Here is a 70043-nt window from a genome sequence, read left to right as displayed (position 1 = left end):
ATCAAGACACAAACTGTATCGTATCCTGATCGACTCCCAATGATTTCCTAAATAAACTAAACACAACTAAAGTGAGTGATCCTGAATAGCTGGAATTTAAAGGACCATCTCTGGCATTTCTAAAATACAGGCCGCCCAGATGTTTGACCAGATGTTTGTCTTTGAAGACTGAGTATTCGTCCCCAGGCCTATTTCAAAACTGCTGAGCCATGTAATAGTTAATATGAAATATAGTGTGCCTTGAAATGTAGACCTTACTAAACAGAACTGGACTGGAACAGCAGTCAAAAGCAAACATGGCTCGTGTTTAACCTGCAGACACCCCCTCTACAGCTGCCCTGATATCTGATAATCTCCCATCCACAAAAGCCACACTGGAAACCACAGAGGAAACCTACTATTTGTTCAGCTTTGTTGGGAAAGTGGTGTAAAAAGGAGCATTACATAATTGTCTTTCCCTCCTAAGCCTTAAGATTGTTGGCAAAGAGCTGAGCTTTAGAAAATCTGCATTAGGTTTTCTTTCTTAGTGACGTTCTGACCTTCATTTTAAACATTAATTTATGTGTGTGAGAGGCTCATGTTGTTGTGACTCCTATTTGAATATCTTGGCTAAAAATGTATAAATCTTCTTTGAAAATAGGGAGAGCATCCAGCAGTGACAAAGCCTGCCTATGTAATGCCAGCAGAGGGTGCTGAAGCTCAACATTTAAACTGACAATGAATAGGAGATGTTCTGTCAATGTCCGGCTCACAGGGAAGGATATTTATAGTTTGTAAACAACCAGTATGGGGATGACTGTAAATAGGTTTCAGCTATGACTCACAGCAGGAGGTAGCAATGAGCAGAGATATGTACTTAGTGACTTGGGGACTTGTGACAATTAGAGGCACTGTTGATCTTTCCTTTAGCAAAGCACTCAATGTTTTGTGCTAACCCTGACCTCTGACCTCCATATGAAATGCATGCATATTTAGAAGCATGCATGCTTGCTTTTAGAAGCAAGATGCAAAACCTCCAACCTCCTTGCTCAAAAAATGCCATACATCTCTCAGCTGGAACCAGCTTATCACTGGTGTGATACCACTTGGCCCATGACTGAACTACTCCAACTTCTCCTTCGTAGACAAAACTGCCCTTTTATACTCCTCAGATGGCTTGAGTGTGAATGTTGAAAAAAAAAAAGGAAAGCGAGAGAGTTCGAGGTGAAATCAAATCCCTTCAGCAAACAGCAAAAAGGTCAGTGCTGACGCAGACCCGGGAGCGGGCTGCCCTCCCTCAAGACTATATTCTTAAGTGGCTAGGTTCTATTTGTAGCGTTTTACCTGTTTACTGACTCCCCCCGTCCAAAACCAGGTAGCTGTGCAAACATACTGGAGGGTTTGGACGACCTCTTGTGTCATCACACGGGGAATAAATTTCAACTGCTTGCACTGTGCTGGCAGACCGCAAAACGCGATATCACGGCAAAAGGACTCATTGCTGTTATTACCTCTTATGAGAATACAACTCAGAATTTCTAATCCTGCAAGCAAATGAATCGGAGTTTCTCTTTGTTGAGCGTCACATAACTTGCAGGCTATTAAAACATGTCATTCTATACGAAACCTTTTTAGTTGGAGTTCTGAGGTTGTTCAAAATGAACCTGATTAATATAGGAATACCTGTAAGACTGCTACAAGGTAATAGTTTCCATAAAGTTCCCATTCGATTAAATTATTAATCATGTAATACTTCATTTTTTGTGCTTATTTTTTAAAGTAACAAAATTTACTTGGGTTGTCACTGTTAACACGTAATTGGGATGCGATTAAGGTAATTTACTTTTTTTTTCACAAGTTCACATTACGGTTTTCATGAATCATCTGCTTACATTCCTGTCTTTAAGAGGCTACTGTGTAGGACTGAGGGGCATCTAATGGCAGTAATGGTTAAATAACATTCTAATCTATGTTTTCAATGACTTATAATCGCATGTGTTTACCTTAGAATAAGCCGTTTATATCGAACAAACAAAAATAGACAAATGACACACTGGCTATAGAGTCGGCCACAGTAATTCTTCTGCACGCCTGGAACACATGAAAAGTTTTAGTTTTGCAACCCCACTGCTAGATGCTACTTAATCCTTAACGCTGGACCTTTATGACCACTTAACAGGCTACTTTATGAATTCGTGAGGGTCTGCTTTGGTCTATTTTAGTCCATGTGACGTAATTGTTGACATCCGCCCCTGTCTGCAAGGGTCCACATGCAGCCCAAAATTTGTAACTATGCAGACTGTGTGTAGAGCAAGTGTGGCAATGGTCTATGCTCTATTAAAAAAAACAAACTCATCTCTCATCTCTTAGGCTATACCAGTGTACTGTATTTCCTGTATCTGGTCCTTTTGCTTTTTTCTTTTTCAGCCAAAATCAACAAACACAGGAGCGCTTCTTGTTGTTGTGAGGTTGCCATTTTCTTCTTCTTCTTGATTTTTATGGCAGTTGGCAAAAGAAGGTTATGGTGTATTACCACCATCAACTGGAATAGAGTGTGGATTGGGGAATTGGCATGCGTGGCCAGCCCATTCTCACTCTGAACTCTTCAAATACATCTGCTCTGTCAGTGCTTTAGCCTATGAGCTTGGCACCAAAAGCCACTTTCCGCTTCCAACTGGAACACGGCACCGGGTGCATCCACATGCAATGTGCATGGGACATGTCACAGACATACCTTGGCATCTGCGCATGAAACGCTGAAGGACAGCGTCAGGTAAATACGCTGCCAGTAACAACATAATATAAGGAGTGCAATTGCACATATGAAGTTGGTGAGGAGTAGGGGTGTGGGTGAGAAGGTGGACAGGTAACAACCGACTTTCATGCGGGAGTCTGGAGTTTGCTTCCTGTGTGGATGTGAGTCTTTTTTTTTCTACACCTTGTCATGTGCCTCTTTTGCCTAAACCTAACCATCCTTTAGTTTGTTGCCTAATCCTAACCATTATTTGCTATGTGCTGTGGTGTAAAGATAAGGACCATGCTGTGTAATCCCACCATGTGCATTTGTTGACATCACAGTAATGACTTCACAATAATGACATCCTGGAGTGTAAACATCTGATGCATAATTATACCTAAGTAGATGCAGGAGGTCACTGACAAAGTGGCACCATGTGATGAGTTGGGATGAGAACGGGTTGGTGTGGTAAACAAGACGGACATGGACCCTCAGTAGTATGACTGGAACTGTGCACAACCGTGTGACTTGTACGAGACCGTTACTGTATGTGAAATGCGGAGAGTATGTCTGAGTCTTGTTAGCCTTAACTGGCAGTTTAAAGACATCTGACTCATTACAGTATACTTTGATTCATGCACAAGTCTTGTGTCAAAATGTTCATTCTAAGGAAACATAGATGATGGTAGAGAATCATCACTGGCATTAAAAAAGAAATTAGTGCTCTCTACACAGATTGGCTAAAATGGAGTTTTGCAACTGGTTTGTCCTATGGCTCCCCACCAATAGCTGGCAAGTCAGAATATTCCTTAAACATTAAAAGCCCTGTTTTCTCTATAAATCTAATATTGAACCTTTTTGTGGCTAAAGATGATTTAATTTGGGGACCAGTACCCTGGGGTTCCTCACTGAATCTTTTTATGAGAGCTTTTTTTTAGAGTGTAGTATTTGTGAAACGTGCTGTAAAGACACCACTGTGGGCGTATAATCCCTAAACCATATTATTCTAAAATTTCAGCTTTTCATTTAATTTAAATTGGCTATTTTGGCCAAGTTCACTGTATAGTGGCATTGAAGATCATATACAGTGCCTACCTTGTCCTCGCACTTCATCTTTTTTTTAGGGACATGCCCACTCTACATACAGTAATGCCCAGAACACCCACTAGTATTTTAATTTATTTCATCTTCCACTTTCTCAAACTCTCACACAATCACACAAACACAAACACACATATACAGTCTCGCAAAAAGTGGATGTCATAGTGAAAAAACTAAAACAACAAATTAATGAATTTGAGAACTATTAAGATGAAAATAGTCTGGTGGCTGGTGTGTGTACTCAGCCTGCCATAAGCGACAGGAGGGCACCAGGCGAGCGTGGCCAGCAGCTAGACAACTATTTTTGGTACAAGTGGAAAATTTCTACGGGAATTCTATGGTGGCAGAGACCAACAGCATAGGATCAGGGGGTAAGAAGAAAGTCTCTGAATCTTGTGGGACTGTGGGAAACAGTGACCCTCTGCCACACTCTGCTGGCACTGGAGGTCCTCATGTGGGTTACCAACAAAACAGGAGAAGAGGGAGAGCTGCCAAGCCTATAATTTGAGTTTGGGATGAGTATGTGAGTGTGTGTGTTAGTGTGTTTGGCGGGTAGTAGGTGTGGAACTCTGGCTAAGCCAAAATTCACTATCCTCAAAATGCTTTCAAGCTGCAAAAAGTCTTTAAATTTTTTTTTTTGATGAACTGAGAAGTACTGCAAAGGTTGAAATTATGTCAATGGTCTTCTTTATGACAGAAATAAAACAGACAAGATGGACCACTCATCACTGTCTGTTGGGAAGTGTAGAGGGGATAGATCGAGAAAAAGACAAGGAGCTGCTGGCAAAGGGAATGAGGGATGGAGGCAGAGGAAATCTGTAGGTGGAAAATGAAAAATGTGAGTACAGTATGAAGAGTATGAAAAAAAGGTGCGTGAGCCTACATCCAGTTCTTCCTATAAGAGAAACAAGCATCAGAATGACTTCAAATGACAAAATACCACCAATTTTTCACACCTCGGTCTGTCAAAGACTTACTCCATCTGCAGTTACTAAGTGTGAGCTTTTAGGATGATCACTATCAGTCATAGTAAAGAGGTACAAAATGGATGTAAATGATATTAGAATCATGGCACAAGTATCCAGGCAGTTGTAGTTTTAACCAAGACAAGCAGACCAGAGACTGAGCCAAGATGTACTGATTACCTACATTGAGCTATGACTGGTTCCTGCACGCAGTCCAAAAGAAGTGTTTTTAAAAGGAGTTCAGAAACGCTACAGCTGAATGAGATATCTGTCTCAGATATATTTCTGTCACCTGTCATCACCCACTCACCTCCATAGTGGGCAGAGCTTTGGCAGCAATGCTGTTTCCTACTGCTACAACCCTTAGGTGCAAAAATGAAAACACTCATGATGTTTTGGATACTGATTTAGCTAGAGTAAGTAGGCGTCTCAATACGCTTATTCAAATTAAATGAAAACAGCAAATGTATTATATATAAAAACAATTAGAAAACAAATTCATGCAATCGGTAAATCAAGAACATAAACCTTTACATCAAAACATAAAACAACATTTCTGATGCTGCAATTTGGAAGAAGACAGGAACTCAAATGGATGGATAGACATGACCAAAAGTCAATGGTAACTTATTTTAAAGTAACTAACGTTGCATAATGTAGATACGTCACGTACCCAGATCATGCATTTTCAAATAAATGAATAAAAGAAAAGAAAAGAAAAGAAAAGAATAGAAAAGAAAATAGATCATAGATACATTTTTTCAGGTAATTTTTAAATTTAAAGGTTTTAGAAAAAATGTTCATATCAGAAGTACTGATTGTACGACTCGATAAATGAGACTTGAATCAAAGCACAAGTTGTATGACAGTTTGTGAACAGATGTTTTGCTATTTTTGCTACTATTGAACACTGTTACCCAATTAAATCCGTAAATCAAGATGTCCATCGTCTTCCGTAGAGGAATGCTATAAAGACAAAATTTTCTTCTCAAATTCAGTGTAACACAGCATGACTTGAATTAATGGATTGAAGTACAAATGGTCATTTTATGGGGGAAGTATTCCTTTAATTACCTACATATGGACTTTTCTAAATCTGGTGAATCAAACAGAATAATTTGCATCTATCAGACTAAATTAAGTGACACAAAGATGAACCAAATATGATTTTGTGACTTTGAGAAACCTCCAAATCTGTGTCATGAGAAAGTGGAGTGAAACCGTCCAGAGTTATAAATACACCTCAACCGACAAAAAAAGCCAGCAAGGGGGAGATGATTACCATGTTTTGCCACCAAAACACAGCTGCTAACTATGTTAAAATAATAACGCCGTCTAAATCTATGAGTGGTGGAGTGCTGAGAAGAGGAAGCCCAACCACACACTCAAACGCCAGCACACACACACACACACGTTACTTCTCATCCTGTCCGCAGTGATTGTTCGCCCACATGCACGGTGTGTGTCCGCCCAGGAGTTAACCGCCTGAGGAGCCGGCTATATAACATGAGCGTGATTGCACGAGTCACATTTAGAAAGTGCCTCACTTCTACACATGCTGGACACATTCAGAACTACACATTCACACATGGAAGTGTGTTCATACATCACACATATACACACACGCACACCGGTGTGTTTTAGGCACGGCCAGCTGCGTCCAAATTTCAAACATATCTCAAAAAGCCTCATAATTGCTATGTCCGCCTGACATTTCTGTATTTGACTGACCAACACACACAATCAAAAAGGTTTTATTGCTAAAACTGGCAACACAGGAGTGTGTTGTTAGACTTGCACAAATACCAGCCATGACTATTTATTCACTTGCTATGAAAAGACTCTTTTCCTTTAAAGCTAAATGTTATAGATTAAGAGCTCAAGGCCTCTAAGTAGCATTATTTAAGGAATCATGAGATGACAGTTATGACTTTAAGTGCAAAATATAGAGCCAAAGTAGGGTGACTCAGTTTAGTTTGGTTTGAGAGTGAACGTTTTGGGGCTTTGGTCCTGAAGCATTCAATGTATTCGGTGGCTTGCTGAGAAGTGTGGCTCACAGAGGGGAGAGTACGTCCTCGAGCTCGGTGGGGGTCCTTTCAATGATGGCAGTTTATACTGTGCTAAGTTCAACACATCAAGGTCAAGGGGCCATGTTTCCTTTCTTGTCAGGGGGCTCCAAATTCCTTGCAGTGCACCTGGGCCCCTTCGAATTCTGCATACTCTGCCATGTTTCACAGAACACACACACATTTTGAAAGTGTTAGGCATTGTTTGATTTTGCTTTACAATGTATGTGTTGTGTTTGCTATTTACACACTACCAGGGATCAACCCCTTCATCATCATTCACTGTAAGTGAAAAGTTAGCGTTAGTAACGCCAGAAAAACACTGGCTGTGTCAGCAGTGCGTGACAACAACCTCACCAAACCAGCATGTTTCATGCTTGCGGTGTACACACTGGAAGCACCATGGCTGTGACGCCTCTGCCGGGCTGTTATGAGTACTGTATTTCCACATTTATACGCACCAATCCATTTATTTATGAAGTCATGTGAGCTCCTGCATTGTCAACAACACAACACATTTCACAATAAAATGCCTTATGTCAACAACTGATGCCATTCTGTTGACATAAATGTTGTAAGAGGACCTTTATTTTGAAACAGGAGCAGGAAAATTAGTATTTCCTCATGTCTGTGAAAGATAGAAACTTTTCAACTAAAGTAAAAGGTGGTATAGAATCAATATAATTATCAAAATGACATTTTCACTCTCTATTTCTGCTGACAACTGTGCGCGGCATGCAGAAAAAAATTGGCGAGCCCCCATTTAAGATGTGCCGCCTAATTAGTTGATGCAGCCAGTGTGTTTCTGGCATAAGGCATGATTTTCTTGAAGCCACAAATGCTCGCAGGCTAAACTCCACGGCTTGAGTACATGAAGAAGTTCAGCAGCTGCAGTTCGCTCAGACATGTCTGTGATAACATTAGGCCAGAGATGAGCTCATGCTTTAAGACAGAAAAAAAAGAAAAGAAAAAGAAAACCGATCAAAAATCGGCCAGATAACTTAACAGACATGAAAGTGGTTTCAGTCTTCTCATCTCTCATACTCTTGCCAAGAAAATGACGATTCCTTTAAGGAACCAGCATCCTGAAAACCACTGCCAAACCTTTGCCTGAATGACAGCCTGGTTAACTGACTGAAATGCCTGCTTTTCCACAGTGATGGGCTGCTTGGCTAAGTGGGTGGCGATTTGTCTGACCAAACTCGCTGCCTGTCCCTGCACAAATTACATTTCATGCTGATGAAGTACTGCCTACTTTCTCTATATGCTTGGCAAAGCCTCTAATTGACAGGCACGATGGCTGCCTGACTGTTCAGTGACTGACAGGCTGCCTAACTGACCGCAGCAGTTCACAGGGGTCCTGTGCCAATGGCCGCCTCTGCAACAGGCTCCTGTGAATTTTGACAGCACTATGCTGCTTGCCTTTTTTCTCCAGGAGACCTGGCCCAAACCCAGTTAGCAAATTTAATCTTAGTTTCTTTACGTGATATACATACAGGGGAAAGGGTCATGTCCATTTCACAGCCATATTACGTTTAGGTTGTATTGACTAAAGCCTTTTAATATTTTAATGTCTGGTTGTCCAAATACTGTTTCGGATGCTCTACCATGGTAAAAGTTTACTTCACCTACAAAATGACCATTTGTATATCAAAATATGTATCAATATACAGTATTATATTTACTCAACACCATAGATGGATTACAGAATGGGCCTACTGGGCACAGACCCAGGGACTCAAAGTTTCAGGACCCCCCTGGCCTTCACCTGCAAAATGTCACTCAAATTACCACAAACTGACCAGGAATTAATATATAAATGGTCATTTTGCAGTTGGAGTATTCCTTTAAAAGCCAGTTCTTGGTAAAATGTCTACAACTGTGTAACATATAGTCATGAAAATGTTAAAAAAAAAACCTGAATTATTTTCTTGGTTATGATCTCCTCTTAGGTTTGCTAATTGACAGGGGGCATGATTGTGTGTGTCTCTCTTGTGTAGATGTGTGCAATCCTTATGAGAGTGTGTGGCTCTTCATGTGTGTTAAGGAGTGACTGATGGTGACTTTTTAGCCGGGGCCTGACCACATCTGAGCCCATACACGAGGGAACGGAAATGCATCCTGGGAAGTTGAGATCAGCAAAACACAAAGCTGGCCTTTGTCTGTACGGCCGCTGGCACAGCCAGTGGTCCTGAGCACTTAAACATCGGTTAACTTTTTCACTGCGATTCAGATAAAAAATGAGAAGTGATATAAAATATTGCAGCACACAAATGCAGCAATGCACTGAAGTATAACGCTGGTTGAAAATAAGGTTGAAAAATGACACCACAAAGTGCAGGTCAGCCTGGTGGTTAGAATGGCTTATTTTCCTCTTCAGACTTTGGTACTATGACAATGTTTTTTTTTCTTCTTATTCCTAGAAGGCCTAAAGTTGTGAATCTTGACTCCAAAATCAGCTGCCCTGAACTCAGTGGTATTATTTTAGGCCTTTGGATATACAGCACTAACAAAATGAAATCTGAAATTGGATTGACAGGGCGCAAACTGTAATGACATATCTACTGTTTTGACTGAGCTGACAACTTCTTTGGCCTTTACCTAAAACACGTGAAACCAACTGGTAGATAAGATCTCCTCCCTGGACCTGAAACAAGCAGCTTTCTCTTCCTCCGTGTTCCCCACAGTTCCTGGAAACACCCACAGCTTTCTAGAAAGAAATCTCACTAGAAAGTTTGATCCGCAGCTGAATTTGAGACGTTGTTGAAATGTTAATGTGGATTCCTCAAGCTATTTGGACGCTACAGGGACTGATATTAAAAATATTGCGGCCACACAACCATATGTCTGTAACCATATGTGAAAACAAGTGTAATATAATGCAATGTAAACTGAGGAGCAGAGTCGAGCCTGTAAATCTGGGTTTATAGAATTTAGGTTTAGTATTTTCTGAGAAATCACCAAGGAAATATAGTTTGGTTTTTATAATGTTGACTCTTTAGAAAGAAGAAGAAATGACACAAAACACTTCAATACTCTCAGTATTTTAATTGTAATTCTGCCATGCACATTCCTGGCCAGCCAGGTTCCATTTATATAAATCTATAAACAAAAGCTTGGAAATGCAGCACAAAATAATATGTTACATACACAGTATTTACAAATGAATATGAATATACTAAATGTGTTGTTCGTCCTTTTATAAAAAATAAAAGCTCGAGTGACAAAAATGTTATGCATGCAGAATCTGTTTCAGCATCTACTGCTTTTTCCTTTTTTGTATGTATGTATGGCTGGCAATGTGTTAGAGATGTAAACCGCAAACCGCAGCAAGCATTTCATAGCAAAGTGTTCAATATTATTTACAACAACGTTATGTACAAAAATATACAATCTGTATTTTACAACCTGCATTTTTGCTGCACTGTATATCACCTCTGTGAATGAAAAAAGTAAATTTTGTGGCTCCAAACCAGACTTAAAGCTACGGTAGGTATGTTTATTTGTTTGTTTTTGCAATTATGGCAAAATGTTATTTTTTATAACTGTCACTATATCCTGACAGGAGAACATGAGGCAAATAATCTGTGAAAAAATGTCATGTTCCTCTGCCTCCTCATAGTGATCCGAATTGCATTTGAGAGATTTTAGAGAATCACAAAAACAACCAATCACTGCTCTTGAACTGCAGTCAGACTGTCAAACTAGTCAGTGCAAATCACATACCACATATGAATCAAGATTCTGTGTCTACATTGCCTATCTCTCACCTTAAATCTTTTCAGGAACATATTTTAGTGTACTGTTCAGCTGTAAAACGGGAAAGTCAGTCTGGCTGGTGAGCGCAGCTGTTTTCAACATGGCTGCTGGGTCAAAGTCAATGTATAGTTAACAGTGCAGTAAAGTATGTTTCTGAAAAAAATTGAGATAAGAATTAAACAATGCAGTAAAAGAATGTTGAGTCATGTTTTTACAGTTTTTTACAGCACTTCAAACTGACAAAATAATCGGCTTGCTGCTAATCTTCTGAGTGAAAGTAAAACATACATTAATTCTGGCCTGAGATTATTCATCAAATTATATAAATTAATTTGTAATTTGTAATTTAATTTTAAAAATGACACTTTAAAACATGAACAAACTGGCTTTACTTCTTTCAAAAACATGTAAAGTAAGCAATGATCAGTTTAATAGTTAGGGAAAATATCTTTAAAATTACATTTATAATTGTCATAATTACACATTTAAAATTATGTGACAATATTGTTATAGTTTTTGACACTTTTATTCAGTTAATTTCCTTGTTTGCTTATTTGTTTTACTCTCATTTCTTTTTGCTAATTTTTAGGTAATTTTCTTGGACATCTTACTAATTTCTTGCTTTAGGTAATTTCTTGCTTAAAATGAATTCTCTAAATTTGCTAATTCCTTGACATTTCTGGAACATTTTTACAAAGTTGTTCATTGTAAATTTCTTTTTTAAAGGAAATGGAACCAAATTATTTAGGGTTCAAAGGTTTAAAGGGTAGTGAAAGGCGCCTGAAAGCAGCACAAGAAAAGTGATGATGATCCAGGTCTCAAAGGATTAGTCATTTGTCTGGTTTGGGCTTCCACAGAAATACACAAGAGAGTATTTTGGGATGGACAGCTAATGCCCAGGGAGTTAAATTCAGCAGAGATGGTCTGACTAAATAGTAGTCTAATCTTATTCCCACAAAATGTCTGAACAGATTTTATGACTCTGCATCTGACTGACCCGTTATTTACCTGGTGGATGTCTACAGAGCTGAGGCGTACTACATCTAAATTTACTTTGGTAAAACCTCTCACTTTATATTTTAACCTTCACATTCTGAAACTGTGGGAGGCATATAGAGCGGTGCTAAATCCGTCAGTGTATATTCAACTTTTAGTGTCAAAAAACACGTCATGATATTGTGGCAGCCCTATGTGATTATTATGGTCAGCTTTAGAAAATTTAGGAAATACGTAAGTCAAAAGACATCCAGGATCATCATCCACCAAACATGCTTTGCTAAGCTTTCATTAGACACTGGTTTACTAATGACCAAATTTAGAGAGGAAGCCTTGAGTAGAGCCATGTTACACTTATAGTGTCAGGAGCTGAAAAGCTGAATTATTTACTGAGGAGTGAATGTAATTGCAGGTTGTAAGATGATAATGAGTGGGTTCAATGGATGTGAAGTGGCCATGTTTGATGGTACTCTGTCCTTTGAGAGTGGTTTTTCAGATGACTGCGAACACTCTGAAGGCTTTTCCACCTGTTGGGTTCACTAGGCTGGAAGAAGGGCAGGGAGAGAACAGAGATGTAGTAAATGTACATGTTGTTATTCATAGTAATGTGAGATTTTGATGTAAAGATGTATTCGAATATTAACTAGTCACTAAACTTTGCCCATCATACTGGCCAAGGTCATTGCAGAAAAGAAGTTGGACTCATAACAAAGTCTGACTTTATATCAAATATAGTATACATACATTGAAAATTGTCATATATCTAAAATTCATGAAATTAGCCTCTATTAGCACATTTCTTCCCAGCCAACATTGTGGGGACCATGTAAATGGGCTGAAAAATGGGCCCTATATGGGACTATCCAGAGGTTCCATATTGGCCCCATCCTAATTGCCCACATAGGTGAATTACCCAAGTGGGCCCCAGAGAAGATACAAGATCATCGAATGTTCTTTTATAAAACATTCCCACAATGTTGCATGAGAACACAGAAAGAACATTTTCAAAGCAATATCAGAACATGTTGTTGATGACTGTGATTATAGACCTTTTGTTTTTTTTCTAAATGAAAATGTAATTTAATGTGATATGTTAAAAAAAAAAACATTTAAGAAAAATATTGGTTGCACTGTACCAAAAATTACTAGCTGGGAAGGCAATATTACATATCTCATATCTCATGTACATTACGTGAAATCACTCAAGTGACATAGTACGTCTAATTTTTAACGTAACTCTATATTGACGTTTGGTTTCCCATGGGACACAAACGCTGGTCTCCTGGATGAAAGTCCGGTGCTTGTTTGACCCATTCACCTCCACTCCCACCCATCCTCAGTGGATTTTTTTTGCTCTTTATACTATGTCACCTGACGTCCTCCTTTGTTTCCTTCATAACTTCTATGTCCATTAGAGGTCCCTGACTAACAGCAAAACCGAAGTATGGGTTCTAATTTGTTTTTTTGTTTTTTTAAGATTATTTTATGGGGCTTTTGTTGCCTTTAATTGACAGGATAGTGTGAGTGAGAAAAGGGAGAGAGAGATCGACATGCAGCAAAGGGCAGAGGTCGGATTCGAACCTGCGGCCACTGCGGCGAGGACACAGCCTCTGTACATGGGGCGCTGGTTGTAATTTCTGCTTGTAAAAACCCCCTATGTGGTCATTTTATGGGTAAGGACAGTGAAATATAATTTGTAAATAGTGTACTTTTTTTTTTTTAACCATACCTCTCTGAGGTGATGCCATTCTGGTTACTACCACTGTACTGCCTCCTTCTGTCCACAGGCATTACATCGAGGTACCCCCCTGACTCAGTCTGGATTACTCCAGCATGAATGGCTGCTCGGCAGATACTGGATTTCTGGGGGTAAAAAAAAAAAAGGTCCTGATATCAAATCATTTATATAAGACAAATACATTCAAGAAGAATTTGTCCTGTTTTCCAAAAAAAAAAAGGAATGTAGAGTCTGTTGGTGACAGTTGTTAACATTTACCATCATCACAAAGCAAGAAGAATTCAAATGGTTTAACTAAATGTGGTGACATAACAAACAGAGAACATAACATGTTTTATGTGTTTAAATACAACTGTGCCATTACTGGTTGATTTGTTTTTGCACCAGAGTTAGCTAGCAGCTATTTTGTAACTGTTATCATTGGGCAGGCTGACATAAAAACAACAAAAAAATACTCATATTCTTTACTGGTTATAAGTCAAAATGTCTGCTGTAAAAAGGTCTATAATTGTTTCAAGCAAAATCAATACAAGACTATGATGGTTAATTTATGACAGAGATTCAAGAACTTACATCTGAGTAGTATTTTGTCCCAATGACTCGGGCTCGACTGTCACGCAGACAGTTTCTGGGACAGTACAACCTGAAAAAAAAAAGAAGCCAAAACTCACTTTCGGTCCTAGTGTATTTTCAGTTTATGGAATGAAACCAGAAAATGTTCTCACTGTATTAAAAACAGACTGTGTATCTGAAGGCCAGAGTAATCTCAGTGGTTGAGTTAACACTATTAAGGCAGAGTTAAAGAAGAAAATTATGAATAGCATAGCCGGTAACCAGGGCTTGACATTTTCATGCACACCAGCCACAATTTTTGTCATTGGGAAATTACATTTAATTCAATTAAAATTGCTATGGTGGCTAATGGATATTGTCATTAGCTACTAAGAGTAACTGTAGGCTATTACATGCTTCTGCCAAATTGTACCTGCATTATCCACTTTGGTTGACGAAGGCTACGGTAGCCAGGTCGCTAAAGGCATCTTACATTACTCTAGCTGTAGGCTATTGTTGTTTCTTTATGTTGAATTTGGAGCTCAAATGGGCCAAATAGCTAACCTCTATTAGGATGACCGTGACCCACTGGGTCACACGATCGTGGTTGAATTCAAACAGTGAGATGTTTTCAGGTTCCTAAGTAAATAAGTCTAAAATAGATTATTACCTTGGACAGTGTCGCACAGGTTTCTTGAAAGGGCAGAAAAGTGCAACAGTTGTATCACACGTTATTGCCTTGACTGGGAGAGAAAAAGGCACAGCAACGTGACCCTACAGTGTTTCTGAATGCAGACGATATGTTATTGTATCTGTTACCTCAAAGTGAAAAAATGGCTGAATGCTCCTTACCTGGCACCGTCTCCACTTTGAAGGAATTTGCACTTCTGTTTTTCCTGCAAATTTAAAGAAAACTGCATTAAATTATGATCTCTGCTGCATAGCAATGAATCATTGATTCCAATAAAGGGAATCAATTTATACCTACACTCTATGAAACTAAACACGAAACACACTAAACACAAGAATTAATACAGAGACTGATTCATACCCAATTGATTGAATACCATTCTTGTATGACTTGGTGAATTGTTGTTTTCTGCCCAGTCTGGTCACATCCAGCCATCCTCCATCATTATCAATAACACCGGAGTGCAACCCAGCTCCACACAAACTGGATTGCTGCAGTGAAAGATAAGACATGAATGCTAATGTGTGGCAAGGTATAGACCAAATCACATTCTTTGTTTACCCTAACTTTCGGATAGACAAGACACTGCATCAGATACATTAATTTAAGGCCCTAAGCAAATGCTTGCTCAATTGGTTTTTAGCCACCTAAAAAAGTCCCACCTAAAATAATCAATGTCAGTGTTTAAGTGTATGCTATATTAAGAATATTTTAACCACTTTAGCTTGCCTTCAGACCACACTTTCCGATGGGTAACTGAAGCTGTTATATGTAATTAAAACTACCACACTTCACTGTCATCTTACTTTGCACAACACAGAAGCTGCTGATCTACCGCTGCTTTTATCAGTTAGTGTGTAAAACAAAGCAGTACAATTATTCCAAATATAGCATGTAAATAAACAGATACAGATATTTTAAGGTTGGCCTTTTAAGGTAGCATTTATTGCTGGTTTTGCTGTGGCTGCTGTCCACAGCAGTACAATGTTTAGCCTCAGTCCAAAAACAAGTTTCATGAGGTCACAGTGATCTTTGACCACCAAATTCTAATCAGTTAATTTTTAGTTTAGGGAGATGTTTGTGCCAAATCTGAGGAAATTCCCTTATGGCATTTGTGAGATATCTCATTCACTAGAATGAAACAGAAGAGGTCATAGTGGCCTTAACTTTTGACCTTAGACCTCCAAAATCTAATCAGTTCATTATTGAGTCCATGTGGATGTTTCCCTTTAGGCATTTTTCAGATATGGTTATCACAAGATCACGGGCGGCATGGTTGTGTAGTGGTTAGCATTGTCGCCTCACAGCAAGGGGGTCCCAGCTTTAAACCCGGGTTGGGGTGGGGTTCAGACACTGGGGGGGGCCCTTCTGCGCCATGTTTGCATGTGCTCCCCAATTGAGCATGGGTTTTCCGGCTTCCTCTCACATTCCAAAGACATGCAGATTAATTACTAACTCTAAATAGCCCGTAGGTGTGAATGTGAGCGCAAAAGGGCATATATATATATACACAAAGACAAAGAGAGAGAGGGAGAATTAATCAAATTGTTTCCCCAGTGACACAATGGAAAGCATTTGCCAGAGGTGACTGTTGTTTAGTTTAGTTTGGTTTATTTGTACACAATTAAAAACTGCATAAAATCCAGTTAAATTAAAAAAAAAAAAATTTTTAAAAGTGTCAGGAGTGGTCAAGAAGCCAGAGGATTATACTAATGGATCCAATCTCAAATTGAAAACAGCAAACAAAAACACAAACATAGATTAAACAAACAAGTAAACAAAAAACCCACAATTAAAATTCCACAACAAAAAGATAAACGACAACAAAGAGCAGTCAGCAAACTATAATCCAATAAAAACCAACAAGTACATAGAACACAGCCTATCCCAGCTGTCATTGGGCGAGAGGTGGGGTACACCCTGAACAGCCCCCACCCTCAGTCTACAGCTTGAAAGAAAGTATTTCTCCATTGATACATAGGGAAATGTCAAACATTTCAAAATTAACTGAAAAATTAAGGTGTCTCTGGAGATCACTCACCATGTCATAATATCCAGTCCCAACTACTTTTCCAGGCCTAACAAGGCAGCCAGGTGGACACTCATATCTATGGACAAGGACAAAAGTACACACATCACTACTAATGCGTTGCCTTTAATGCAAGGACACAATATTGTACATGTTACTATATTTCCCTCCTATCTTGGCAGATCAAATATTTCTCAAAATTTGCATACACTATTATTTGACATCCGATTGCTGATGCTGTGTCATGATGTTCCTGAGCATTCACCTGTTACAAGTCGTCCCTTTGCACTGATCTCTCAGCTTCGTCTCACAGTCCACCTGTTGACCTAAAATAGCAAACAGGAGCTTTTCACTGCTTTGTTTTAAAAATAATAGTAATATATACTCAAACAGTTCAAGATGTAGCATTGTGTGAGCAGTCCTTACACATCTGCTCTGTGCTGACAACCTGGTTTCTCTCTAGGTTGTCATTTGCTGAGGGGTTTGGTGTCTGGGCCCTGGGTTGGAGCTCCCTGTCCCTCACTGGTTCCGGTTCAGGTTCAATGTAGTTGGTCTCCTCAATCTCAGGAGCTGGACGCCTGTCAACACCCCCATCTGAAAATATGAATACCAGACTGTCATTGTGGTTTCATTCTGGATTTGATCATAAGTTGTTCTTATGTCTCAAAATGTTTGATTTGGATGTGGAAATGCTACACTGGGCTCATCCTGCCAGTGAGAGGAAATATCCATGGTGTAGCTGAATGTTGCCTTCTATAAACTATTAGGGGCTGTTTGTCATATTTTACACACTTTTCATTCTTCATTTTTTGATTATTTTGGCTGTGTTCATGGCATAAATTTTGGCAAGATTGTGTATTTTTGTTTAATCTTGAAATGTCCAGCTCAGCTCCTACAATAAGTCTAAAATACACTGTGGAAACAAAATTGTTACATTCATACTGTTAAGTGCAAAAAATGCACCATTGAAACCAATTTAAACAGCAATTTTTGATCGAACAGCCATCAAAGCATAAAAACATGCATTGTATTATTTCTGGGTGTCATTCTTCAATTTGTTTTGTTTTTTTTTACTATTTTCCACCTGATGATGTCAATTTTACAATATTTTTCACGCTCAATATTGCTGCAAATTACTGACATATCACAGGCTGTGATTATTAGTATTTTTTTTTAATCTACTTTGCATGTAGTGTATTGAAAATAATTCCTTTTCCCTCTGAAACATAGTGGTATCATGACAAAAACCTGGCATTTAAGGGGTTAAAATTCTGAGAATTAATGAATAATAATGAAATTAATCAATAAAAGTACAAAATAAAATGAATGTATATATATTTTTTTAATATCTTGATTTTGAAAAGCGCATTTTGTGCGTAGAGCGATGTGAGTGTGTAATATTAAAGCGGGCCCTAAGGGTTAAAAACACATGGCAACAACCCATTTTCTTTATTAGTAACTTTAATAATTCCAGGTAGGTACAAGGGTATGTAAGGAGATAAAGCATGGCAGAATACCACAAAACCCACCTTTGTAGCAGAGATTGTCCCTGCAGCCTCCACCGTAGCTAGCTGGACAGGCAGAACAGGGAGTTCCATATTTGTACGGAGCATGACCCCACCAGTTGCCCCTGAAAAAAAATGATGAAAGGTTTTGTTGTGATTAAAAAAGGAACACGCACAAAAAATGTGTTGTTTTTGTTTTTTATAAAAAATGTTCAAGGAATTCAGCAGATTTATTTTTATGAGCAAGAGATAGAGGTGTATCATAAGTAATTAAACCCAATCTACTGGGAATTACTGCTGTTGCCAAAAAATGTTATTATGTTTTTGATACTGTATTCTTTGGTGGCAGGTCTCTGCACCAGTGTTAAGAACGTATTTAAATATATTTTTAGGGATTTTTTATCACACGGTATTGAAACAAACAAATACAGTACGTACGGTGGGGAGTAGTTGCAGACCAGATAGACAGCTTTAGCCCAGATCATTCCCCACACGTTCATGTTGTAACACACATTGATGGCACAGCCAATGCGATTGCTAGTTGCCCACACCAACTGAAAATTGAAATACACACAGACAAGCAAAGAAATATTTAGAAAGCAAAGTAAACTTTTCAGTGGTTCTTTGGCATTTGTCAAAAGGTGAATTTCATGCTGCTATCACAGTAACATGAACAACAATAATTTTTAACGTGAAAGAAGGGCCTTGTTTAATCAAAACTGATCTGATAAAAATGTATCCAAAGAAAAATGTTACTGCGACACTTAACACTCTCCATAGAGGTTTTTTATTGATTTACTAATCTTAGCTTAACTGAACACACCTGCGTCACAATGTAGTATGGATGTATAAAGGGAACTTGATAAAGCATAAGAGGCAGCGCCATGTTCTTTTCTAAAAGTTACTCCATGTCACACAAAACCAAAAAGGTCAATTATTTTGCAACTTGGTCTCAAACCTAATATGTCAAATATTGATGCTTGGTCCATGACCCTCAGCCTCAGATAATGTAATACACAGTCACCCTTAAGGGGTGGTATCGGATGCACCGGGCTGTTGCATTCTTTTGGTGTTCTGAACCTGAAAACCTAAAACATAAAAACAAAGATTGTTATCAACACTCTAGTTTTTATTTATTCATTTTTTTAAAAAAAGAGACTGCAAATAAATGCAAATGCGGTAACTCCATATTTTGATTTATTTTGTGTTGAATTACAATATCTCTTTCACTCTGTTTCTAAGATAACAACAAACAAGAAAGCTATTAAGACCTCTCAAATAATCACAAAATGTATGTCTAATAAAAACAAATAAGGTGTATATGTCTTGGTTTCAATATCCCTTGTACAATTTAATGTTATCTGTACTTGTGTTTTTGTCATAAATCTACTGATTTACAGACATCTATTTTACAATAAAAGTTGATGGAAAACGAGTCTATTTGGGCCTAGTGGCATCACATTTGGCCACTAAAATTTAATATTGGCTTCAAAGAACCATTGTTGTTCCTGGGGGTTGGTATATTGGCTATTCCATAATCAAGCTTTAACTAAAGGCCTAAAACGATCCAAAGGCATTGTGTACTCTTTAAGACCTGGAAATACAAAAAGCCCTTACCTGAGTGTAATGAGTACAAACAGGTCCTGAACATCTGAATGGGCAGTGTGGGTTACACTCCTGGGCATAGGGATAGCTGTAGTACCTCACCTCATCATACCAGGCCTGGACATGGTAGGTAGGGGGCCGGTCCCTAAAGTCACACAAAAGGTGTTATATTGTGTCCTAAACTGCCCTTTTGTAGTTTCCACTAGCAAGGCACTTCACCTTGTCATGATCCTGGATTTTCGCTAACCTTTGAGATCTGAGTGAATTCATTTGATTTATTCAAAAACATGGGGAGAAGGCAATGAGAAACTTAAGGAGACATGGAGTCAAAATTTGCTAGAAATAAGTGAAAAGCCACAAGAAAATTACCTGAAAATAAATTTAAAAAAAGAAAAGTAAAAACAATAACAAAGAAGACAATATGCTGGTGTTCACCATGTAGCCACACTGGCTACATGGCCTATTAAACCAACATTTTGTTTGGTTTAATAGGTTAATTGAGCCAAAAAGAGGAGTTGCCGCCATACCTGTGTGAGTATGACTATGCTATATGCACCTAGCCACTGCAAAGCTGTCAATGAGCTTCTATAACTTTTAAATTCGCGCAAAATGCATGCACTCAGTCCAAAAATGAGATAAATATGAAATGAGTTTACAGTGTGGGGGAATGTAAGTGGAGGTAGTCAATCAGGTCTGATATCCATGATTTAGGCTGCCAAGTCAAACAGATCTACGTGTTTTTTAATCGTTATTAGCTTGTCCAGATACCATTGCCTGGCACTGCAATTCTCATGGCAGGGCCCCTCTTTTCTTTCTCCTTTCCCTACTCCCACTTTCATCATAATCCTGTTGTATAAAAATGTATAATAATGAACATTAATTAATTTAACTAACAGTTCTCTCTCTTTTTATTACATACACACCTTCCCCAGTGCGCTCCAAGGTTTTGGCCTATTTGCGTCAACATGTGGCTCGGTCCGTGTTCCCATCGGCAGGTATATGCCCAGTGCTCGGCGCTCCTCTCTAACTCGTAATCCCATACCTGGGGAGCACACACACCCACACAACAACACACACATTATTGGTTATTTACCTTTGGAAAGATGAATTTAAAGGGTCGACTCTGAAAGCTGGCTAGAGTAAGCAGCTAATATTTTTCTCAGCTGGTGGCTAAGGCATTAGGTTTGGTAATACTAGTTTTCTCTTGGGCTTAAATTCAGTGAGTCCAGAGCGTTCCCCTGACAGATGTTTGCAGACCCGAAACTCCACTCTGGATTACCGTCATGATTTAAGTGGGCTAAGTGGTCACTTATCGTAGTTGTTGCTTTAATTGCTACTCATTACATTTTTTAGATATCTCATCATCCTCTTTGAGTACACTGAACATTTATAAATCCCACCGACCCTAATCTGGAAGTAACCTTGCATAACGGAGGCGGGGTGGACCTGAACGATGAACCTGCTCTTTACTTTAAGGTACAGTGACTATACACATGCTTCTTGCAAATTTAACACAGTATAGTAAAAACTAGGCCTCTCCTATTAAGCACACACATTCGCTGTCTGACACACACATGAGAGAGAAGGGAAACAGAGAGGTATCACCACCACCATCGCATCAACTTGCACCTTTGTGCTACTATTCGATGTGGTTGTTTCATAGCTTGTTTCCAGTAAGTTTTGGTCTCTTAAAACAAGCTGAGACAGAAAAAAGCAGACAAGTAAAAGCTTGCAAAACAGAGAGTCTCTGTTTGGGGGATTGATGCCATCTTTACTGTTCACAAAATTAAACTTAATTGAAGTCAAAATACCTGAAAACTGTTTTGAACAAAGTAGGGAAGCAGACCATGGGTATAGGATTGAGCAATTCAAATGTTGCGGCAAAGTTAATTTACTGTTGACTTTGTTGGGGAGGGAGAAGAATAGGTGCAGTGTGCTCAGCTGCTGGGATACTGTTTGGTTGCTTTATGGCTATCACACATCAAAACCAATAGAATAATGCTCAAGTGTGGAGTTGTAACTGCTCTGATTGACCACCATAATGTGTTCCATATGTTTGGTAAGGCTTGCACACTGTGCACATTGTTGCACATTCACTGTGGTGCTGCTTACTGTTCAGGCCTGATTGGAGATGGGATATTTTGACTCTACTTCTTTGGCCCGAATCCAGCTGCAGCTGAGATACCAACAGTGGGGTGACTGTTTGCTCTAATCTCCTGAACGGTTGCCATGGGATACTACTTTTTTTCATGATTATTACATTATATTGTCACTTTTAGGTTGAATTCTTATCATTCAAGTTTGGATGACCTAAAAGGTGACATGATTCTTGAAGAGTTAAACCAATTCTGTTACATTAGGCTACAGAAAACAGAGACTGTCCTTCGTATAAAATTGAAAGATAAGGTTGACTGTTCAAAAATTCACAACAACCACAACAAGAAGCGCATGTTTGAATATGACTGTTGAGTGGGTTACAGTTAGGAAGTTAATGGGAGACAGTGCAAACATTTGCAGGACGTGTGATGTAACCTTTACTGGGAGTTCATAGCCCAATAACTGCATAGGTTGGAGCATGTTGCAACAGGTACCATCAGCAAGTACAATGAAATTTGATCTCAGAAGCCAGGCTGGATTAAAGATCCATGAAATTAAGGTTTATTAGATTAGGTACAGGTCAGGTCTCATTTATTTGCCAGATGACCAGCATTTCTCTGTAGCAGCCCTTTGACACTGGAGACTGACATTGATCTCAAATATCTCTGTCTGCTTCTTTAAACTATGAAGACAATCTAACCAATCATAACCTACCCTAGTAGTATTATCTGCATCACCCAAACCAAACCTGAACAATAAGAGTAGTTGCCTTGAAATATCTCACATATAATAGATATAATAGATTTTTTGACATGCCATATTTTTATACGCAACTGTAACTTTTGGAAGAAATACTATTTGATTCCTTCCTCCCCTTTTCCTTTCCGAAGGAGTCACTATCCTTCAAAAAATGTTTGCCAGATAATTAAACAACGTTCCATCCTTAACACCTTCTCAAAATCAGGGTAGCTACATCTGACAATGTCTTTAACTTTCTGAAATCAATACATGAACAAAGCCGACAGCCAGGTGTGCTAAGGTAGTAAAGTATGTAAGAACTGAACTCTCATTTTTCAGTCTTCACACAACGCATTCAAGTCACTTTTGTGTCTACAATGAAGTGCAACACCATCAACGACTTGGGGGAAGTGTATGTCTTTCCCATTTATCTAATTTATCATGCCTCATCCCTCTCGGTGACTGCAGTGATTTTCAGAGTATGGCCATTCGGAACAGGTGAAAACACTTTTGCCCTTCAACATTTTTGGACAGCACTTTGTAGAAACTAGTTTGATTGAATCATATAGAACTCTCAACCCTACTTACAAGGCAATACTGCCCACCTACATGGGCATTGTGTGTCACTATTCTCGCAGGTTATGATAAAATTCAAGTTCAGCACGAAGCTTCCACTGCTAACAGTCTAAGGCTGATACTAATGATCTCTGCCAGCTCATTATTCTCTCTGAGTTCTTGTTATTCTTCACCCTCAATTATCCAGCAGAGAGGAAGATGGACTGCCCATCAGCCTTTGGTCAGGTCATGGTAACAGCTACCAATCTTCTTTTGCATTCCAAAGAGCATTAAGTTCCCAGAATACTGAGCTGTTTTCAGCTATCTGCCAGGACCACCTCTGCTACAGAGCTAAGTGCAATATGTGCACTCTTATAGCAATAGATTTAGAGTGAATGCTTAAGGTATCACATTAAGACATCCTTTGCTTTGGGAATTTAAGGTACGCATAATGGTTCATGTAAAAGTTTGTAACTCAATCTTCAGTACGTAAAGTGGTTGTGATTATGAAAACTTCTAAAGAGGTCTCTTTTTCTCCATAAAATTTCCTGGGCAAGAAGTGATTTGGATGAACAGACGCAACAGTGCTTTAAAGCAATTCACTGAATGGATTTTGTATGAAATCAAAGAAGTTAGAGCTGCAATAAAAGTGCAGCCCGTTTGGCCTCCAAATCCTGCAATCTGAAAACCAAACACGTGTGCCTCATCAGTCCCCAGCCTTACCACATCATTATCATCAGTAATAGTATCCCTTGCTAAAGAAACACTGGATTAGTGTACATAACATACATTTACACTACCATGCCCTGCACTTCAAATGGCGAGGCTCGACATGTTTGAAATAGATTTACCGCCGTGGCACCCAAAATGAGATGCGTGGAGGATCAAACAAAAGATAACATAGGCCTTGGCCAAGGTTTGAATGAGCTGCTATGAATGGGGAGAGAGGAGGCAAAGGGAGAATGTGAAAATGGAGCAGTGTGAAGAAAAGCCTGAGGGAAGGCTTGCAAAGCTGAAGATCAAGAAGGCAAAAGAGCGAGGCACGGAGAAAGAGAGTCAGCAGGAGGAGAAATGGAGTGATAGAGTAAGGAGAGGTAGGGCAGGAAGGGGGGGGCAGGATGGTGGAGGTAGAGGGCAGGACAACACTGCAGGAGTGAAAGCTGGATATGGGCTGGGGTCAGCGAGGGCGGGCAAGCAAGACGCAGGAGCCACAGCTAGCCAGATGGTGACTTTGGATTGCAAATCTTGTTCTCTCTGTATTTCCTTCCCTGCTCCACTGTTTTTAGCTGACAGAACTATGGGAAAGTGCTTTCCTCTTCACAAAGTCTTGTGACTTTTGTGTCTAACCTTCCCGCTTTGGATGTTCCTGTCAGGATGTTGACCTGTGAACACACCATTCCAAATAATTCATCCTAATTTATGTTTTCATTAATGCCTCAAGGATGAAAAACACAAGTTAGCCTACTGTTAGCTACAATGGTTTTTATTGATTTTAGAAAGATGAGGACAAAGCAGCTTCTCAATTCTCAAAAGGTGACTGTTTTCCCTGCTAAAATAACAAAAACAGCTAAAACCAGCTCATGCTAGTAGCATGGTTGGTTGTTGTTGCATTGCAGTATGGAGCAAGCAGGTCCTGGTATGATAAAAAACATATGCAAGATTAGACCATTCTAAGACAACCACAACCTCAGTTTTGGATGTGGAGTACTGGTTATGTCATATCTCAGCCAACATTTGTATGTGGGGCTCATGTGGGTAATAAATGGGCTGAAAAATGGGCCCTTTGCCCCATGCCAATTGAGCACATGAGTGGGTTTACTTAAGTTGGCCCAACATGGGTTATGCTAGTGCTACCTGGGTACTAAGTGGGTATGGGCCCAAATGGGCATCTTATTTGGATAACTGAATAACTCATTATCTACGTGAGCAGCTGTCAGGAGGCCGATGTGGAACCCGTGGACAATCCCACATAGGGCCTATTTTTCAGCCTATTTACTACCTACATGTTGTTGGCACATACGCTTTCCTAAATTGAATATGACCAGGGCAGAGATTCTAATGTTAGCCCAAAAGTTTAAAAACGTCCAGCACCAGCTTACACACATTGACGAAAAAGACTGCAGTGGATGTAATAGTCATAAACAGGGCTTTTTCATACCAGTAACCCCACAACCTACCTGATACGCAATATAAGCAGTTGCTTATGGACCTCTGGTCCAGAAAGTTGTTGTTTTTCTTTGTTTGTTTGATTTTATGATCACGAGACAATAACAAAAAAAGTACTGAAAAAATAGGAATGACAAAATGTCGAAACAATAAACTCACTAAAGGGCAAAATGGAGACAAGTTTTTTACTGTTTTCTATAAAACAAGCACTCTGGTATCTGTGGTTAAAAAAATGCATTCATTGATTTAAGTGTTAAAAGAAAAATACTGTATTTAATAATATTTACAATACACATTTTTTTCAGTGATGTGTGAATACCTTACACTGAGGGGGTCCCCCCCAAATCAAATCCAGCTTGGGGCCAGTAAAAGTCTAGGGCTGGCCCTGCCCACAAGCTACTCGGCCTGTAATCATTTGGTTTATCTGAAGAGATATAAAAGACACCATTCTCAAAAGGCTTTAAATGAAGAATATTTCCTAAAGCTGGAGGTGTGAATGGACATGCTTTAGAAAACTGTCAATCCAAATTACCTGATTTTGCATCAATCTATGTCTCTAGGAATTGAATTCTTTCTCTTAAATAGAGTAGGGTATGCCGGGTTAAAAAAAAATGTTTTCCAGTGTGATAAGATTTGCCTATATTATATGACAGACAGATGTGTCCTCAGAACTTACCATGTACTCCATGTTGGAAGCAGGAGGGTAGACCTGACCCCGCAGCTTGTTGTGCAAGTCCAGGATAAGGTGCATGTCTCCCTCGCTGATGGCCCTCTTACCTCTCGACCTGGCCCTCCACCACTCCTCATCCTTGTCTCTGTACTGGTCCAGGATGGCCTCGAGTTGTGTGGAGTTGGTGAGGACCATGGCCAGAATGCTCTGGCTCAAATACAGCAGCAAGCTTGCAGCTCTAATCAAGCCCGGGAAAGGAGGAGATGTCTTCATGACGAGAATTACTGCAGCTGAAGAAAGAATTCTTTTTTCCCTGCAAAACACAGAGTGTATATGTAAGCAGAATAGCTCGAGTTTGAATTTCAGCTTTATTCATTCTGTTCATTTGCTGCATAAGAGAAGAAAATTCCCAAGCAGCTGTATACATATGTAATGCTGAACCAATGCACAGGTCAATATAAGCTCATTATTTTGTAATTTTGAAAAACGATTGAGTCTCAACATCCATGCTAAGCATTAGCATTTACATCAGTGTACACATTTTTTTTTCTTATTGGCAAGCTTATATGGACTACAGCATCTTTATAAGAGTCCACCTTGAATCTGTCCTCTGTCACAGTTTAAATAATGCTGTAATTATAGGGAACTTCACTTCAAACTGTAAAGCTGCTTTTCAGCAGTCTGAGTGCATCTCCAGGTCACTGCATCACTACACACAGAAGGACCAGTGTCAACTGAGTTTTCACACGTTATGTCACAGAGCACGAGATTTGGTGCGCATGCGTGAGTCACTGGACTGTACACTGTTGAAAGAAACAATTTGTTAAAACTTAAAAACTTCTTGAGAAAACAAGCTGAGGTAACTTTGTAATGCTTTAACTTGTCCCCTCAGGTTCAGTCAACTTAAAATTTTCAGGCAGCCTGGAAACTTTTCAAATTTTAATTTTTTTATAGAAAAATGGATTCAATTATACCAAGCATCTTTTGATGATCCCTCAAGGATTAAAATACTCCAGTTATTGCTTTTTCATTCAAAACTAGTTCTAATAACTTCACCAATTTAGAGATATAGAAAGTATTTAAAATTGTAAAATAGTTAAATATTTAAATAGGAACACTTTTCTGTTAAAATTAACTATTTGCTTTACCTCAAAAAAGTTAGTGCCTGGGCGTCCTTAAAACTTTAAGTTGACTGAATTTGAGAATGTAAGTTGAGGTAATTTTGTAATGATTGTCTTCTCAAGTTCAGTTGATTTAAAAATGTAGGCAGCCTGGGCACTCACGTTTATTATGTTAAAACAAATAGTTGTTTTGTTTTTTTGTTGTTGTTTTTTTTTTTTTTTTTTTACAGTTTATAGACTTAATTGTTGAAAACAAAGACACATACACACACACAAAGGTCATAAATAATACTACAGTCAATTTTATCGAGCAGTAATGTATTCTGAAAGTTTACCTTTAAATTCCGCCAAACTAATGAAAATACGGCTCAGGTGCAGTATTCCAGATGCCAGAACGCCTTTAGATTATTGCAGGGTGACAGTTTTCCAGTCCAGGGAGCCTCTAATTCCACCCATCACATGAAAGAAATGCAGGCAATCGCTTCTCTTTCCCACTTATCATCTGCACTGCTGGAAGAGAGAGAGTTCAGAAATGTCTATAGGTACCTGTTGAATTCCTCAGCTGGCTCAGTACGCTCCTGGCTGCATGGGACCGCTGCTCATTTTGCGTTTATATGCCAAATTTGCAACGCAGAGGACCACGCCTCCACAAACCCTCTGGCTCCCCCTTACACCGCACCCCCCCACACACACACGCACACACAGACACACACACACACACATCTGTTGGAACTCCAGGGTTGATCTATTTGAGGAGGCACCTGATTGCACTAGAGGTGACGTGAAGGTAAACTTGTGGATGTTATGAGAGTAGCCCGCTCTTGTTACAAATATTGCACATTTTGCATATTCCAGGTTTTTTGTTTAACAGGAAGACACTGTCCAAACTAGTTATTGGCAGCAGAAAATAGGCAACAGTCTTAAGATGTAGTGAAATGTCCAAGGAACTGAGGCCATGCAAAGATAACCCACATTTTTAAGTTGACTGAATTTGAGGAAACAATTTAAGTCATTACAGAATACCCAAACTTATCTTCTCAAATTCAGTCAACTTAAAGTTTTAACACCCCAGACATTTACTTTTCAAGCTTAAACCTGTTGATTTTAACAGTGGGTTGCCAAAAAAAAAAAAAAAAACACAATGCAAATAAGGACTCCTAAGGATTAGGAAGCCAACTTGCATGCAAGATTTCTTTTCATATTGTGTCACTATAATCACTCTATGTATTCTACAGGTGCACAGTTTGCAGTCATATCTATGTGGTGTCCTAGCAAAAAAAAAAAAAGTCGAATATTACAGTAAAAATTATTTTCAAAAATCTATCAAACATCCCTGTGTTGTATTCCTTTCCTTATGGGCTGAACCTGTCCGAGATCAAATCAGGTCTTTTGCTTTCCTTGAGAATGGCGGCAGCAGCAGCAGCCAGCAGGGTGGCCAGTATTCCCCTGCGGCATGACCACAAAGCACTGATTCATCTGCCTTTACATACACTAGAACATTTGTGAAAGTTTGTGGGCTGTGTGTGTGTGTGTGTGCGCGCGTGTATCTGTGTTTGCGTGCTCTCTCTTCTCTTGCTCTGCTTCGTCTACTCCAACATACTCTCTTGTGACTCTCCATCAGCATAGAGAAGACAACTTATTTTAGGTACAAACACAAGATGCAAAGAAATATGCAAAACAATGCAAACACCAACGAACAAACATGGCAATGTAACATGCATGCAACAAGTTGCAGCATTAGCAATGCAAAGAGTCTGCTCAGGCTGGACTAGATGGTAATACCAACACATTCCTCATCCCAAGTTGTCACATCTGGCCACTTTGTCATTGGACATTTGTATCTACAAGTTATGCACTATCCTCCTTCATCTGCTTGTGATATTACGGGGGCAACAAAAAGCACAAGGTTAGAATGAGGCAACAACAGCACAAGGCATCCAATGCCAGGAGGTGCACAAAAGCATAGATAGGTAAAGATAGGTTCAGGCAACCATAACACAAGGTTAGGATTTGGTAATAAAAGTCCATGGCATCCAATGGGACTGATATCTTCTAAGAATATATATATAGATATTCATTCATTCATTTATTATCCAATCCCAGCTTGGGGAGCTTGTCATTGGGCGGTATATATACAATATATATATGTGTGTGTGTGTTTGTGTGTGTGTATGTGTATGTGTGTGTGTGTTGATTCCATGAGCTTATAGAGGCATTTTCTTCCTCTAAGTTGTGTCTACTTGCAACAAAATGAGTGATTTCCAAATGATTGAAACATAAAAGGGCCTGCAATCACGGGTTTCATTTCTGTTGACACACAAAAAAATGCAAGCAACTTTATGAAATGCAGACATCATGGGTGCATAAACAGTATCAGCAGCATTTCATTTACAAAATTTGTAATTACGCTTTTATGTTTCAAGGACAGCCTTATACAATGAGAGTCAATAGTTTTATCCCAATTTCAATAAGTTAAAAACCAGTGTGCTCTTACATGGTGGATAACACAAATGTTTGATCTCCTCTACAAGCATCTGCTGCCCCCTCCTGGATAAATAATTGATTTCCAGGCTGATTTAGAGAACTAATGTAAAGAAAACTAATGTACTGAAAATGAAATCAGTTGTGTGTCTGTGTACAGATGTTTCATTTTCCTTGTCATTTCCAAGTCCAATAATGGTCCATCTGACAAAGAGTTCAGAAACCCTAAAAGTACTTCTAAGAATAGAGTGGTGAAGGGATGATATATGTATTTTTGTAGGCCAACCAGGAAGTAAGCATCGCACTGGTTCCTTCGTCAAAAACCTTATGAGATTTTTAAATGGGATTTTCAGTTATTTTCAGTTATAAGCTCTGTGATGAACACAAGTTTATGAGACTTACACGCTTTGTTCAGCGTGATAATCTTTACAGATGAACACCACTTTTGTGTGATTTGAAACATAAATTCAATCACCAGAAGCAAAAAGCTATTGTTAGGCTATATACGAACTACATCGTGGTCGCACAACTTAAACGTCACCACAACAAACACTGTGAAAACACAATCGAAAAATATTATAAACAGATAAATGTACAAGTTCGAGTGCGAGTCTGTAAAGCTGTAGGTGTAACGAGTTTCTGTGTTCACTGTGATGATGTCTAACATCCCTGACAAACAGTTAGTCACCTGTTAGTAACCGCCTTTTTTAAGACGAGTAAAAACTTAAAAGTTCAAAAATCGGGTTTATGCGGGCGCATTTTATCTTGCAGAACAAAATGTCTAAATATCTTCAACCCGTGTTAACCGCAGGCCTTATTTAGGGCATTTGACCAAAAACCCATTCAAAAAACCCATAGACTTTTGGAAGAGGGAACCGGGAGTGCTAAGAGGCCAACAGACTTCCACGTTTTAGGACTCATTACTTCACCACTCTATTACGTCATGGAATAAGCAATGAATGTGAGGGTTAGGGTTAGTTTTTCATAAAAAAAGATCATAATCAAATGTGATGTCTCAAAATAGAATAAAAGTACAGAAGATATTTTTTTGATAAAGCTGTAATCAACAGTGATATGTAAATACAATGTTTAAAATCTTTACCAAGTTTGTTTAGCTTGTTAGCATTGCTAACATATGCAAATTAGCAATAAACACAAAGTACATCTGAAGCTAATGGAAATGTCACCTTTTCAAGTAATAAATGATAAACCAAAATACTGGTCCAGTCAATCTGAGAGGGACAAAAAAATATTTACTAAATATCATGACAATCCATCCAATAATCTCTCAAAACAACACCAGTGGTGGTGCTAATTGGTCAGAGGATCACAGAGGTCATTAGGATATATCATGCGGGCACCATTCATGTCCAAGTTTCATAGCAATCTTTTATTTTATAATAATGTCTGTATAATATTTTTTATCTTATTTTAGAATATTTTACTCGGGCCAAAGTAGTGGACGGCCAACTGTGATTGTATGCCACTGATTTCTTGCTAGGCTAGCAGCAGGCTCTGTTATTTTAGCAAACTATTTAATATTTTACACATCCAAGAGAGCAACATTTTTTGTATTCATTTGGATTCTTATATCTGAAAACTATGACTTTAGGTTACACATTAACTCCCCCTTCAGCTCTGTTTTGGTGTCTACCATCTACTAACAAAAATATCTGACACTTGAGCTTCTTGATGTGACTTTTCTCCTTATTTTGCCAGGTAGTTGTTAACATTGTGTGTTGTATTATTTGGCGCTGGTGATCACACAGATTAGCCAAAGACCGTATATATCACTTATACTGTGATAAACTGTCAAAGACGGCGCTTATTACTATATCACCTATCACATTTAAAGTAATAAATGACACAAATAAACAAATAAAATAACTGAATAAAGTAAATGACGGGGGGAAATACTAAAAATTAAGTTATTAAAACACAGATAGTACACAACTTAACTCTTGTTAAGTTGTGTACTATCTCTGTGATACACATACAGACTATTGTACTGCATGTTTTTGCATGTCTGAAGTTTTCTATTTTTGGATTAATCACATTTTGAGCATGTCTTGAAAACCATTGCTATTTGTGCACTTTATCTCATATGTGTGCGCTTGTAAACCTTGTCTGATGGTAGTTCATTTGTTTTCTTGTCACTTTCAGTCAGGTAGTCATTGTGTCAACATGCATGTCAGTATGCTTTGGCAAGATGAGTAACTAATCAAACATGAGTGCAAGAGATAAGTACAGAACAGAGAGTCGCATACTGCAGGACACAGCTAAATAATAATTAATTACAGATTTGACGTCATGATCCTTCTCTGAATTTAAAAGTAATGTTCAGTGGCAGACTGTCATATACACACAGGCACTGTTGTGTGGTTGAATCTTTTTCACAGAGGTTGCTCTCAGTCAAATCTCCATCAACCGACAAATTCAAACCAAGATGGGAAATGTGCACTGGCGTGCTGAGGACGCAGCCCATGTGGCCTCTGTTGCTCGAGACATCTGTCCTTTCCCAAACTATAACCCCAGTACTCTTTTCGCTGACATGCTGTTGGTCAACTCGTCCCTTCACCTGAGGAACCACTACACAGCAGTGCAGTCCTCCCTTACACCAATGCAGCTGGAGGATTTCACCCAGGACCTGAGGACCACTTTTGGCAGGGAGGGCAAGGTCACTCTCGGCGGCGTGGGGGTAGTGGCCCTGTCTCTGGCTGTGCTGTTTGACACTCTTGCTAAAAAGGTCAGGGGAGAGTGGGTGCCAGAATTGGGGCCTATTCCAGGTTTATTTGTCAAAAACCCAAGAGGATACTACCCACCACATGTCTATACGGCCAGCGAGTACCTGAGACTGGTACCCTACATTGCAAACAACCCCACCAGGATGATAGAGCAGACAGAGTGGTAGGTTCTGTAATAAGTATTTATGTACCTGTACTCTATAAGATCGGTTTGTCAGTATTGAATTTACGTACTCTGTGTCACATTGTGTGGTTTTATTGTCTGTTTATCTCACCAAGGTACCTCAAGCAGCTGGTAACTGAAGACAAATCTTTGGACAAATTGGGAGAAAACCACAAGTTACTGCTGAATGAAGACATCACAGCACTCAATGTGTTTCTGGGACGTGCTTTTGCAGTCAGTTTGAAGTTTCACCTGCTCCGCATCAAAAACATTACGGACAATGAGTATTTACTCAGCGAGAGAACTCCACCAGCTGATATGGTGTTTCATTTAAACTGTGACCCAGAGGCTGCTGACAAAGAATTTTTGGCTGAAGTACAAAAATCTGACAATCATACCCAAGAAGCTTTTAAAAGATGCAAGCCAAAAGGTGATATACCAACTACATGGCTACAGCATTTTGCCCATCTAGTATGGCTTGATGCCCTGTATATGCCCATGTATGAAATTGATAAACATGACGACTTATTAATTGCACAAAGAGGAGATTTTGATCTGAAGGCCCACGCATTCAGAAAATGGGTTGAGTAGTTCACTGCCCAATTTTCCACATACAGCTGAAAAGAAATGGGGCAGTGTCAGTTGGGAAACTTTTTTTTTTTTTTATTGACACATTCACAGACTACTTGAACAGAAAAGGGAATAATTTAAAATATTGTACAAGGAGTACATTTTCCCAAAATCCACCACAATTGGGACAGCGGATGCAGTTAGTTAGGACACCTTGTTCTGGGCTTTAAAAAAAATAAAAATAATTATAATTTCAATGGGAAAAATGCAGTCTAAATTTGAACAATTGTTACTAACAAAGTCATTTGTTAACACATTTTCTTAAGAAAAAGAAACAATTTCTAAAATTGTAACATGTATCAATAAATACTGGGATATGAAAATTGTCTTTCTTCAAACTCTTCATATCAGTGGCACCTATAGGCTCAATAGGTGGGCTACATGTAGCCAGTGTTGGGAAGGTTACTTCTGAAATGTAGTAGGTTGCATATTACTAGCTTTCCTGTTACACTATAAAAAAATACTAAATAGGTTAACTCTTATTTATTGTTGTTGTTTTTGTAACTGATTTGTGTTTGATATGCAGGTCTGTATTATGTCTATGCATTTCTTTACATGGCCTGTGAATTCAGTTTAGCAGCACCTGAAACAGAGTCCATGGGTTATAACCTAAAGCAACTTCATTGAAGAGATTTTATTAACAAATTAATCTATCTTAGCAGTGTAAATCTCACACTGAACATGACATAAAGCATAACATGGGCTACAGGTTAAACCAAGTTAAAGTATTCAATAAGACAACGCCTTTTCTTGTTTTTGTCTGCTCGTTGTTGATTTTTAACAAGTTATGACTCTACTGTGAACCACCCCCAGGTAACTGTTCAAACTGCCCTCTGGAGATCAGACACACATAAGACTCCTGTGCCAGCTAACAACAAAATACAGACAGCTAGCAACACTGTAAAAAATAACATTTTGTTTCAACTTTAAGAAGTTAACTTACAGGCTGCCTCAATTTTTTCAAGTTGACTAAATGTGAGATAAGAATTTGAATAATTACAAACTTACATCCACTTGTCTTCTAAAATTCGGTCGACTTAAATATAAAGAAATACAAAAATTTGAAGTTAAAAAAATATTTTAGCAGCATAATATTGACTGATAGTCCAGAAAATGCCCAAAAAAACCCTGCTTTTCAACCATATACAGTATATTGGTATGTGGTATAACTTAAAAAAATGATGGTATAAGAAAATAAAACATTAAAAAATTTACAAACATGGTATAAATCTGTGACAAAAAAAAATGTGAAGAATGTCAGAGAATCTCTACTTCGAGGTTGAAAGTCAGTAGGGTGTGGCTGGATATGAGCTTGGTAAATGGCATAGGCATGTTTTTTTTTTCTAACTTGCTATAAAGGCATTGTCCTAACTGTCCCCGTTTTAACCATCCCCACTGTCCCCTTTATAAACTGGAAACTGGTGTAAAACATAAGGACAGTTTAGTTATTGATGAAATGAACCATAGACTGTATGGACAACATGAAAGTTCCCCCAAAGTGTAACTTCAATCTCGATCGCCCCCTGGTGTCTGACTGCAGTATAGTTCATAAAGCTTGCCACCTCCTTGTTAATGAATGGGCCAAACTAAAAATTCCATTCTAATGTGCACTGTTGTGTATAGTCTGAATGACAATAAAATTGATCTAAAGTCTAAAATCTAAAAGCATGTGCCAAATAAATTTTTTCCCAAAGATTCGATTGATTTGATTTGATTCTACAGAAAGGGGATTTTCCGCCATGATAGCTGTGACAGACATTCTATGCTGTTGCATTAAATGGAGCTGCTTGTGACTGGTCGGACGGGTATCATGGCAGGAACTCCCTATTTGCGGATATTGGTACTGCACAGACTCTGTCTCCCACTGACAGCAAGATGTCAATGCCCATCTCTCAAATATTTTAACTTCCCTTAAACATAGCTGGGGGTAAGTCGGGGAGTGTCAGCCGTCTTTTTTTTTTGTATAAATATGGATATCTTTCTATATTAACATGGTATTGGATTGTATGTACAAATTGGATATCAATTTATAAATACATGGGGGTAGGAATAAAAAAAAGTCTTTTGAAGTTATTCTATCACTGTTGGGCAAGCATTAGTTACAACAAGATTGTGCATACAGTTGCTACATCTTTACTATTTTCCAGCAAACACTGGTCAGACAGCAAAGCTAGTGAAAGTGGTCCTGATGAGAAGGCAAAAAATTGCAACTTGCACAGTAAATGGAAATGAAAAAGTTAAGTAAAAAAGATTATTTGGAACATCTTTGGAAAACAGATAGTAGCTTCTATACACTATAGACTTAGACTATGATTAAGATCTTATTTTAGCATATTAACGTTGCGTAACGTTAACATTTGCTAATTAGCAGTGAACTCAAAGTACAGTTGAGGTTGATGGGAATGTGATTTTGAAAGAATTGAGTCATAGTGGTCAAATATACAAATGACTCACAATCCAATGTTTACTATCTACACACCTTATCTGACATATGTCCCGCTGGTGATCTCTTGCATAATGTGTCAATCTGCTGGAAGGTTATTTTTTGTTTATTTTTCTTTAACTTTAGCCAGATAGTCAGTTCGGTTGATGTGCATGTCAGTGTGCTTTGGCAAAATGAGCAACTGATCAAACATAGGTACAAGAGAAAGGCACAGAGAGTCCCATTTTGCAGGAATCAGCTAAATAATAATTAATTACAGATTTGACGTCATGATCCCTCTCTGACTTACAATGTTCAGGGGCAGACTGTCAGACTCACACAGGTACTGCTGTCTGATTCAATTCTTTGTCCAGAGACTGTTCTCAGTGAGACTTCCATCAACTGACAAATTCATATCAAGATGGGGAACATGCAGTGTCCTGCCGAGGATGCAGCCCTTCTGGCCTCTGTTGCTCGAGACATCTGTCCTTTCCCAGACTACAACCCCAGTCCTCTTCTCCTAAACATGCTGTCAGCCAATTCTTCCCTTCATCTGAGGAACTACTACGTGGAAGTGCAGTCCTCCCTGACCCCCAAACAGCTGGAGGACTTTACTCAGGACCTGAGGACCACTTTTGGCAGGAAGGGAAGGGTCAACCTCGGCGGGGTGGGGGTAGTGGCCCTGTCCCTGGCTGTGCTATTTGATACTCTTGGAAGACAAGTCAGGGGAGAGTGGGTGCCACACTCAGGGCCTATTCCAGGTTTATTTGCCAAAGACTTGAGAGGGCACTACCCACCGCATGTCTACACAGTCAGCGAGTTCCTAAGACTGCTACCCTACATAGCAAACAACCCCACCAGGATGAGAGAGGAGACAGAGAGGTAGGCACTGCAGTCTACACAGTTACTATATTTCCAGGTGTAACACAGAAGAGTATGCAATCAGCAAAAAACAATATTATATTCAGTTTGAGCACTTTAAAATGTCTATCTGTGTTTTTCTTACCAAGGTACCTCAAGCAACTAATGATTGATGAACGATCCAACCAGAACCAGGGCAATGATGCCATCACTGGGGTCAACTTGATGTTTGGGACTTTATTTCAAAACAGTTTGCGTATTCACCTATTGCGTATTGCCAACTCTACAGTTGTGGATGATATAATCAAGTCTGTAAGAAAACATGAGACTGGAGTTGATGCAGCTCATGTCAGCAAAACCAGAAAGAGACGCATCCCCGCCCCTGAAAACACTGTTATCTTCAACCTCAACTGCGATCCAGAGGCAGCCAGCAAAGCTTTTTTGGCTGAAGTGAACAAAACAACCGACACACAAGAGGCTTTTAGACTGTGTCAGCCATTCAACAGGAACATACCAAAGACATTTTTACATTTTATTGCCAGGCTAGCCTGGCTAGATGTCATCAATGACCCCATCTTTGACTTCAAAAACCAAGCTGAATTACTTACAGCTCAGAGAGAGGATTTTGACCTGAAGGCCTATGCACTTAGAAAATGGGCAGAGTAGGTCATTGGTCAACTGTCCAAATGTCCAAATTCATTACACAATAGTAGTGTATAGTCTATACTAGAGAAAAATTAAAAACAACATTAAAGGAATAATTCACCCACAAAATGACCATTTGTAACCCCGTCACGTAGTGTTACCTGGAATTCATGAAGATAGCGTTGTTTTCCAACGAATCCAAAAACAGAGAAAATTCATGATGAATTGAAGTTGTGTGTGTGTGTGTCTGCTTCAAAATACCTCTTTATGAACTCATTTATCCAGTTGTATGCTCAGTGCTTCCTAGACACATGCATTTCTGCTAAAACCTCACCATTTAAAATTGAACTGAAAATGAAGCATATCCATACACTCTCCAAAGCCAAAATTCAATACTAAAGTGTATTTTCAGCAAAAAATGTAATACTGCGTGAGTTGTGTGAGAGTTTGTGAATGGATGTATTGATATAATTTTACTGTTGTGCAACGCAGTCCTAAATCAGTAACTCAATAATTTTCATATAGGCATGCCAGGAAAACAATGTTTTCCAGCTGAATTCAAGCTAAAAAGGCATGAAAAATTGATTTAAATACAGTATGATCATTTTATGGGTGAGTTTAAAAAGTGCTCACAGTTGTAACAAAAGGAACTAAGGTGAACAAAATTAAATGAGAAAACAAATCCAGATAATGGTTAACTCAAGCTGTATAGGGTTTGAAAAAAGCAATTTTGGTTATTAACAAAAGGTTTGAGGACACAAAGCTAGAATTACCAAGAAGACAAAGTAGCTGGCTGAATGGCTGTCTGATACTGAACATTTTTGTAAACTTGTATTCCTGCTTGTGAGACTTTCTGAGAACCTTGTTGTTTTGATCTTTTGCAACTTACTGCCCAAGTTATTCTAAAAGTAAATTATGTTTGTTAGGCTCAGTCACATGCATCTATCACTGTTAGGTAAGTGTCACTGTCAACAAGGTTGTGCATGTAGTCGCTGCACCTTTGCACCTTCTGAGCAAATATTGGTCAGAAAGTTGAGCCATGCACAGACAACTGAAATAATAAAGGTCAAGTAAAAAACACGATTTACTGGAACCTGTGTGTGAATAAATATGCTTATAAATAATAAATATGCTTATCTGTCAATTTCTTCTTAGACCATAAGATTGTGTTCCCTTTTTGGTTGTGAACTTTTTGTAAGCCGACGTCTCTTTCCATATTCCTTTTCTTTTCCAGGTCCAATAATGGATCATCTGGCAAAGACTTTAAAGCCCTTAAAATACTCCTCACACTTGCACAATGGAATATGCATACATACACACACATACTGTACATACAGAACTTTTTTTCCTAAGTACGGAAGAACTTGTTTACCAATGTTTACTATATTCAGAGCCTTAATTTAGCATGATACTGTTGCTAACATTTGCTAATTATCAAAATAAAGTACAGCTGAGTTTGCCTTAAATGTGATATTTGCAAGTATTTAGTCATAAACTAAACTAAAGTAGGTTCAATACACAAATGATCCTGATTCAAGGTTTACTCCTTATGCACTCCTTATCTGTCACATGTCCTGTTGGTAATCTAATCCTACTTTGTCTGTCTGCTGTTTATTTTTTCCTCTTTTTTTAAAACTTTCAGCCAGGTAGTCAGTGTGTCAGTGTACATATCAGTGTGCTTTTGCAAGATGAGGAACTGATCAAACATGAGCGCAATAGACAGGCACAGAGAGTCCCATATTAGAGGAAGCGGATAAACAATGATTAATTGAAGAACGTCTAACGTCATGATCCCTCTCTGAATTGTACGTGATGTCCAGAGACAGCCTGTCAGACACACACAGGTACTGCTGTCTGGTTGAATTTTTCAAGATGGGGAACATGCAGTGTCCTGCTGAGGACGCAGCCCTCCTTGCCACTGTTGCTCGACACATCTGTCCTTTCCCAAGCTACAACGCCAGTCCTCTTTTGGCTGACATGCTGTCCTTAAATTCTTCCTTTCACCTGAGGAACCACTACACAGCAGTGCAGTCCTCCCTCACCCCCAAGCAGCTGGAGGACTTTACCCAGGAACTGAGGACCACTTTTGGCAGGGAGGGCAGGGTCACTCTTGGTGGCGTGGGGGTAGTGGCCCTGTCTCTGGCTGTGCTGTTTGACACTCTTGCTAAAAAGGTCAGGGGAGAGTGGGTGCCACACTCAGGGCCTATTCCAGGTTTATTTGCAAAAGACCTGAGAGGATACTACCCACCACATGTCTACACAGTCAGTGAGTTCCTGAGACTGGTACCCTACATTGCAAACAACCCCACCAGGATGAGAAAAGAGACAGAAAGGTAGGCACTGCAATCCACACAGTATTTAGTGTATTTATGTGTGTAACACAGAAGAGAATATATACCCCGGGCCGAATCTAAAAAGCTTCCTATTACAGTGCTCCTAGTGACGAAATTCTAAGAAAATTCTTAGAAGTTTGACATTTTAAAAAAAGTTCAAAGTTAAGTCTAGGTCCTGGTAAAGATAAAAGTTAATCGCAAAGCATCATAGCCCAAGAGAACTTCTAAGGTCGAAAAACTTAGGGAGGACGACTTTCAAGAGGAGTTTCTTAACTAGAGGAGAAAATGGCAGAACTGCAGAGAAAGGAGAAATATTCTGCAAATGCTGGATGACAGTGAGTTAATGAAATGCTACAGAGGATGGTAGAGGGATAATGTTTGTGGTTAATCTTACTTGGTATGCTTCCCATTTCCTACAAAATTCAATAACGAACAGAACACCAGAAATAAAGTGATCTAAACACTAAAATATTTAGCAACCAGAAAAATGTTACAGCGCAGTGAGATAATTTTCCTAAATCATGACTAAGGACTCTTTGCTAGGAAAATTTCAGGCCCAAAGCTGAAATTTTTTAAGCCAAAGGTTAAAAATATGCACTGAGTCTCCGCTATCCACATGAGATGCAAGCAGTTACATGGCCTGCGTAGATAGCTGTGATTATTATAAATGAGAGGAATGACTAAAAACTAAAATGCTTGCTGTGTAGAGAAGCAGTGATAAACAATGTTGTGAGACTCTTCAGTGTGCAGAAACAAGCAAGGTCAAGGGCATACACATCCAAAAAACTTTTACAGATACAGTTGTTCAAAAATACAGTGTAAGAATCTCCAATATCCAGCCATTTGAATTGATTTTTCCCACATAGCTGAATTGCGGATAAAATGCTACATCTCTGGGGTTGTAGTCACAAACATTCTAAAAATACTCTCAGAGATCTCCAAACGTAGCAAAAAAACTGTTAGCGATGACTTCTAGCTTAGGAGTGCTTTAGGAAAGGTCTCTGAGCAAGGAAGGGACAGAAACTTCTTTTTTTTAACATATGTGATTGGTTGTCATAGATATGCCGTATTGTTAGTCTGCAAAGTGTGGACACCCTGTGGAAATGAAATGAACTGCGTGACAATATGAAATTGTGAAAGTGCTGTATGTGTGATCACACTGCTGTACTGTTGTATTTTTTTGTTGCTATTTATCTTAGTTTTGTGATCACTTTATTTCCAGTGTTAAAATTCTTCCTCTCTACTCCTGACAGTTTTTCCCCTTATGAGCCCTCTTAAGAATTAAGATGCTTTATGAACATGTTTTATCTTCACTAGGATCTAATCTTAACTTTAGGGAGAAATTCTTAGAAAACATCACAATTCTAAGAATTCTCTTAGAATTTTGTCACCAGGAATTGCTCTTTGCACTAGGAAGCTTTGTTAATATGTTTACTTTTAAAACTTTGTTTAAAAATGACTAATAAATCTACCTTCTAAATCGGCCCCTGATGTGCTGTGTACATGTCAAATGTATGTGAACATGTGATGAACAAATTTGTTTGCTACAACTATATGCATGTACAACATTTTGTTTGTGCATTTTAAAATGTCTTTTTATGTGTGTGCGCTTTTCTTACAAAGGCACTTCAAGCAACTCATGATTGACGAACAAACCGTGAAAGACAACCCATACCTGAGCAAAGACGCAATCATGGGGGTCAACATGAAGTTTGGGAATTTATTTCAAAACAGTTTGCGCATTCACTTACTGCGTATTGCCAACTCTACAGCTGTGGATGATATAGTCAAGTCTGTTAAAAACACTGCAACTGTATTTGATGCAGCTTCTGACCACGGAACAAGGAAGAGACGCACCCCCGCCCCTGAAAACACTGTTATCTTCAACCTTAACTGTGACCCAGATGCAGCCAGCAAAGTTTTTTTGGCTGAAGTCAACAAAACAACTGACACACAAGAAGCTTTTAGGCGATGTCAGCCATTCAACAGGAACATACCAAAGACATGGTTGCATGTCATTGCCAGGCTAGCCTGGCTAGATGTCGTCAACGAGGATGTGTTTGAGTTTAAAACTCTAAAGGAACTTGAATTACTGACAGCTCAGAGAGAAGATTTTGATCTCAAGGCCAATGCACTCAGAAAATAGGCAGAGAAGTTCACTGGCCAACTAGCCAAATGCAGATGAAGAATAAAACAAAAATTCAAATCCAATAATTAACCCACAAAATGATCATTTGCAAATCATTCAGTCATGCCCTGTTACCTCAAATTCATGAAGAAAATGTTGTTGTCCAAAGATTCCAGAAACAGGAGTCATTCTGAATTGAGGTCACTTCCTACTACTTCCACACTGCAAACAACCCCACCAGAATGTGAAAAAACACAGAGATGTAGGTTCTGCAGTCTATACTTGCAGACTTGTTTTAAGAAAATTAAAAGATAAAAAATAATCAGCTATTCTGGAGGGCAGTATGCACAAACATCAGTACAGCAACAAGTCAACAGGTGTCAGCAAATCCACTTTTATATCTGCTGGGAAAAATGTCCCTGATTCTATGTCTAATTCTATGGGAGACACTGATTTAATGATTGTTGAATTGTGCCTTTGCTGCAGAATTATAATGAAATTTAAAATATTTCAAAGAAATTCAGTCCCCAAAGCTTGCACAAAATGGTACAGCAGTTTTGCGAGTGCAATCTACACTGTTCAATCCAACAGATTTTGGTTGTGTTTGTTATGAGACGATTACTTGTATGTCAAGCAATATTTCAAAAGTTATATGTTAAACAGAAGCTGAATCCTTACCTAATAGTTTCAAGTTGACAGTGTGGACTCGCCAGCTCAGAAGAACGCATCATCACCCCTGAATCCTGCAATTCGTTGTCACTCAGTGCAGCTCCAGGTCCAGCTCTTACTTTAGCCCAGTCCAACACAAACTTGCATGCATGAAATGTTTCTCTAGTTCTTGCAATTCCATTGGTCAGCACTGTTGTTATGAGTTTAAATCTTCCAGAAGGACGGTCAAATATGTCACAGAAATTAATTGGTTTCCCTGTATCTGCTGGCTACCCCTTTGTCTCAATCTGCATGACCTCATGCTGTGTGTTGATGTGTGCGTCGACCCCAGCTATGACACAGCTCTGTTTAGGTATCATCCAGGGCCTGCTCATCCTTTGGTGTCCACCCCTCCTGTGCACACTCAAAACTTTGTACTGGAAGTGTGATTGAAGCGTTTGTTGGTAGTATGAGATGTGTCATGGCTCCAGTACTGGAATGATCACATCTGGGTGACATAAAGAGAAAAAAATATTTGTGAGGATGCCTCTTGTCTTAGGAGCATCAGTAAAATTAGATTAGATTACATAGACTTTATTGTCCCAGTGGGAAATTTGCCTTGGACTTTAATGTCTACATTATAAAAAAACAACAAAAACAACAATACACACTCAGTAAAAATACAACAATTAAAAACAGCAAATACATTCATGCTTCAACCACACATGCCCATCGTGAAATAATGCACGTGTTACACAATACTTTGCTAAACAGCAAGAAAGAAATACAACTATACATAGAGGCGGCCCTGAGGGCTTTAATGGACAGTGGGACAAAGCAATTTTTGAACTGGTTGTGCCTACTTAGGGGGAGTCTGTACCATCTGCCTGTGGGGAGGAGCTGATATTCGGAGTGAAGATCATGGGGTTGTATCTGAGATGATTTTTTGAGCCTGTTTGATGGTTTGTTGAAAGACATCTTAAAGACTGGGATGCTGTCTCAAAAATATGTGGATAAACTAGTCCACGCATTTATTAATTCTAGGCTGGACAATTGCAGTTCTTTATTACCAGACTGCTCCAATAGGCTTGATTTAGAATGTTGCGCCACGTGTACTAACGCCAACTATTGAAAGATTGTATTTCTTTTTTAGCGTCTCTGCACTGGATCCCCGTTAAATCCTTCTGCTAGCTTACATAGTCCTGATTGGTCAGGATACTACTGCTTTATTTCAGGCCCATCAACACCAAAAACCTCATATGCATGACCGCACTATGTCACAAGACAATTTATTGATGAATAACCAATGGCATTAAATACCATTCACATTACTCCCATTAATATAAGTTTCTCAAACAAAGGGGGAAATAAAAGAAAACAGGGAGCATCATCATGCCTTTGATGATTGATAACCTGAACCTTTTCTCATAATTATGAGATCGGGCCTCCAATTGTTTTTCTTTGGTGAATATAATGAGCTTCTGGACAGAGATGCATTTTGTTGTTAATGTCATCTCACTCTTTATGCCTGAAAATACAAATTTAAAGAGTGTGACTGACCTTGTGGTCATGAGCTGGTGTCTGATGGACGCTGCACCAGATCATTCCTGTTGGTCTTCTTGGAAATCTTCTCGGTCATCTTCAGAGCTTCATGAAGTTCAAAGGTGTTCTCCACCTGAGCCTCTTTGCTTCCTTCAGCTTGTACACTTTGATGGCTTGGAAGCCTTCCAGGATGTCTCACTGCTGCAGATACTACTTCAAAGTCTTACATCATCTTCTGTCAGATCCTCCCGTGTGTTCAAAAGGTCCACTGCCGTCATTGTGGCTTCCTGTGAAAAAAAATATCTGGTAGTTTTGACAACTGAAGGACAAATGTGACACAAATGCTCAACCCCAAATCCAAAAAAGTTGGGTGTGCTGTGTAAAACATAAATAAAAACATCAATTTAAAATACATTTTGACGAATATTCAGTTCATTATAATACAAAGACAAGATATTTTTGCTCAAATCGAGAGCAAAATCGCACTTGTTTCCTGGTCATGAATAGATCTGAATAACTTTAACATGACAAGGGCCATTGTGGACAAAAAAGACACACATACTAAACAATGACTCAATTCAGAAACCAGAAATACCAGTGCTGAAAGACTTAATTGCTGCTGTCATATTATATGGCCCCAAAAGATCACAAATGACAGCAGAGATTTCTCATCAAGGGTGTGTAGTGTTACCTTTCAGGCTGCTCACCTGATAAAGTCACACCCAGATGAGGTCAGAAACAAGTTTCGCCAGCGGTTATGGGCAGTGACAAAGGCTGCCGGTGTCTGCGTTCGTCTGGCTGTCAGCCATTACATCCTCACAATTTCAAACCCAGAAGCGTCAATATGAAGAGCAAAAACTCAGTCTGAGACAAGGTGCTGCCAGACTGTTCGGATGGGAGGAGAAACCGCCTGTAAACTCATGACACCATGGGACACATACAAACTGCATTAACAAAGAAACTGAAATTCATTATCTGACACAGATTTACAATAAATTTGTCTCTTTAAAATCTTTGCTCTGTTTGATACTTTTTAGACATATTGTAATTTTTGAAAAGAAAAAAAAAAGAACTATTTGCCGGCCCCCCTTCAGTAATTCAATTTGTCCCCAGTGGCACTTAAAGAAGCTTCTTTAAAACCACAGATCAAATTATTCATTCACAGAAGGTCACTATGTATTTTTAAATCAGGATGATGCCAATTTCACATTAAATGCAATATAATTCCTTCAAATCATACCATACTGTTACCACTTCTTATGTTTGGGATATGCTTGGGTCTGATTTGCTGAAGTCTGTTTTTACACTGCTGTTGTATGGCAGCTGATAGATTAGTGTGTTGGTATTAGGGATGTCAACATCTACACGTGTAAACGGGTACACGGATAACAAATCATAACCGTTCAGAAAAATCAATAACCGTATAATAACAATAACAATAACACGTCAATAACAATCAATAATAATCAATAACACGTCATTTTTTCCTCTCCTTCTCCTCGTTCATTTCTCACCAATACTATTTTTAGGGGTGATAATGTTGCCTGAAAGCTTAAGATAATAACATTAACTAACTATACACTTAAATGTTCCCACTAATGCAGTTATCCGCATACATAATAGATGCACAGGTGGCAATGTTACGTTGATATAAAAAAAAAAAAACGCAGCCACAGCCAGTGTCGCGTCACTTCAAGTTGACTCGGGGCCGCATGGACAACAAGCAACAAGCGATGAACAAGCGGAGCACCGTGTGGCAGTTTTTCCAACAAACTGCCAGTGGAAATAGTGTTGAGTGCAGACTATGTCAGGCAAAGCTGGCTTACAACAACAGCACGGGATCCATGCGAAACCACCTGCGATGGAAACCGGTGTGGACAGGCTAGCTGTTGCTGTTGCGTGTTGTTGTACATTATATTGTTGGTTGGTGTTCTGTCGGCATTTTCCGACCTGATTTTTTTTTTTTTTCGCCAATTTTAGTGAATAATTGTGAGAGTCCTCCTCTACTTTTTTAACTTTTTTCCAGATTACTTTTACCATGAGACGTATATTAAAATTCAGACGCAGCTCCCGTTGCAAGAGAGGGATGCAGTTTGCACTTTAAGTTTAAAAAAATATATTGTACAAAAGTGAGCAATAGTTAAAACAATGATTAAAAATTAAGGTTAAACCTTTTCCAGCTTTCACTTGTACGTTTTCTTGTCTGTCAAAATTGATGATTTTATTTTCAACTCATTTTACTTTCTGTCATAAGTAGGTCTAAGCCTTAAATGGTGAGATGGATTGCCTACTTTTTAAGTTCTGTTCGCTGAATAAACGTATTTGTCCGATAACTAACTACTGGAATGGCTTTGATTTAATGAGATTAGGAGGTATTTGAATGGAGACAGAACCATCTAGTGGTTATATAGCGCAACTGCGATAGAAAAAGATCATAAATCGTGTAACCGGGTACACGTCGGTTAGAAGTCCCGTTTACACGTGTAGAAAAAATTGTAAACGTTGACACCCCTAGTTGGTATTAATAATATCACAGATATTATTCAAACCTGCGATAACTCATGACTGAGTATGCACTTAGTGCACAGACCTGGATACAGATAGCAGAGCAGGCACACACAGAAAGATGTACACATTTTGTCATAAGGACAACGTTCATGCTTACAGAAACACACAAACATTATGTTAAACACATTTAAATCCACTGTATTAAGTTTTAAGTTTAAGAGCTGCAGATTGAGAGGCTGTCACTTTAGAAATAACAGATTGACATAACAACCTAAATAGATAGCCCACATTAACTTGTGCATTCACAATGCATCATTTTCTGTCAGCTTTTGTTTTAACTGAAGCAATAGTGTTGCTTTGTGCTGTAATCATTTTTTTATATTCTTCAAAGGTAGAAGTAGGAGGCACACGATCGATTATTATTATTCTCACTGTTTTTTTAGGTTTTCCATTAGGAATTAAATAATGAGTGAACGGATGATACAGGAACACCCCAGGGTGACTGCTGCTCACTGTTTGTCGTCACTTGATAAATATCCACATACTGACCTTAATGACGACCTCTGTTTGTTAAAGTCCTCCATCTTGAGACGCAAGTTCCAGCTCAGCATTTTCTTCACTGAGAAAATATTGTCAGCATTAAACTTCAGTTTAGTTCCCGCTCTGCCACTGGTTGGAAACACGTAACAACCACCCTCCTCTCTGGGCTTCACCTAACAGGTGTGTGAAGCTCCTCTTTAACAAAACTTTCCCTTCCTTTAACTTTCAGTGCAGAGAAGCTGCTTAGAAAGATAATTCAGACTCACAGTGGTCATTCCTCTGCCTCTGAGTGGATTTGGACTCATTCAGACTCAGCTGGACACTTTTTGACATGTGCTGGGATTTAAATTTCCCAGGAAAACTACATCCGGGACACTGAGGTGTTTCAATTGCTGCACAAGGAGGCGGGACTAAAACTCTAGCCAATAAAACAATGAAAAATATTTTAAACATTCTTCCATTGGTGGCTTTAAATTTAAAGCTTGCTGCAACAGGAAGTAAACCACATTCAGGAAGTAAGGATACCCTTTCAAAATAAGCACATAGGTACCTTTCATAAAGGAATGCAGTGCAAAGAGCTTTCAAGAAGGGAATTGCACAACACAAAATAAGCATAAAAATTGGAAAATAAACACTGATTTACACTTTGAAAACTGAGCAAATTTGCTTGATTTCTTTTAAAAACACGGGAAGTAGGAAATGAGCAACAAAACAGGAAATGCCAAAATAAATTAATAAATTAAAAAATGTTAAAAATAAATAAATAAATAATTGTAAGAAATTGGTGGGGCGGAAAAGTACAAGAATAATACCTGAAATTTGTGGGGAAAATAAACAAAAAAGAAAAAGAAATAAAATAATGATCTGGGGAAAAAAAGGGAAAGGAAATTTCCTGGAAAAAGTACATAATTTTAAATTGTAATTATAAAGATTATAGATATAGTTTTGTAATTAATTTGTTGCTCATTTTAGGGCTATGCTCATTGCTCATATGCTCAGTTGTTTTTGCAAGGAATCAAACCAATTTACAGGTTTCAAAGAGTTAAGGCTCCAGTATGTTGAATTTAAATATATGAATTTAATGTATGAATATAATATGATCTGTAGGCTTTCTTTAGTGTATGATCAGCGGAAAGTAAGAGTGGTCTTTTTTTTTTCCTTGGAAACAAAGAGGAAAGCACAAAATTTCAGCCTCACAATGGAGGTAATAAATCCAATTCAGTCTAAATAAACTTATCAATGTGACTAACAGGTCCACATAAACACTCATTAATATGTTGCACTTCAGGATGGTAGCAGTGGGATACTAGTGAATATCTGGTACTTAATCTTTGCATTTCTATTTAACAAGACCATGTTTTGTAGCATTTTTGTAATTATATAACTACAATTTTAAAAAAAAAAAACTAATCTTTTTGTTTTATTCAGAGTTTTGTTTAATGCCCTTTACATGGCTGTACTCATCACAAGCAGCTGAATGCTGGAGCTGCACTGATGTTCTTCATCAGCTGTTTTTGAAGTTTGAGAGTAAAACGGCTGATTGAGGACAGTCTACCTAGTCGGAGATTAGGATTTAGAGTGTGATTGAAAAAAAAAAGTGTAAAATACATTAATTTATTCATGTGATTTAAATTTCTGTTATAACTGGCACTGTGTCTGTTTTATGGGGGCAGATGTTGAGAGAATTACGACAACTCTTATCCCATAACTCTTTTCCTTGGCACTCTCTCCCAGTCCACCTGTGAGTTTGATGTTGTTGGTCAAACTTGCCACATGTTGCCAGATGCCACAACTGGCAGCCTTTTTTAACACAGTTCCTTCCTTTTTGCCATCTAGTCCACCAAATCATACATTTGCATGCACACTGGACACATTTATTTTCAACAATGTGATATGCACCTGAATAAGATCAACACCAAAGATAAACCCTGTCATCTTTAAATTGCATTAAAGGATGTGGGCCAGTGTAATTACAGATTTGACGTCATGATCCCACTCTGACTTTATAACTGATGTCCAGAGACAGCCTGTCAGACACACACAGGTACTGTTGTCTGGTTCCAATCTTTTTACAGAGACTGTTTTCAATCAAATCTCCATCATCTGACAAATTCACAACTAGATGGGGAACATGCAGTGTCCTGCTGAGGACACAGCTCTCTGACCTCTGTTGTTCTGGACATCTGCCCTTTCCAAATTTCAACCCCAGTCTTCTTTTCGCTGAGATGCTGTCCATCAACTCTTCCTCTCACCTGAGGAACCACTACACAGCAGTGAAGTCCTCCCTGACCCCCAAGCGGCTGGAGGACTTCACCCAGGACCTGAGGACCACTTTTGACAGGGAGGTCAGGGTCACTCTCAGCGGTGTGGGGGTAGTGGCCCTGTCTCTGGCTGTGCTGTTTGACACTCTTGCTAGGCGGGCCAGGGGAGAGTGGAGAGAGAGAATTTCTGACAGCTCAAAGAGAAGATTTTGACCTGAAGGCTGATGCACTTAAAAAATCAGCAGTGTAGTTCATTGGTCAACTGTCCAAATACAGATGAAAAAATGCTTTAAAAAATAAAAGTAAAGTTAAAATTCATTACACTGTAGTTGTTGTCAAACTATCATTGCCCAACAAGTGGCCACTGAAACTAATTCTAAAGAATTGAAAAGAGGAATTGAGTAAAATCAAGACAATTGATATTTCAAGTGGAATATGGTTGGAATGAATCCATGTTATTAATATTACGGTAATACATATTACCATGCTGCAGTTAAACAGTGGATGGTGGTAAAATTTCTTAAGCTTACTCTCTCTAATGAGTTGACTTTTTTGATCAACTTAGTGCCCATGGCTTTAGGGATTGCAATTTCCTTTTGGCACACACACATGCATACACTAACAAACAGGAAAGAAAGTCCACAGTTAAACTCCAAATGTAGACTGTTACCTTGAGTTATAAATTTATTACGTGCAGTATTGTGGCACCTTGTTTGATTTTTCATGCACTGTGCTGCTAGACACTTGTTGTTGCTCACTCACTTTGCAAACTTATTCAGTGGCAGACATCAGTGGAGCAAGATTACAGATTTATTTCAGAAAATATTACCATATTGTTTGGAGGGCAATTTCTAACTGATACCAAACTGATACTACGTACATGTATTTCTATATCTAGACAAAGAGTATCAGTTAGAATTTGCTCTCAGAATACCTTTTCTATGTTTTGTTTGAATCTAAGTTATAGGGGAACCATTTTGGGGGCAGAAATTGACTGTACAGCCTTTTGATTTTTAGACCATCTAAGTTTAAAGTTGGCTTGCAACAGCAACCCCCCAACCTCACCCCCCACCACACATGCGCACACACACACACACACACACAGTTTTATCCTCCGATTGTCCCTCTCTCTCATAACGTTCAAAAAAAAAAATCAATGTGCATGTCAGTGTGTTTTGGCAGGATGACTTCCAGATCAAACAGTGGTGCAAGACACAGTCATGTATCACAGTCATGTATCAAGTGAATAATTAATGACAGATTTTACATAATGCTCCCAACATGACTTTATTTGGGATTTCCAGGGACAGTTTTCCAAACACACAGACCAAGCAGTGCTGTACAGTTTGAACTTTTTTACTACGATTTTTTAAGAGTCAAATTTCTGACAAATTTCAGATCAAAATGGGGAACATGCAGTGTCCTGCTGAGGACGCAGCCCACCTGGCCTCTGTTGCTCGAGACATCTGTCTTTTCCCAAACTACAACCCCAGTCCTCTTCTCCTCAACGTGCTGTCCGTCGACTATTCTCTTCTCCTGAGGAACCACTACACAGCAGTGCAGTCCTCCCTCACCCCCAAGCAGCTGGAGGACTTCACCCTGGACCTGAGGACCACTTTTGGCAGGGAGGGCAAGGTCACTCTCGGCGGCGTGGGGGTAGTGGCCCTGTCTCTGGCTGTGCTGTTTGACACTCTTGCTAGGCGGGCCAGGGGAGAGTGGGTGCCAGACTCGGGGCCTATTCCAGGTTTATTTGTCCAAAACATGAGAGGGTACTACCCACCGCATGTCTACACAGTCAGCGAGTACCTGAGACTGGTACCCTACATTGCAAACAACCCCACCAGGATGAGAAAAGAGACAGGGAGGTAGGTACTGCAATATGTATTTACAGGTGGCTGTTGCTCCAACACATTCTCATTCCAAGTCGTCACATATTGCCACTATGCAGAGGACTTTCGCGTCGACATATTACACTCTAGGTGCAGTATCATACTGCGTCTGCTGTTTCCTGGGATGCTGCCTCCATGATCACAAGCACATGGCAACCAATGCTGGGACGTCAAAAATAATACATGCCACCACAGATGGTAAGGATTAGGTAAAGACAGCACATGGTAAGGTGTAGGAAATATACATCATGTTCAGATGGGAAGCGAACACCGGACTCCTGCATAAAACTCCAGGGTTTGTTGGACCCATACACTGCCCCTCCCATCTATTCTATACCCAGGTATTAGGGAACGTTCCCACAACATTGGCTAACGTTATCTACAAGTTGCAACAATGTTTTAAAGAAAACATTTTAATCTAATGTTCCAAGAACGACGTGACAACTGCAAAATTCCGAGGATGTTTAGGTGATGTTAAGAGGTGACAGATCAAAGAATGTTCTTTTATAAGATGTTCCCACAATGTTACATGAGAACAAAGGAAGAACATTTTCAAAGCTACATTCAGAAAATGTTATTGAGGACTAAGATTACAGAACTTTTTTAGATTAAAATGTAATGTGATATATTAACAGTAAAAAAAATATTAAAGAATTTTTGTATGTTCATAGAGAATGTTGCCTGAACTTTTAGAAGAACATTCTGGGAACATAAAGATAACTTGCCAGTGAAAATGTAGCTAAAACATTACATTGGTTACATTGTACCCTTCTCAGAACATTTTTAGAACAAAAATTGCTAGCTGGGTAGGCATCCTAGCTTTCTTTATATTACATCGTTACTAGTTACCAGTTTCAACCTGGCGTTGTCCTGCCCTGCACTCGACAGGTTCCGTCCGGCCACGTTGACAAGTGATGCCACCCATCTGTGTATCATGCAGACACAGTAGGTGCTGTCGGCCAGCGTATAATAACACCGCGGCCAGTACTGTCCAGCCGCATTCTCACCTGATGCTGTCCAGCAGCATATCCATGCAGACATGAAAGGTGGCTTTTGGTGTCATGATCTCACGCAGATAGCACTATCAAAGTGGTAGTATCTGACAACTTCGGAATCAAGACAGGCTGGTATTAATGGGGTGGCTTCGGCTCAGTAGAGCGGATTGTCTACTTATCAAAAGATCGATGCATTGATGCATTCCTGGCTCTTCCAGGCCACATTTCCGATGTATCCTTGGATAAGATAACAAACCACAAATTGCCCATCGGTGTGTGATTGTGTACAAATGTTAAACTGAGTATCACGCACGGTTTACAGTAGCCCTGGCCACCAGTGTGTGAATGTGTGTGTGAACGGGTCAATGTGGCTCTGTAGTGTAAAAGCACTTTAAGTAGAATAGAAAGGCACGGTCCACGTCCATTTATTGATTTACATGTGTTCCATAAAATCAGTTTGTCAGTACTGAATGTATGTTCTCTGTGTCCGATTGTGCAGTTTTATTGTATTTATTTTCACCAAGGTACCTCAAGCAACTGAAAACTGATGACCGATCTTTGGACAAATTGGGAGAAAACAAGACGTTACTGATGATGGAAGACACAACAGCACTCAATGTGAATCTGGGGAAATTTTTTGCAGGCTGCTTGAAGCTTCACCTCCACCGCATCAAAAACACTACAGCTAATAGGTACTTTAGCTCTGAAACAAGAGAAATTCGTATTGTCCTCAATCTTAATTGTGACCCAGAGACAGTTGACAATGATTTTTTGGCTAAATTGCAAAAATCTGTCATCCGCACTCGAGAAGCTTTTGACAGATGCAAGCCCAAAAGCGGATATTCACCAAAATCATGGCTGGTTTATGTTGCAGGGCTTGAATTGATAGATGCCATGTTCCTACCCTTACATGCAGCTGGAGGTAGGAGTACTGATTCTTTGATTGCTGAAAGGGAAGATTTTGATCTGAAGGCCAATGCACTCAGGAAATGGGTAGAGTAGCTCACTGTACAATTTTCCAATACAACTGAAAAGAAAAGTATTAGTAAAAGAGTACTAAAATTCAAGATCAGATACATGAAGTAGAACACGACTAGTGGAATACATAGAGCCAGATTAGCTATTGATAAAATGTGTATGGACATAATTCATGGATAACCAGGAGACATGACACAAAGGAGTCAGAATGTGATCAATCATATACGTAGTTTTAATGTTGTCAGATGAAGTTTTTTTCCCCCATTTGCTTGAAAATGCTTTTGAATCACATTTTGTGTTTGAACTTATGTTACTCTGCAAGTTTTCATGTTTCATATCTGTTTCATATACTGTATGGCTAACATAATATTAAATGTGTAAATAATTATATACTTTCATGAGTCATGGCTGTTCATAAAGTAAATAATAATGTAACTCTATTTTTGATTTCTATTTTTTTTATTTTAAAAATGTTTAAACATAATTCATTTAAATAAATCTGAACACAATCCAGAACTGTCGTTATTATAATTATATACTTAAAATTATGTAACAGGTTTTTTTCTTATTTTTTATTTGAGCTCTTTCTTAACATATTTTTCTTCTTTTTTTCTTTCTTTCGTTTTATTCATTTATTTTTTGCTTATTTACAAGTAATTTTCTTGTGATGTTTTTACTAATTTCTTGCCAGTTTTGGGCCATTTCATTTTCTGGAACCGCTTGTCCTCGTAAGGGTCGCGGGGGGGCTGGAGCAAAAGGCGGGGTACACCCTGGACAGGTCGCCAGACTATCGCAGGGCCGACACATACAGACAAACAACCAGTCACACTCACAGTCACACCTAAGGGCAATTTAGAGTCACCAATCAACCTGCATGTCTTTGGACTGTGGGAAGAAGCCGGAGACCCCGGAGAGAACCCATGCAGACACGGGGAGAACATGCAAACTCTGCACAGAAGAGCCCCCGCCCGGACCGAACCCCGTTCCAAATTTGGGTCTCTCGAACCAGGGACCCTCTTGCTGTGAGGCAACAGTGCTAACCACAAAGCCACCGTGCCACCCCCAATTTTGGACCATTTCTTGTTAGGTCCCTCACTGCCTTCTTCCCGTGTTTTTGAAAGAGTTAACTTAAAAAGAAAAAACATATAGTCCACTTCTTTGATTTAATTTCATCTTAAGGTCTGTGGTGATTCAGGTACTCCAAAACAGTGCTTTGCTGGCTTTTGTGCTGCAGCTGCGTGCTGCCATCAGTCTGATTAGCTGCACCTCCGTGCTCAGCTCATAGGTTGTAGCAATTTTAAGACTGTTTGTGGGGCCCAAATATACAGAAATATTCAAATAAAATAGACAAAAAAATAACATGTTTATACTGAATGCAAAAAACTGCAATGTTTTTTGCAAATTGTTTTTTGCCCAAAACTGTATGGGTCCAGCATAGGCTTGTCTGAAAGGGGCGACTCAAAAATTTAGCCTTACTGATTTAGCTCCCTCCCTGAGAAGCTAGCATAACATGGATGGATTGACTGGATTCCTCAGGTCAAGATACCAGTACAGTATCATCAGCTTTAAAACTCAGCCCGGTGCAAGCTGTTAACGAAAGGAAAGTTGGGCAATGATTAACATGATAAAAAAAAAAAACATGATTACAAATTATGTATGGACCCTAATTGCATCACAATTAACTTGTTAATGCTGACATCCCTAAAAACTATACTCATAATAAACCCATGGGCTTAGCTTCATCACAGCCATGAATGTCATTTGCCTATGAAGCAAAAAAAAAAAACAACAACAAAAAAACCCTTTTTTTTTTGGCTATAGAATATCTATGGATCTAATATCTAAGATCTATGGGACCATGAGGGTTGCGCACTAGACTTACAGTGGCATCCAAGAGTGCCTGAGCAGGTTACTTCCACTCGCAGAGTGACTGACTTCCAGTTTAGCACTTTGCTAACTTGAATGGCTGTCTAAACAATGTAATTGTGCAGCTCTTATTGTGCGCTCCAGTTGAACTGGGAAGTAGCAATATCTGAGTTCCTAGTGGGAATTTATAACTGAAACGCCCATGAGGTTGGACCTCCCATTTGGAAACTCGGAGAAACCTCGCCAACCCTGAAATCAACATTCATCATGGCTGCTCAGCATGTGAACAGTGATAAACACTCTGATAATACAACATTTTGAGCCCCACTGTATTATTTGTATCACATTAAATCAGCTGTACACATGGTACTGGTCATCTTCTATCGTTAGACATGTTATTACGATGTTAAAATATTGTTGTTATTTTAACTGGTATTGTTAACAATGGCTAACCCTGGTTTTGTTTGCTAACAATGACTTACCCGTGGTGATTTTAATGCGAACATCCAGGGCATTCCCACTTGTGCTGCTAGAACATGGTCAACGTCACTCCCACTTCCAACCTCCAACTTCTGATTTAATTGGAACGAACCCCAAAACTTTCCAAATGTTACAGAACTGGATGACTTAAATCTAGATAATGGCATGAGTCTTTCTGGGCCTGTGGGCATCATGTGACGGACCCAGACAGTGTAATTCCACTCTTGGCCACTATGTAAGATTTGCTTCAGAGTAGGGTTGCAAATTGTAAATACTTTCCATAATCGGTAATCAGTAAAAATTAATTATTGATTAATTATTATTGAAAAAAACATAAAAACTTTGCTTATTTCAAACAACACCAAATGCGTATTATCCTCAGTCAAAGCTCACAGCAACATATTGCATATATTTTGACAGCATTTAGCCTATCAATTAATTGATTAAATTTCACATATTTGTTTAAATTCGTAATTGTTATCACTTCCTTCCACAGTTGCCAAGAAAGAAAGAAGGTTGGGTCAACTTACTCACTGGCTCATCTTACCCCTCTCTCCCCTATCCAGTTCTCTCTATAAATCCGTGGTCTGTATGTAGATATAAAAGCTCAATCTAAGGTAATAAAAACACAACCATTGCATGGTGATCATAAACAAATGAAAACATAGTTGTGAATATTAAGTAGCATTTCTGCCAATAGATTTCCCGAAATTCTACATGCTGGGTCTTTAAGAATCTAAATATGCAGAAAGTCCAAGTGGATTCAAATGTATTCTTAATCTGTTTAAAACTTTCACATTTTAAAAATGACAGTAGATTAATAGAGTAAACTGCATTTCTAAAACATTATTTTTAATCAAATTTAAATTTTGATAATGCTGCTGATTGTGTGACTCCCTGGAGGGTAAACTTGGACAATCCTTCACTGAATGATACACGCACGCATGCACACACACACACACACACACACACACACACAGCGAGCGAAAGGACAGTTTTCAGTTGCCTCAGCCAGCTCTAAACGGGCGCAGCTTTGTCAATGAGCGTATATCTTGTGAGAGGATTAATGCAGCCGAAAGGTGGAGGAAAAATATTGAAGGTTTGTAGCGGACGGGAGAATAATCCTTTGAGCTCCTGGGGAGACAGACAGAGAGGGAGGAAAATGTCGAACTCTTTGCTATCGGATTTGGCGCATTTTTGTGAAGAACTGATGGGCTGAAGGACATTTCCCCAATAAAGGGACGTTTGACTTCAAAAGTGTTTAATGGCATTATTTGAGACACAGCTACAAAGCCTCAGGGAACAGAAATGGTGCACAAACTTCTGCTGCCCATTGGTAAGTTCACAGCTGTTATCATCTTTGATCATGTAGAATGTTTGTGGAGGTATCAAATTACATGCTTTCAAGAAAAAAAAGAATATTAGCCCTAAATTTAACCTTTGAAACCAGCAATTTGGCTTGATGTCCTTAAAAAACATTGGGGAGAAAGCAATGAGCACCTATCAAGAAATGGCACAAAAACTAGCAAGACATTTAAAAAAGTTAGAAGAAATAAAGAGAAAAGAAAGAAAGAAAAGTTTTTCTTTTCAGTCAAGAAAATTACCTTAAGAAATTGCAAAAAGAAGATTTTTTTTCTTCCTGTAACATAATTTTAAATATAGAATTTAAAAGATTTATAAAAATAGTTTACTAAACCTTTTTGGATAATATCTAAAAATGTTCCCACGAGTCATTCAAGTCATTTTCTTCTCATTTTTTTCTTTTTTGCACATTTCTTGTCAAGTTGCTCATTGCCTTTTTCCCATGTTTTCAAAAGAAATCAAACCAATTTTCTAAAGCTCCATAGATTTATATGCTTATGAAAATTGTTTCAATGCAGTACAACAAAATTTATATCCATTCAGGTTCTAAAAGGTAAATAATTATATAGTCACATAGTGTGTCAATGGTCTGCTTTTAACATCTGGTGCAAATAGCTGTTCAACAATTTTATTTCTTGTACTTTTTTTCTGTTCTATCACCCCTCTTCAGTATTTAAACATTTGAACCCTGAGCAAATTGGTTTGATGTCTTTCAAAAATGGAAAAAAAAAGCAATGATCAACTTGACAATACATTTTTCCAAAATTGCGAGGAGGTAGGAGATTTAGAAAACTATTTTTTTTAAAAAACAACCTAGGGAAAATATCCAGAGAACTATTTATCATAATTATATATTTACATAAATTTTACAGCATTATTCTAATTCTTAAGCAGTTTTTTAGGTCAAATCCTTGTTTTATTTGTTGTTGTTTTACTTGGTTTTTCACTTGTTTTTTGTTTGTTTGTGTGATGTTTTTTTATTTTTTTGGGGGGGCTAATTTTCAGGTAATTTTTTTGTACTTTTTACAATTTATTGCTAGTTTTGGGTCATTTCTTCTTTCTTCTTCCCATGTTTTTGAAAGAAATTAGGCATTTGCCCGGGTTTTAAAGGGTTAAAGACTATATTTTTAAGAGGTTTAGATTTCTGATAAATTGAAAAAAAGAAAGAAAAACCATCTTTAATCTCTTCTCCTCTCAGCTTTAGCAAGCCTCGTCCCACCTGTGCTGTCAGGTACCAAAATAAAAGCTCAAGGTATTGTATCACATCCTCACTGTTCATTCTTCACCATTTTGCATTTTAGGACTTACAGTATTATCTGTAAGTGTGGAGGAAGTATTTTGTTCCTTCTCTTTAGTTAAAATACCACACTTGGAAAATACTTTGTTCTGTTAAGTCCTGCATTGAATATGTTATTTTGGTAAAAGTTTAATCAAGAACATGTACTTCAAGGAAAATATCAATGATAATGGCGAAAAGGCTAAAATAAAAAATAATGGCAATGCTCTTCCACAAGGATTAAAGTGGACTGAAATATCGATAATAGCAAATATAAAATAGCAGCTATCAAACAAGGATAAAAGCCAATAAAATAACTTATAAAAGCAAGATAAGTTAAAAGTCAGAAAGCTATGACACCGCAAAAAAATAGCAGGTACATGATAAAAGAATAAAATAATAAAATCACAATAACTGCACACCAAGACTCGCTAGAACTGTTAAAGTGCCAAAATTGAGCGGGTTGCTTAGCAAGTAGAGCTATGGAAGTTGGGAAGAAGGAGAGCTTGTAGCAGTTACTTAAAATTTAAACTTAAAGTATTACTTAATGATTCTGCAGAAAACACTAAATAATATTCACAAATTAAAGAACCAATGAATTTTCTGTCATTCACCTTGTTGATTAATTGACTAATCATTTCAGTTGTACATGTATTAACTGTTGGGTAGTGTAATCTAGGCCTACATAAAAATCATTTTATAAACTCATCTTATGCTTTTTATGCAAAAATCTTACTTTGTAAAATAACTACAACTTTCAGATAAATTTAGTAAAGTAGAAAAGTACAATGTTCTCTGAAACGTAGTGGATTAGAGGTATAAAGTGGCATGAAAAGCATGAGTCAAGTAGAGTGGTAGTTCAGACTACGGAGTGTATAGTCTTGATCAAGCTAATTTGAAAAATTGCTTTTATGTGTAAAAAAATAAAATGCAGTTTATACAATCTTTGCACATACTCTCAACTGCATTTTGAGACTTTTAAAGGTAAGAAATGCTAAAAACAAACAGCTCTCCAACTGAACTTCTGACTGTACAATGTCTGCCTGTGTTTCCAGTGAAGAACAACTCAGGTGTGACACCAGCTGGGCAGTGTGGGACCTGGGTAAAGGAGCCTGATGGAGGGTTTTTCACCTCCCCTAATTACCCTGAGAAATACCCGCCTGAGAGGGAATGTATCTACATTATAGAAGGTGCGGGCTCTCCATCCTTTCTTTTAGCCTTTTCCTCACTTTCCACTCTTCCTGCTTTTATCTCACCTGTTCTCAACCTCTCCTCCTGCTCCAGCCTCCCCTCGACAGTGCATCGACTTGTTCTTCGATGAAAAGTATTCCATTGAGCCGTCCTGGGAGTGTAAGTTCGACCACATCGAGGTCCGCGATGGACCCTTTGGTTTCTCGCCCATCATTGGTCGCTTCTGTGGGCAGGAAAGCCCAGCGTATGTCCGCTCAAGTGGGAGGTACCTGTACATCAAGTTTGTGGCTGATGGTGAACTGGAGGCCATCGGTTTCTCTGCCCGGTATAACTTCACACAAGGTGAGTGATGGGTGATAAGGTAAACAGTTTAATAGGCCATTAATGCTACAAAGGACTCTACCGGAAACGCATCCTCATATATATTAAATTGGTAAATACACAGTTGCTCGGTGGAGCTGAATTGCACTGTGCCAAAAGATTTACCTTTATTGCTTTCTCTTTTTTGCTGCGGTGGCACTCATGCTGTTTCGTCCCTAGACTGCATGAAAATAATGGATGCAGTCATCATGACATCACCCATTGATTTGTGGAGTGTTTTGAAGCCTCAATTTGGCATTTTGGCCAATTTGTTTAAATCACATATCGTGTGCTAATAAAATCTAAATGAATAAATAACAGCATAAAATAACTCAACAAAAAGTTAAGGGTAAATTCTTAATATCCCTTATGTGGCAATAACATGCTTAAATAGAAATGATATTGTATTCCAAGTCTTGGTCAACATAGTGTGCACTGATCCTTTCAAATTACTGCAGTTATTAAAGATGTGTGTAAGCACATGTTGTTAAATTAATTCTCTCCTGCCACCAATGATTAGTGGAATTAGACAGGAGATTAGCATTTGGCAGGGGAGACTCATTAAACTTGATGTAAACAGAAAAAAGCTCGTTCTGATCTGCCAATAATTAAATGTATCAACTTAAAGGGGCCCGCGACCCTTACGAGGACAAGCGGTTATAGAAAATGACAGAAACTTAAAGGGGTACTTCACGCTTTTAGGATAAATGCATTAGTATGCTCAGTAAGTTGTTAACTCTGGAGAGTAAGGTAACCATACTGTAAAATTTTGTGAAATGATAGAAAAAAAGTCTGATATTTGCAGAAAAATAGCATCAAACCTCATATGCACAGGAAAACAACATCAGCCCCTGCAGCAATATCAAAACTTGAGTGTGTGGGAGGGACTCACAAACTGTAGGCTAAAACTGGAACATCCCGTGCGGATAAAAAGATAATGTACATGATGCTCTATCATGTCAAGAAAGAAAGAAAGAAAGAAAAAAAGAAAGAGGGGTGGTTGGGTGGACAGAGGGATGCAGATTAATCTTTGCCCCCCGTCAGTGTAGGTGGCCTATAAAATCTGCCGTTAATGAAGCCTCTGCCTCGGACTCCCTTAAGCTGCTACTGCGGCTCAGCACTGACAAGCTGTATTCCCCTGAAGACAAGCTTTCATTAACTTTGTGTGTGTGTGTGTGTGTGTGTGTGTGTGTGTGCGTGCGTGCGCGTGTGTATTGAATAAATGCTGCCCTCCTCTTCCCTCGTCAGCTGCAGCTGGTGTGCCTGCACTACAAATGGAAATGAGAATACTTTCCCAGCAGCATGCCACCAGACCAGTATTAAAGTTGCACGATGTAACTTTTTGACCTCATATGCACAATTAAAAACTACACTACCACTAGCCTTTAAATTGAAGGATTCGTGGGTTTCTCTGCGGTATTGATCTGGTGCATATCACAATGTGGCACTGGGAAATACATGTGTCAGTTGTGCATGCAAATATGTGTTTCAATTGGACTGTATGACTGGCCGAATGGGGCACAAACTGAGAGGGAGAAACTGTGTAAAAGGGGTAGCCAGTTTGGCATGTGGCAGGCGACAATGTCAAACTCGCAGCAGGGTGGTGGACTAGGAGAGAGTGCCAAGGAAAGGAGTCGGAAGGCTTAGAGTTGTAGTAATACTCCAAACATCACTCCCTGCCAGCCAGACGTAGCGCCAGCTGGTACGATAGAGGAACAACAATTTATCAGAAATGCAAAATGAAATGGATAAATTATCGTATTTTCCACTTTTTTTGCCACAGTCACTCCTATAGAAACTGATAACAGAGACTGACCTATCAATATAGACACGTAGATATCACATTCCCAGTGTGACGCCTGTCTGCACAGCTGCATTATTGTAGAGGTCAAACTCTACTAATAAAGAATTACATGTGTCATGAGAGATGCAGATTTCGCTTCAGAATCGACTGTTACTCGCTTAATGAACTGATTTTCATGAAATTTGTTTTTGTTTTAAACCTCATAAAGTGAACATGATAGTATTTACTTGTTTGAATGAATTTCAGCTACTGGAGGCAATCTGATCAGCTTTATGACAAAACGGTAATCTTCTGAATAGCTGCAAGACTGGGACATGCAGGCTCTTACTTATGAATAAGTGACATTTCTGACATCCCGCGCTGGTGACATAATCAAGTTTCCTACCCATACACACATCCGACCAATCATGAGCAGCTTCATTGAAGGCGAGCACACCGATTGGCACTCACAGTTGTCAATCATTACGTCAAATCCCCTTTTTATTAAATCAAATAAATAATTAAAACCAAACTTATTGCTTTTTCACTTAAATGACAGAAAGCACCTTTAAAGAAATTTTTTGGCGTGTACTGTGAGGTTTTAGTTTGCCCCACATCCCGTTTGCTGACATGGAGGGGGTGGGGTTTATGACCTATACTGCAGCCAGCCATCCGGGGGTATGTGTCACAACCTCTAAAAGATCACCAGCGGGGACCCAGCGGGGGAGCCAACATGGTGTCTATGGCACATTGTTTTGGTTTTTGGCCTTGCATCGTTATTGACCAGGTTTAGCCTGACAGTTCTCATGAGCAACATTTTTAGGTGCTGTTTTCAGTGACTGTTGAACTTATTGTATATGGACACAAACATTACAGCAAATGAATGTTAATGTTGTTTGTAAATGCTGGACTTGTCTGTAAGAAACTGCTAACAAATTAGCCATATAAAGGCATTATGTAACTTTTTGTTTACAGCTTGTTTTGTTGTTTTGCTTTTTAGAAGGTAGATTTATTGTTCATTTTTTAAACAAAGTTTAAGAAAAGACAGTATAATTATCCTTGATCCTGCTACTTCTTTGGAGTTGAAGGTTGAGTTGATTAAAATCAGCATCTACTATGAAGATTCAGTCCGGTTGCTTGGTGATATTGCTGCTGATGGCATCGTTCAATTCCTGCAGTACATTTTTTTCCCTTAGTAACAGTTTGTGAGTCATGGGGTGGATAACTGATCTGTCAGGGCTGATCAAATTTATGGATGAGAGGAGCAGCTGCTGCGAGTGAATGCAGAATGACGGAAAGTTTCGCTTGCAATGCATGTAACATTTTGCTGCTCCATCTGTGCCCAGAGTACATTCTGTGCTCCGAGGGTGTGGTGCAATGCACAAAGGTGTATGTATTTCAACAATCCTCCTAATAAAAAGACGCAGCTCCAAAAAAATCTAAATTTCTATTTAAATCTCTTTGTGGCTGTGGATATTTTAATTTACATTCATGTATATGTACGTCTGTGTGTTGTATTAATCTTTTTTCGTTGATTGAACAAAGATAAATACAATGTCAGTGTTCTTGTTTGTACCATAAACCTTTAAGCTGAATAACAGTAGCAGAGGATTTACTTAAACCATCCTATATGTTGCTTTCATCTCATCTTACTTTTTTTTCATATTGGGTATAAAACCACTGGGAACACACACACACACACACACACACACACACACACACACATAGGAATGAATGTGAATAATCTGGACAACCCTGAAGCAGAGGCACAGTTAAGAAACATGAGAGGATTATTAAGAGTCCTTGTTGATTTGAGCCTCCGTGGAGTCCATCACCTGCTCTCCTTACATCATAGCTACTGACCAGTTTATTGCATTATGAATGACAAAAATTTTTAGAATTAGGGATATTATGGTTTTTTAAATTAACTCACTCTCCAGTCCACCCCATGTCTTTTAAAACACCTTTTTTAACCTGTACTTGATTTAGGGACAGTTGTATATGCTGTATTATTTAGTATATTATTTAAGTCTCTCTCATATATTGTCAAACTGGTTGCTTTGGTAGAATTTAGAAAACAAAAAAGTAACATTTTTATCACAAGGTTGCCACTGCTGTTGGGGCCTAATCTGTCTCGAACTAAGCCGGTACATCAGGATTAATAATCCACCTAGCAAGTAGATTCATCAGCACAAAGGTTTAGAACACAATTTCTCTTCCCTTTCTAATGTGAAGTGTGTGTTTTTCTTTTTTGATGAAGGGCATAAGGGTTTCAGGGGAGTTTAAATGAGGGCGGAGGCAATGTGCCCGGACACAAATGATGTAAGCCTTGGCCAGCTGTGTTTTTATTTTGTTTTGCAATATGTTTTGATATTATCATTTTCATTCTGCATTTTAGTCTTTGTCCTAGATTGTTTTCTCTATCCCCAGACCAAATTTGTTGCAGTATTTGTATTTGTATTTTAAAATCTGGGGCACAGATAGCTGGCAGCAAATTGAACGGATGTATTGTATAGTATCTTCTTCTCAAGCTGGTGCGCTTGTGCTTGTACTAGATGGTACATGGAAAGAGAAAAGTGGAGAAAATGTGTCAGATATGTGCATTTCTGTTCCACCTCCAACTCACTGGCCCTGCTGCTCAAAGTTTTTATGCCTTCGTGGCAACAATGGCTGATGCTAGAGGCATTATATATTTGGGGTGTCAGTCCCATTCTTTTAAACACAATATCTTAAGAATACCTTCAGGGAATCTTGTCAGTTGTGGCACAAATGTCTACTTGGACTCAATTATGAATTGATTTGGTGGTCATACATCAAAGGTCAAGGCCACTGTGTTTTCCTCTGCCTCATTCTTGTGAATGCCATACCTCAAAAACAGCTTGAGGGAATTTTTTCAGATTTGGCACAAACGTTCACTTGGACTCAACAATGAAGTGATGAGATTTTGACCATGTGTCAGTCTCATTATCGTAAATATGATTTCTCAAAATTCCTCTTGAAGTAATGTCTTTAAATTTGGCACAAGCGTCCACTTGAGCCAAACTTGTGTTTTTGGCCCCTGTTTATGGAAAGGTTTGAGTAAGTGTTCCAGATATTTGTTTCTAACATTGTTATGTTCTGTTTCTAGATCCAGAGTTCCAAGGGCTTGGGGAACTGCCAGCTCTGCCATGTGAGTATTCAACTTGTGTTATTATGCCACAACAATTTTGCAGGTCAGCAGCTTTGACTCCTGCTGACCGCTAATGGTAAATAACGGTTTCATACAACTACCTATACATTTTATATGTGTCTGACTTCTCATTTTCGCTGAATGGATAATTTTGTCAAATATCTTTCTACAATTTCACATTAAGATTTTAGGGTCTGAAAACTTGCATTACCTTAACTTAAAAATTTTGTTATCCACAGTTTGTGAGTTTGAGCTGAGCGGGCCAGAAGGCTTTGTGGAGTCCACCCAGATAAGTGGAGAGGGCCGGGCGCTGGCGACTGAAGCTGTAGACTGCAGGTGGTACATCAAGGCTCCACCAAGAAGTAGGGTCTGTATATGTCGCCAGTCTTGTTATGTGTTGGCAGTGGTGCTTTTTGTCAGTTGTGGTTGGCACTTATTTATTTTTTTAAATGACTTTGACTTTAAGGGAGTTGGAAAGGTTTGGACCAAATCTTACTACCATATCCAAGCAACACATCCTTTTTTAAAAGAACTCTAACAATTGATTAAAAGTCATTTTGTCCTTCTTTACATTGCAACGCTTAAAGCTACAGTTGGTAACTTTCATGAAAATAATTCTGTGTCTAATTGAAAACTGTCAACATATTCTAAAATTAGAACGTGAGACAGATAGTCTGTGAAAAAAATTATGTCCTTCTCCTCTTTCTACCATCTCTAATGAAATTTGTTAGAACTGATTGCAACACAACAAAAACGGCCAATCAGGCAGCGCTTATTTGTAGGATATTGCATGTACCATTGTTGAAAATATGTTTCTGATTGTACCCATATATTATAAATAACAAATCAGAGGTATTTCCTACCTTTTATGAATCCCTTATTTTAAGGCAGTAGGCTGACACTATACCTGTATCTCATGTTATGTACAGTACCTACATTTTTACAATCTCCAACTTAAAAATGACTGAGTTCCATAAATGTTACGATTACCCATTCAGTTTTACCACTTTTAAAAGTTCTCTTTTTCATCTACTGGCAATGCTTATGTTAGCTAAAATGCTTAAGTGTTGGAATGAGACAAGAAGCTTTATGATTGAAACCAAGATAATTATGTTGCCACTGTGTAAAAATCGATGTAAAAAAATGTGGCATATTCTTTTCAAAAGCATTGGAAGAAAAATTTCCCTTTCTGCCTTTTATGTACAGATCTACATGCGTTTTCTCGAGTACGAGATGCACAACTCGAATGAGTGCAAGCGTAACTTTGTTGCCATCTATGACGGCAACAGTTCAGTCGAGCACCTGAAGAATAAGTTCTGCTCCACGGTGGCCAACGATGTCATGCTGGTGTCCTCTGTTGGTGTGGTGAGACTGTGGGCGGATGAGGGAAGCAGGAGGAGCAAATTTAAGATCCTTTTCACAACCTTCCATGAACGTGAGTCAGTCTCCATTTTTCTGCAAGCTTTTTTTTGAAGATGCTAGCCTCTTCACAGTTAGTGTGGAATTTTGGTTACTTCTCTATAATATGTACAGATCAAATGTACTTTAGTAGACCACTGCTTTTCATGGCACTATCAGGTAGACAATACAACGATATCTTGGTTAAAAAAAACACACAAAAAAACTACTTCATGTGGCATTATCCTAGCTGTAAATGCTGAAATGTCTCAGTAACAAAGCAAGCACTTTTTCAGGCGCTATCACAGCAGGAAACATAGCAAAATTTGCATCAGGTGTGAAAACTGTACCAAATCACTGAACTGAACTGCTATTTAATGCAAGTAGCAGTCAGTGAGCAGCGTTGCAGAGGCATTTCTCATCAAAAATGTTGAGATCAAAGCATTTATTTATTAATCAAACTATTTAAAAATGTATCAAATTATACTTTAATGCTGCACTAATCAATATTCTATATTTAGACCGAATCAAATGACTAACTGCAATGTGAAAAGGCACAGCAACAAGTGGCAGATGGACCAAGTTAGCAATTAGCTTATGAACATAAGGGAACATTTAGCTGCTAATATGGCATTATTTATTATTTCTCACAGGAGATTATGGATACCAAACAAGAGTTAAAAGGGAACATTAACTAAATTAAGAATTTCAATATGTTATTTCCGTGACCAAGGAAAGTTTAATTAGTATTTGGGGACATGAGCTACTGTCTCTCAAAGCCAGAAACCAGAGAAGGAAGTCTTAAAATTATGTCATCAAGTATAAAGTCTGGAGCTGCTCCATAGACAAATTTTTTTTTTTGTTTTATATATATCCAAATTCACTTTATCTGTTGTAGTTATTACAGTTGTGAAACAGAAAGTGTGCCCATGTATTCATCATGTTCCTCTGGCTGCTCTCAGTGTCATCTTTCACCATTATCTGTCTATGAGCAGCTTTAGAATTTATACCTTTTGGCATCCCAAATTTGAGTTTTAGCACTCCAGTTTGGGGATTTAGAAAAGAGTTCATTTTTAGTGATATTTTGGACTGTCTTAGACCACAGGACTAACATGTATGAATTTTGAAAATGGATAAAGTTTTCTTTTAAAAGCAAAGTGAACACTGGACCTAGATTCTTTACGTGACCAGAAACCACTACTCCAAATGAAGGTGGCTCAGCTTTTGCTCAATGTATTAATAGGCATAAGTTCACTTACGTGTTTGCCATAATAATTTCGTAAGGTGATAATATGTCAGTGTTGTGCTTTCAGCTGGTTGCTCTGCCTCCAAGTGGCAAAGCAAAAAATAAACCCCCCAAAAAACTATGATTAGAAAACCTTACATTGGCGCCATCTGGTGATGACTAACATTACAGTACAGTGTGGTAAATAATAAAAAATTCTTAACACTGCATAAAGGTGAAATATTACATACTTTTAGAGAAAATCATATTAAAATTGACTTCAATGTAGTCAACTGTGTATGACTCCTTTTCATTATTGTTTTTCAGCTCCGTGTGATGGAGGGACTTTCTTTTGCCACAGCAACATGTGCATCAACCACACCCTGGTCTGCAACGGTATCCAGAACTGTGTTTACCCATGGGATGAGAATCACTGCAAAGGTACCCTGCATGAAACAGAGGCAGACAAGCAGCTAAATTGGCTAAGTTGGCTAATGCTGAACAGAAACTCATTCTTCTCCATGTTTCCTCTCTAACTAGAGAAGAGGAAAGCCAGTATCCTGGACACGCTGGATAACACTAACCTCACTATTATCGGAGTGACCTGTGGCCTGGTTGTCATCCTGCTTGTTATCTCTGTCATCATCCAGGTCAAACAGCCTCGCAAGAAATACATCATCCGCAGGTGAAATTTCATTCATTTCTTACCCAACGCATTCTCCCCCCTTTATACCTACATACATACAAAGATCATGTTCCCACCCTCTAATAATGTCCCTAAAGGTGGATGGACAGTGGAATGGCTTGTATATGACTGTTAGCGGTCATAGTTTTAAACACCTGGTTAATATTAATATATAATCCAATTCAGTTTAACTAAATCTATGTGGTTGGGTTTAGGCAACAATCCACTGTTTGTAGGTTTAGAAAAACTTTCTTGGCTTTGGTAACAAATCCCATGAGCTGTATGTGACATATGTCACGTGATGTATGCGACATATGTCATGTGAGATATGTCACACTATGTTACATTAGATTAGTAAGAAATGGACTTATTTAACTTCATTACATTGTTTAAATACCTTAGTGTCTCCAAATTAATGCAAATGCTGCTTTGTGTCTGCTGGATCAATAAATAGACGTCTTTTTGCTTAAAAAGTTTAGGTAGTGTTTTTGTTGATGTTCAATGTTGTGTTTTCAACTTGTTCTTCTGCCCCCAAGTGGCCAAAACATAAATATAAAGCCGCTTTGTAAAAAAAAAAAAAAAAAATCTAAACAAGGGCTTAACATCAACCTACTGGTACCAGTGTAACCACTTCATTTTGGCTAAAATGCAGCGTGTTGCAGCTTAGCTATTGTGTACATGATTTAGTAGAAATGGTATCATTATAAAATGCAGTTTCAAGTTGTAAATATTTTAATGAATGTCAAAAAACAAAAATCATTTGTCTTTTTTTTTAAGGGCAGAAGGAAATTCACTTATTTTTGTGTATAAGAGCACAGATCACATGCCTGCAGGTTCAGAGTGCATACTTAGACAATTATACACACGTCAGTGACAGCACACCTAAACTCAAAGTTGACTGAGGTTGAAAATCAGTTTAACAGAAACTGTCAACCTTTTTGTGCTAACTATCTGTATCATATGTGTTTGTGTTTGTCTTTTTTCCTCTGTTTAACACACAGAGACGACTTTGACCCTGCTCTCCTCCACCCTGGTTTCGAGCCTCCTCACTACGAGCTCTGCACTCTGCGCCGTGCCCCCTCTGGCGACCTGACTGACGCCGCCCTCGCCGAGGACTTTGAAAAGTTCCACAATCTCCGCCGCTCCTCCTCCAAATGCATCCGTGACCATCACTGTGGCTCTTTTCCGGGGAGCGTGCACGGCAGTGTCCACGGAAGCCGCAGCAACTTGAGCATGAGGGACGCTACCATAGCGGCTGACGGGGGGGCTCTTGTGCCCCCGCCGCTCCCGCCTGTCATGGTGAGCCAGCAGTCGCCACGCCTCTCCCATCACACCACACCAGCAGGTCGGAGGAGCATCCTGGTGATGAAGCATAGCTACTCTCAGGATGGGGCAGAGGGGTACAGGGCGGAGGAGGATGATGATTTGATGACAGACGATGGTCCCACCACCAGCCAGCACTACATGCATCACCATCAGATGCACCATGGCATGCCAGGGCTGGACCACACTGTCCACCGTACACTGTCTAATGACTTCTGACTATTGTAAGGTGACATTAAGAAGGAAGTGGTGAATATATATCATCACTTGAAGTCTTTATCTGGTTATGTTAAAAATCATGAAATTTAAACTCCTTTGTAAATTAGATTTCAGTTTAACTTTATAGGAATTAAATATCCAGCATGAAGGATTTATGGGGATATGCTGGCAGAAATAGAATAAAATGTAATACGTATGTTTTCTTCAGTGCTTAATCACCTGAAAATAAGAACTGTGGTGTTTTCGTTACCTTACGATGAGCTGTTCATATGTAAAAGGGGAGTGGGTTTTTGTCCACATAATCTGTCATGTTGCACCGCCATGTTTCTACAGTAGCCCAAAATGGACAAACCAAACACTGATTTCAGATAGGCCAGGGCCCTTCATGTTTTTGTGTTTTCACGTCAGCCACTGTGGTTAGCAGCTCCTCCCTGACCAGTGTCGGAAAAAACACTGATTTTTATAAAATGTGAAACCGTTATTTTCAGTGCTTTTACCCGTTTTATTCACCTGTTCCATTTGTTTTTAAGAGGAAGAGACCTCTGTGGATAATTTGGCTCACTTAAAAAAAAATCCTGAACGTATGGATCAGAAATAAGGAGAGCAAACATTAACTTATCAGAGCAAATAAGTGAGCTCACATTAGCAAATGCTGGGCTAGCTGGGCTTTTTTCACCCTTTTTTGTTCCTTATTTGGCTTTTCCAGCTCTAAAATGAAATGTTTTATGACTTCATCCTATTTGAGATTATTTTATGGATGAATGTTGTAGTGTTTCCTTTATGTTTGGACATTATTACGCCACCAAAGTGTTAGACTGTTCCCTGTCTTTCAACAAACAAGATGTTTTGTGTTGAACACAGGTCCAGG

At 38.8% G+C, this 70043-nt stretch overlaps 5 protein-coding genes across 5 annotated transcripts; 4 read left to right on the top strand and 1 right to left on the bottom strand.

Annotated features, from left to right (window-relative positions):
• Positions 1-11382: 11382 nt before the first annotated feature.
• Positions 11383-47034, bottom strand: crispld1b (cysteine-rich secretory protein LCCL domain containing 1b). Its single transcript, XM_042497270.1, has 17 exons — positions 46982-47034; positions 46725-46794; positions 42156-44577; positions 25956-26262; positions 20647-20765; positions 19736-19868; positions 18557-18672; positions 18143-18243; positions 17040-17207; positions 16879-16939; positions 16626-16692; positions 14945-15075; positions 14746-14789; positions 14564-14636; positions 13915-13984; positions 13333-13466; positions 11383-12147 (listed from the first exon to the last, which is right to left on the bottom strand). The coding sequence occupies exons 3-17, from the start codon at positions 42206-42208 to the stop codon at positions 12096-12098; spliced, it is 1629 nt and encodes a 542-aa protein (XP_042353204.1). The 5' UTR covers positions 42209-44577; positions 46725-46794; positions 46982-47034; the 3' UTR covers positions 11383-12095.
• On the top strand, positions 31892-33411 carry LOC121951076. Its single transcript, XM_042497272.1, has 2 exons — positions 31892-32458; positions 32575-33411. The coding sequence occupies exons 1-2, from the start codon at positions 31998-32000 to the stop codon at positions 33047-33049; spliced, it is 936 nt and encodes a 311-aa protein (XP_042353206.1). The 5' UTR covers positions 31892-31997; the 3' UTR covers positions 33050-33411.
• On the top strand, positions 35825-37063 carry LOC121951075. The gene is made up of 2 exons (XM_042497271.1): positions 35825-36392; positions 36521-37063. Exons 1-2 carry the CDS (start codon positions 35932-35934, stop codon positions 37035-37037), a joined length of 978 nt encoding a protein of 325 aa, XP_042353205.1. The 5' UTR covers positions 35825-35931; the 3' UTR covers positions 37038-37063.
• LOC121951845 lies at positions 39123-52862 on the top strand. The gene is made up of 3 exons (XM_042498331.1): positions 39123-39349; positions 50375-50841; positions 52385-52862. Exons 2-3 carry the CDS (start codon positions 50381-50383, stop codon positions 52860-52862), a joined length of 939 nt encoding a protein of 312 aa, XP_042354265.1. The 5' UTR covers positions 39123-39349; positions 50375-50380.
• A 3630-nt stretch (positions 52863-56492) lies between these two features.
• Positions 56493-69175, top strand: LOC121951880 (neuropilin and tolloid-like protein 1). The gene is made up of 10 exons (XM_042498368.1): positions 56493-56520; positions 57745-57798; positions 58878-59012; positions 59107-59355; positions 64284-64325; positions 64565-64692; positions 65532-65760; positions 67276-67389; positions 67489-67633; positions 68635-69175. The coding sequence occupies exons 1-10, from the start codon at positions 56493-56495 to the stop codon at positions 69173-69175; spliced, it is 1665 nt and encodes a 554-aa protein (XP_042354302.1).
• The last annotated feature ends 868 nt before the right edge of the window (positions 69176-70043 follow it).

Source organism: Plectropomus leopardus, chromosome 12, assembly GCF_008729295.1.
Source record: "Plectropomus leopardus isolate mb chromosome 12, YSFRI_Pleo_2.0, whole genome shotgun sequence".
In the NCBI taxonomy this organism is placed as follows: domain Eukaryota; kingdom Metazoa; phylum Chordata; class Actinopteri; order Perciformes; family Serranidae; genus Plectropomus; species Plectropomus leopardus.
Note: the sequence above shows the minus strand (reverse complement) of the source record. Positions and strands in the feature narration are given on the sequence as shown.

Bases quoted from the DNA above. Each gene is read 5' to 3' on its own strand.
- LOC121951075 (XM_042497271.1), top strand. From the start codon at position 35,932: ATGGGGAACATGCAGTGTCCTGCCGAGGATGCAGCCCTTCTGGCCTCT. The intron at 36,393-36,520 runs GTAGGCACTGCA...TTTCTTACCAAG, and splicing joins ATGAGAGAGGAGACAGAGAG to GTACCTCAAGCAACTAATGA.
- LOC121951845 (XM_042498331.1), top strand. From the start codon at position 50,381: ATGGGGAACATGCAGTGTCCTGCTGAGGACGCAGCCCACCTGGCCTCT. The intron at 50,842-52,384 runs GTAGGTACTGCA...ATTTTCACCAAG, and splicing joins ATGAGAAAAGAGACAGGGAG to GTACCTCAAGCAACTGAAAA.
- LOC121951076 (XM_042497272.1), top strand. From the start codon at position 31,998: ATGGGAAATGTGCACTGGCGTGCTGAGGACGCAGCCCATGTGGCCTCT. The intron at 32,459-32,574 runs GTAGGTTCTGTA...TATCTCACCAAG, and splicing joins ATGATAGAGCAGACAGAGTG to GTACCTCAAGCAGCTGGTAA.
- LOC121951880 (XM_042498368.1), top strand. From the start codon at position 56,493: ATGGTGCACAAACTTCTGCTGCCCATTG. The intron at 56,521-57,744 runs GTAAGTTCACAG...TTCTCCTCTCAG, and splicing joins CAAACTTCTGCTGCCCATTG to CTTTAGCAAGCCTCGTCCCA. The intron at 57,799-58,877 runs GTATTGTATCAC...CTGTGTTTCCAG, and splicing joins TACCAAAATAAAAGCTCAAG to TGAAGAACAACTCAGGTGTG.
- crispld1b (XM_042497270.1), bottom strand. From the start codon at position 42,208: ATGATGCGTTCTTCTGAGCTGGCGAGTCCACACTGTCAACTTGAAACT. The intron at 16,693-16,878 runs GTGAATGCTCAG...CCTTGTCCATAG, and splicing joins AAAGGGACGACTTGTAACAG to ATATGAGTGTCCACCTGGCT. The intron at 15,076-16,625 runs GTGAGTGATCTC...CTTTCACTGCAG, and splicing joins GGACTGGATATTATGACATG to CAATCCAGTTTGTGTGGAGC.